This window comes from Cucumis melo, chromosome 12 (assembly GCF_025177605.1).
Source record: "Cucumis melo cultivar AY chromosome 12, USDA_Cmelo_AY_1.0, whole genome shotgun sequence".
NCBI classification, from domain to species: Eukaryota; Viridiplantae; Streptophyta; class Magnoliopsida; order Cucurbitales; family Cucurbitaceae; genus Cucumis; species Cucumis melo.
Genome location: NC_066868.1, coordinates 2,736,034 through 2,796,981, shown reverse-complemented (window position 1 = coordinate 2,796,981; position 60,948 = coordinate 2,736,034). Strand labels below are relative to the sequence as shown.

The 60,948-nt window shown below is 30.9% G+C and overlaps 4 protein-coding genes across 7 annotated transcripts in view; all 4 read right to left on the bottom strand.

Annotated features, from left to right (window-relative positions):
• Positions 1 to 10,619: 10,619 nt before the first annotated feature.
• Positions 10,620 to 13,311, bottom strand: LOC103497181 (3-ketoacyl-CoA synthase 12-like). Its single transcript, XM_008459287.3, has 3 exons — positions 12,745 to 13,311; positions 12,211 to 12,563; positions 10,620 to 11,445 (listed from the first exon to the last, which is right to left on the bottom strand). Exons 1-3 carry the CDS (start codon positions 13,194 to 13,196, stop codon positions 10,862 to 10,864), a joined length of 1,389 nt encoding a protein of 462 aa, XP_008457509.2. The 5' UTR covers positions 13,197 to 13,311; the 3' UTR covers positions 10,620 to 10,861.
• Positions 13,312 to 24,932: 11,621 nt separating this feature from the next.
• Positions 24,933 to 27,492, bottom strand: LOC103497180 (3-ketoacyl-CoA synthase 12-like). The gene is made up of 3 exons (XM_008459286.3): positions 26,963 to 27,492; positions 26,435 to 26,787; positions 24,933 to 25,711 (listed from the first exon to the last, which is right to left on the bottom strand). The coding sequence occupies exons 1-3, from the start codon at positions 27,412 to 27,414 to the stop codon at positions 25,128 to 25,130; spliced, it is 1,389 nt and encodes a 462-aa protein (XP_008457508.1). The 5' UTR covers positions 27,415 to 27,492; the 3' UTR covers positions 24,933 to 25,127.
• A 20,129-nt stretch (positions 27,493 to 47,621) lies between these two features.
• Positions 47,622 to 52,982, bottom strand: LOC103497179 (uncharacterized). 4 transcript variants are annotated; one of them, XM_008459282.3, is made up of 7 exons: positions 52,785 to 52,982; positions 52,517 to 52,703; positions 51,881 to 52,071; positions 50,142 to 50,233; positions 49,223 to 49,482; positions 48,641 to 48,790; positions 47,622 to 48,102 (listed from the first exon to the last, which is right to left on the bottom strand). In XM_008459282.3, the coding sequence occupies exons 1-6, from the start codon at positions 52,870 to 52,872 to the stop codon at positions 48,670 to 48,672; spliced, it is 939 nt and encodes a 312-aa protein (XP_008457504.1). In that variant the 5' UTR covers positions 52,873 to 52,982; the 3' UTR covers positions 47,622 to 48,102; positions 48,641 to 48,669. The 4 variants fall into 4 exon arrangements, with proteins under 4 accessions (XP_008457504.1, XP_008457505.1, XP_008457506.1 ...); XM_008459283.3 differs by having other exon boundaries at positions 47,622 to 48,002; XM_008459284.3 differs by having other exon boundaries at positions 52,517 to 52,682; positions 52,785 to 52,981.
• Positions 52,983 to 55,881: 2,899 nt separating this feature from the next.
• Positions 55,882 to 60,948, bottom strand: part of LOC103497178 (ATP-dependent Clp protease ATP-binding subunit ClpA homolog CD4B, chloroplastic-like) — a 6,471-nt gene continuing 1,404 nt past the window's right edge. Inside the window, exons 2-9 of the mRNA XM_008459281.3 lie at positions 60,639 to 60,754; positions 60,429 to 60,551; positions 60,151 to 60,336; positions 58,726 to 58,941; positions 57,924 to 58,141; positions 57,535 to 57,610; positions 57,363 to 57,452; positions 55,882 to 57,160 (exon numbers count right to left, since the gene is read on the bottom strand). Of these exons, the coding sequence (XP_008457503.1) occupies positions 55,979 to 57,160; positions 57,363 to 57,452; positions 57,535 to 57,610; positions 57,924 to 58,141; positions 58,726 to 58,941; positions 60,151 to 60,336; positions 60,429 to 60,551; positions 60,639 to 60,754 (2,207 nt within the window). The 3' untranslated portion in view covers positions 55,882 to 55,978. The remainder of the gene's footprint in view (positions 57,161 to 57,362; positions 57,453 to 57,534; positions 57,611 to 57,923; positions 58,142 to 58,725; positions 58,942 to 60,150; positions 60,337 to 60,428; positions 60,552 to 60,638; positions 60,755 to 60,948) is intronic.

Genomic DNA, 60,948 nt, shown 5'->3' with positions numbered 1-60,948 from the left:
ATAATTTCTTTTACAAATTAAATGGAGCAGTGTTGCTGACGTATTGAATGATGTTTGATCATCTGATACACTCTCAGGTAGTAAAATATTATACGAATGTTGTATAGTTCTGTTTTTTGTTGCCTACTTACATATGTTTTTTTAATAGATCGTGTGTTGCGACAGTTCATTATGTTGCAAATGTCACTAGAGTTTAGCTTTACAGATCTGACCCTGCACCAAATTGATTTAAGAAGCAAATATGATCAAGATTGGTGCAGGATTTATGTGAAACATACAGCAATGTGGCATTCGCGACATAATTTTTGCACAAAGGCAAGAACAACATGAGTTGTCAATATCAGATAACTATTTTTTTTTGTACAAATCGATTACCAGACGCTTCATCACCCCTGATAGCGCTTTATTATTGCATGGTAAAAATTTAATATGATTTCTTTGATACATTTAATACAAGTATGCACATTTTTTATTTATATTATTTGCAATCGTTTAGAATAATTTTGTTCAAGATGTACACGCTTACTCCATGGAAAACAATATACAAGATTTGAGCTCAATGTGTGACCAACAAACTATGGAAGATATAGAATAAATTATTCAGCAGACTCAACGATTCAATGTTGCTGACACATATGATAGACGCATTCTACATAGATGACGGCAAGGTGATGATGTCGTAGAAGGAGATGAAGAAAATTAAAAGTTTGTAAATTAATTTTAAATTCTTGTAAATTTCAATTTTAAATGTATAATTATACTGAAAATCCATTTCTTATTTGCGCAAAAATTATGGTCATACTACAAACTTAAGTGAAAAATAATTCTTTAAAACTTAAAGAAAAAACTTACCTAAAAATATACAATTTTTTAACTTAAAAATTTGCACAAAAAATCTCATATAATTCACTATAGTTTCAAAATTTAGACCATCAAAATGTGTTAAAAAATTTCTAATGCACTTAAACATAGAAATTAAAGTTCGTTGTAAATGATTATAATAATCATAATAATTTTGGTTCGATTTGGACACAAATAAGAGATTTATTAGTTAATTTTTAATAATTTAAACCACAATAATCCTAATAAAGACTTGATTGATTAATTAGTTAAATGTTTTTACTAAGAAATTAGAATATAATAATCATAATACGGGTTCGAATATTAAATTTCTTTTTCAATTATATATTTGCTTGATTACGTTTTTTTTACGAATCAAACCATAATTTGATTAATTAATGTTTAAAAAATTAAACCATAATAATTCTAATAAGAGATTGATTGATGAATTCATTAAATGTCTACGTTTTAAAAAATACGGCGGTTTTTTCTAAGAAATTAAAATATAATAATCATAGGAAAAATTTAAATATTATGTTTTTTTAATAATATATTTTGATGAATTACGTTTTCCAATTTTGTTTTGAAAGAAAATGGAGGAAGAATACCATATATAAGTCATTCTGTTTATGCCATATGGCTTGGATTTAGTTGAAAGAGGGGGAAATCTCTGACATATATATTTGTTTATTTGTCATTTTGTAGGATTAGAAAAAAGAAAAAGAAAAGTCTTTCACTCTCAACATCTCCCCTTTACAACCTCTATATGAGTGAGAATTTCGAAAAATTAATCTTTTCTAAAAAGATTTTTAAGATGTTTATTCGATACATAACTTCCATATAGTCATGTTTCACGTGGGAGGTTAAACTGATCAGACGCTAACATGTATTAATGGAAGTCGTGTACCCGATACACGACTTCCTGCAAAAACCAAAATCACTATATTTTTAACAATAGTTTGTCCAACCACTCTATTCCTATCTTTTTTTTCTTTTTCAAACTACACTACTTTTGTCAATATTTTCAAAAACCACTATATTCTTGAAAGTACTCCGGTAAAATTTGGCAAAGCTAAATAAATTAATATAAAATTAGTACCAAAATTTCTATCTCATTTAAAATGTGGCAAATCAATATGTCATGTCATTTACTATCGGTGTGAGTTAACTCAGGAATAGGATCATTTAGAAGTATTTTTCAAGCCTTAGAGACTAAAGTATCTCTTTCGAAACTTTAAGTACAAAATAAGATTAACCTTAAACATCGGTGATCAAAAATGTAATTTGTTCTTAAAATTTTCACTTTACTTATAGTTAGGGTAATACGTTGGCTAATGGATTGATTTTCAGTGTGATACAGATAAGTTTATACAAGGGTTTTGATTAGTGAAGGTTTGACTCCTGTTAAGTAAGCATGACATGTTATATAGATAAAGCATTTTACTGGCACTGTAACCAAAGTACTTAAAAAGGCTGGTTTATAAAATGCTTGGACCTAGAGGTGGTTGTAATAGTTTCACTATTAGAACATTTCATAAAATTATTAAGTTTTGTTTCATGATTCTAGGGGTACATGCTAAAGATTTTATGTTACTGAACTTTGAGTTTTGCTGAAATTCTTTACTTTATAAAATGGTTTAATTCTTTTTACCTAAGTTACAAAGAGTTTACTTTCGATGTATGCATGCAGAAAGTAATTAAGGACCACCTCGATATACAATCACAAGTGTTATACTTATAGTTAACAAAAATGAGGCTCTGAATTGAATTACATTGATGCAAATCACAAAATATAATCAACAAAAGACTGATTAGAATAATTGATTTTCTTAGTTAAGAGAGATTTTAAATAATAAGAGAGTCCGTTGTTTCTAATCGCAATAGAGTTAATGCTAGCTTTTAAGAACATTGGTTATAATGTCCTCGTTCATGATAAGATTATTACTCATTTTTTGGAAAGCCATTACTTTTGAGCTAACCGTTTTATAGTGAATTGAATTGCACAATGAAAATCAGAAAGTATCATTTTCCATAGTGTATTCTGGTGTATCAACAAAAATTGAAAATAAGTCTCAAACATGGCTTTCCTTGTTATAACAAAATACTCTTAAATTGGCTTTCCTTGGTAGGGAAAAGATCGAAATGTGTACACATTTACCAAAGTTGAAGTCCTTTATCTAAGCTTTCATACCCAATTTGGGATTATTGTATACTGTAGAAAAACAACAATAGGGCATCATGTTGGTTAAAAAGTTGAAAATGAGATAACAAATTATGAATGGAAGGTTGGAAAATATGAAACGGCTCACAAGTTTGATTGTCAATTTAAGCTTGTTTGTTTCTAATGAAAATAAGGTGCAAAATTTGTTGAGTTTGGTAAGACGTGGAATATCCCACCTAAGTTATTTTGTAGAAAGAAGAGTGACTTCAAGCATATAAAAGGTATCCACCTCGTTTGTTGACAAATGTCCCAATTCAATATATATAATTTAAGCTTTTGTATATTGATTCAAGTTAAATTCTCTTTTGCATTTTCTAATTTGAGAGTGAAAAAACATGTGAGTAGTCAAAATCTTTGAAGAGAAGAGTGGCTTTATAATTTGGTTTTGAAGAGAGCGAGAGTGGTTTTGTAATTTGGGACGTGTAGTGAAAACTATAGTGTGTGATTGTAATAATTTTTCACATAGTAGTATTTTTCTTATTCATGTTTTTTCTTTAGTTTAGGAGTTTTCCACGTAAATTTTTTTGTTTTTTAGTTTTTATTGATTTTTTTAATTTCTCTGTTAATTTTTTTTATTCTTTGTTGTAGAATTGGGAAGTTTTGTTCCAACAAATGGTATCAAAACCATGAGCTCGTAGTTTCTTGAATTTCTAAGTATGCTATGTAATTACAGTAGTGTCTAACCTTCCCCCTAAAAGAGGAATTCTAGAAATAAGCCACGGTATTTATGAATAGTGTGAGTTATATTCACTATTTGTGGTGTGTTGCTAGGAAAACAAGTAGATATGTCAAGCTTCATGAGTTCTATCAAGTTTGGTTCCAATTGATGAGAGGATGAACTTTGACTTAAAGCAAGAACAAGTCCAGAATATGTTGATACAAGTCGGTTTACACGAGTGCAAGTTAAGCAATGACAGTGTTTTCTAGGGCAATCCAAGAATGATTCTAGTAGAGGTTCATAAAAGATAGTCTTTAAGCTGGAGATAGGTTGATGGGGATGTGGACCGTCTGAGCACATAAAAAACAGAGCATGTTCGTCAAAGGGTTTTGGATCAAATGTTGACAGTGTCTTTCACACTAATGGCTTCTTCTAAAGAAGACGATAGTCATCCTCATGGTATGTCCACTTTACCATGATAAAGGATGTGATTTTTACGATTCCACAGTTTTCACACGAATTTTGATTTGGAGGTTATGCAAGGTGTATGGTGAAGTTATGTTGATGGCTGAAGAACTTCCAAGTGAACCAAGTAGGTGGAAGTTTCACCATAAATACCAGCAAAGTTTATTTAGCACATGACAAAAAGGGAAAATTCTTTGGATGGTGGTATTCGAAGTGGTTTGCTCTTCATGGTGGAGTGATTTATAGTTCTCTAAGTTGACAATTATGATTGTCGATGAAGACAATGAACGATATGGATTCTTCAAACATCTTGCTAATGTGGAATTTGTTGAGTTTGACAAGATGTGAGATATCTCACATCGATTATTTTGTAGAAAAATGAGTGACTCCAAACCTGTAAAAGGAGCTCATCTCCTTTGTTTACAAATGTCTCAATTTAATACGCTTTAAATTTTTGTGTATTGACTCAAACTAAATTCTCTTTATTATTTTCTAATTTGAGAGTGAAAAAGGGTGTGAGTAACAAAAGCTTTGGAAGAGTGGTTTGTTTTGTAATTGGAGAGAGAGTGAAAAATATAGTATGTGTTTGTAATAATTTTTCATATAGTAGTATTTTTTTATTCCGTGGTTTTTCCCCAGTTTGGGAGTTTTCCATGCAAATTCTTGTGTTTTCAACATTTAAATGATTTATTTATTTATTTATTTTTATTTTTTATTTTTGCTTATTCCTTGAGTAGAATTAAGAGGTTTTGTCCCTACAAAATTAGTATGAAATTGTTCAAATGTATCATCCTCGTGATGGACTTAAAAGAGAAATGTTTTGTACTTCCTCATTCATCATAAGCACATTAACCTTTAGTTTGAATAAAACTAAAACATATAACCGAGAATTATTCAACCTATATCACTCTATCTCTAAAGTTAAATGTGTTTAGTCTGGAAAAATACTATGTCGGGTGACACTATGAGAATTTTTCTATAAGACATGTGAGTGAGGATAAAACATACTGAAAAATCCGTTGTTGGTTTATGGGGACTACTTTCATTTTGATAAGCGTTTATGCAATGATATTTTTCTAAAGCAACTCAACGAACACAACACATCTTGCAATGATAAATTCTTGACCAATCATGAGTTGTTCTGATGCATCATTTGTCAAATTAAGGAACAGATTGTTAATGATTAAATTCGAAATTAATTAAAAGTGGATACATATATGTGTCTTTCCAAATAGAAATTGAAGACGTAAGTGGAAAATTCATAAAGATGCCATGTGTTTTCTTAGCTGGAGAATCTAATAAAATAATTTGACCTAATTTTGTATTAATATTTGGGCTCAAATCTATTTAAGCCCAAAAATACATCTAAACGAATCAAGCCCAAATCACATAAAACTCATATTAGAACTTGAAATTTGTCGAAGGTGATTTTCCAGGAAGAATCGTTTTTAGAGGGATGGATGGGGAAGAGAATAGAGAAGGGTGGAGAGAGAAAAAGAAAAAGGAAAATCACATGATCTAAACTAAATATTATATAAAACTAAATAAAATCGTCACCTTACCAAAAGTTTATCCAACATGTCACATTATTTTCTTTCTTAGTTAACTTATGGTCAAATTTAAATCACTCCTATTTTATCAGATGTTAGAGGATTTCAAATTATAATGATTTTGAAAACCATATAGTTCAAAAATCTTCTTCTTCTTTTTTTTTTTTTTTTTTTTGAGATGTTAAACAATTTTTTTTTTTCTTTTAACAATTATGATAACATTTTTAAGTTTAATTTTTACTAAGCTTACTTGTTTTCATTGAATGACGACATACTAATCTTATAATTACTAATATAATTTAAAAGGACATGCAAAAGAGTATAATATCATTCTCTTTTTATTTCTTGGGGGTAACAAAACAATAATTTTTCAATTTAGTAATTTGAAGTTAGATTTGATTCTAGAGAAAAATAAGAATTTGAAATCAATTTCATCATTTAAAATCTTGGAATTTGAAATCCAATCATGTATGTTGAAATATAAACATGATGATAAATGAAGCATCGATGATCATTTAGAAGTAGACTCCAATATTAATGTCTTTTTTTGAAGCTTTAAGACTAAATACACACTAATTTCGAACTTCAAAATAAGAAATACATCTTTTTCTATGTTAACAATCAAGAGTAGGTATGTGGTTGTGGTTCAAATTACATACCCCCTCTAACTTTAGTAGACACAAAAATAGTACAGTACATTACAATTTTTTAAGGTGAATTATTTTTAGTACAACAAGTAGATAGGTATGAACTTTTGACCATTAAAAAAACGTGGAAAATAGTACATTCAAAGGGTATAATATTTGAGTGTTGGCTACATTCATCTCCACATCTTCCCTCTAATCACAAAGAAAAACAAATATTAAGAAATTAAAAATCTCTTTAAGTGGACAAATAGAGGCCCAATGTAAGATGCAGTCAAATATTTTTATGTCAATTAGGTTTTTTAATATTAAAACGACATAATATAACTCAGAGTCAGGTGGGGCCGGTTTGGAGAAAAATTATGGACCAACCTAAAGTATCTGAGTTGAATGAACCTTATCAATTCAATAAGCAAGGACCAACCCAACCCAACTCAACCCAAAAAATTCTGGTTGGATTGGCAGGTTTGTTTTTTTTCATCTCTTCATGATTTAAACAAATTTTCATATTATTTTTCAATAAGCCAGGTGAATAAATTTTCATTCAAGATGCAAGGTGATGTATATGTGTGTCATATATTCAAATTTCAAGTCTACAATATCCATTCAAAAGGAAGTTTACTTTTAAATTTTCAGTTTTATATATATATACATAATCGGGTTTGGTCGGGTCAACCAGACCCTTTACTTGCACAACCCGATTGTCTGGCTCAACTTTTTTTCTCTAATTTTTTAATCCAACCCAACCCAGCAAACCGTAAAATTTGAGGTGAAATCCACGATAGTCGATTTATATATCGATGTTTTTTTAACATCCCTGTTCATATCAATATTACTAAGTCAATAACATACCAATTAGTGTTAAGTTGTACTTCTTTTGTAAAATAAAGTTATTCTTTCGCAAAAGAGAATATTTAAAAGGTTAGGGAGTGAGGTGAGTAGGGGAGAAAGTTATGGAAGAAAGAGATCAAGTGATGTTAAAGTTTGGGTGGAGGGTGAGATGGTAACTTTATAGTTTGTGGTCACTCATTTATAATTATTTTTCTGAAATATAATTATTTAAATACTCCACCATAAATCTTTAATACGGAAGATTCTAACATAAATATATGTTCGAGAAAATTGTCTTTGTTTCTTTTTCTTTAGTCTTAAATTTTAATAAGTGGGTGTTTCTTCATGAGTTTTCAAAATATACTAACATATTTTAAATTCTCAAGTTTTTAAAAATAGATTTATTTGGTACTTTAGTTTTCAAATCGTATTATTTTAGTACTTGAATTTTTAAAAATAGGTCTAGAAGTATTTTCCGTTTGATTTTTTTTAAAAAAATAATTATATTATATTTAAAATTAAAAAATATATAATTTTAGAACAAGTGATTTTTTAGAAATTATTTTTCTAATCTTAAATTTCATATATTATTTAAAATTGAAATATAAAATTATACGAGGGACTTTTTAAACATATTTTTAAGAACTCAGAGACTAAAAAATATATTTTAAAAATTGGAGGACCAAATGTTACAATTTTAAAACTCAATAACCAAATAGACATATTCTTCAAAACATGGAGACTAAAAAGGTAATTTTCCATATATATTTTTCGCATGGCTTTACTGACATCGAGTAGATACTTTGATTACTTTAAAGTCAAGTGTAACGACTCACCTCTTTATACTAAGCTGAGATCATTACTACTGAAAGGAAAATAAAACTTTCTTAAAACAAAATGAAAATAAAACAAATTTTCATAATCAAACCTCAAGTACTCACTTAAATCATAAATAAATTAATGCATGAAAAAATAAATCTCTAAAATAAAATCATAACTTGAATCCTATCTAATTTTAAAAGAGTGATAGTGAAAACACAAAAATACTGAAATTAAAACTAAGAACATAACGACGGAAGCAAAACGTTTCTCTATGGCATACCACGGTCACTTCTTGTCATTCGTCAGCTTTCCTCTACCTCTACCTCTACCTCTACCTCTACTTTTGCTTGAAAAATTAAACATTGAAGATACGTTTCCCTAGCGAGAGACAGAGAAGAATCCAAGACATGTCATATGGGTACTCAGTTTTTGCTTCCACGTCTATATATCAATGTTTCAATTTTTTGTTTTTAAATGAAAGTTTAGTCTTCATCTTTTCAAGAAAATGTCTCTTGTTATTGTTTCTTTTTAGTAATGACATCAACTTAGTATAAGAAGTTGGACCGTTACATCAAGTAACATTGACATCAACCCAAATTAGTAGTAACAACAACCTAAAATATTTTTTATTTAATATAGTAAAAGTTTAAATCCAACTCAAGGTAAGTTGTGTAAAATGGATCAAACTATATATAAAGAAAGCACTCACCATATCATCGAAATTTATCAATTATATAGGCGTTGTCACATGTAAGAAGAAATCTATTAGTGATTAAAAAAAGTCGCTAATAATAGACTTATATTGTTGATATATATGATTCTATATTAGTATCTATCAAAAGCCAAGTAAGACCGCTAGCACTTTCGATTTAAAATAAACGACTTTTTAGCTCGAGCAGAAGGCTAAGACAAAGTTACTTCCTAAGTCAGTTAGGTATGGCTTTAACTCTATAGTCATCCTTGAATAAGAACTTAATAAAGCTCTATCTCACATTAACTTGGTACCCTCGTTGGTGACTCATTTCTTTCTTACTTACGACTTATGACAATGATTTCGCATAGAAGATAAAAGGGTACGAGAGAAAGAAAGTTTTTGTTCCGAGCTCAACTATGGGAACCAAAAGTTGTTTTCTTTGTAGGGGAGGTGAACGACAAGAGCTACAACAACCATCGCTCTCAAATGGACCCTCTTCGAGCTCTTTCAATGGTTGTTTCAATGAGGGTGATTAAATTAAATCTTTACTTAGAACTCCGAAGAAAGATTGTCGACAGCTGAGTGGATATACTTGTTTAGTATTTATACTTTTAATTTTGGTTCAATTTGATTCCGTTGGACTTTTAAAAACTCATAGAATTGTTTATAACTGTTTTTTATAATATAAGGGGATGAAAATGGTGTTGGAGCATATGTAAAGAATATTTACAAAAATGGAAAAACCACTCATTTAAAACCAAACTTAATTAGTAGTTTAGTACCTTATCTTTGAATTTAATAAAGTAAACTCCTATATGAAACTAGTCAATAAAGCATTATCTTCCACACTTAATGTTGTATAAAAAGGTCTAAATATATATCTGCTTTAATTATTGAAACTAAATTCTCAACTACTTACTTACAAACATTGATTCATTTATAAATATTAAATGAGATAATGATAATGACATTATAATTCAATGTACTAACTAAAACTATAAACATCATAGAGGACGAATCTCTATATATATAAACTATAAACATATATATATACACACATTATATATATATTATTTCTAGAAGATCCACTTGTAAAGAACATTTAATCTTGGCCAATAGCAAGTATAATTTGTTTGAAGGCAAAAGTTTTGTTTTGTTTTTTTTTTTTTTTACTTTTTTCTCTCTCCAATAATTTATCCAACTAGAAATAAGCTTGTCACATTTATGCATTTTTTGGTGAAAAATTTAAAGGTGGATAGTAAAAGATTCCTATACCTAGAAGTCAATAAAGTAAGTCTCATCCTTTGCCTAATTTCAATAATTAAAGGTTTTTGATATACAAATCTTTTTGCTTATTATTATTAAACATTTGAAAGTTAATTAACTTTTTCTAGAAAACGAAATTAAAATAAATACCACTTTTTATCTCCTCTTTAGAAAATTTTGAGTCGTAGAGTATTTTTTTATCAACTACCACACTCATTCTTTACAAATCATCAAATAATATATCTATTTATTTTATGGATCCATATAATTCTAAAACATATTTTCTTTCATAGGTTTTGTGTATTAAAGTTTAAAGTACAGAATTGAATCTGTTACCTAGAAGTTGATAGTACAAATATTATATACCAAGTGAGTTATGTTCATCTCAAACCATAAATGATGTGATATAAAAAGTTATAGATAAAAAATTATAGATAGTGAAAATTTTCTTTATTCTTTTTATTTATACCTCCTCCTCTACTCCCTAACTTATCAAAATCCTAAATGGACTGTACATTAGAGACTAGCCATTACTCCATAGAAAAATAGGTAAATCTTCAGCACCAACCAAAAAATAAAAGAAGACCCAGTAGTAATAAATGCATGATTTATATATATAAACAAAAAAGAAGTTTCAACCGATATAAATTTAAAACAAATTGAAGTAAACTTTCCAACACTTTGAATAAAAAAAAAAAAAAAAACCTATATTAACATGATCAACTAAACTTCAATTCCAACATCAAATAAAATTTTTTTAAAAAATCTCTAGACAAATAATAATAACATTTTTCCTTTAATAAAAAATCAAATCAACCTCTTTTCTGTTTTTTCTTTTTTCTTTTTTTCTCTTTTCCTAATTGTTGAGATTCAAAGTGACTTGAAAGTAGTTGCATCTTCATTTTGAATCCATCCAAAGCTTTCCAGGAAAGGGTTGGCCAAAGACACTGGTGGATAGCCATTAATGCAATCTTCCCATACATTACCCTTTTTTTCACCCAACTCTGTCACCACTTCCCACAAACAACTATTGCATTTAAATCCTGCTCCAAAGCTTATCATCAATACTTTATCTCCTTTCTTTAGCCTTTTTTTGGCTTCCATATACCCTAAAACATACCACAGGCTGCTCGCCGATGTGTTTCCGAATCGGTGAAGGGTCATTCTTGCTGGCTCGAGATCGTGTTCGGTTAGGTTTAGACTCTTTCCAACCCCATCTATCACTGCTTTCCCTCCTGTGTGTAGGCAGAAATGTTCTGCTCCGGTTTTGAAGTTCGCCATTGGCTTCGGCCATCGGGGCTTTGAGGAGCTGGCTAAAGAGATTTTGTGTATTATTGTTAGGATTGTTAATCGAAATATCTCTGTTATTGGAAGGATTTTTGGGGAGATCTCTCTTAGATTGTCTGTGAATGCTCTTATTGCTGCTCTTGGGAGATTCTTCCCTAGATGGAAACCTTAAACAAAGGAAAAAAAGAAAAAAAAAAACTTTTGTTAAAAATTATAATCTACAAGCAAATAATAAAAAAATTAATAAATTTAGTTCACTAATTACTATGTATTAATATTAACTACATTCACGAACAAGCGGTGAACTTAACAATAGAATATAAAACCTACAAGTATATATGGAAGTAAGATTGTGAGTTAAAAAGTTTTTATATATCACCTCTCTTGAACCCTAAATAAAATGGATTAAAATAAACAGTTGAAATAAAAATGAAATAATAGTCGTCGGGGGTCATATTCACGGTGAAAAATATAACATATTTATAAGGCATTTAAAAGTTAGGTGAAAGAAAAAAAAAATTATTTAGTAAAAATTCCATAAGATCTTGATGATGGTTGGAAGATAGATTTAAAGATCACATTCCCTTAGCTATTAAATACAGTCTTACAAAAAGAATTGTTTAATTAAATAGTCATAACCTAACTATCTTTTGATAACAATTGGATATAGGATTTAATCAACATACTCCTAATAATAATCACGTACAAAATAAATATTTGAGTTACTTTTGCAATTTCTCTTTCTTGCATCCGTTAGTTCAAAATCATTAGGCACATCATGGTGCTTCCGTCAAAGTAGTAAATATATAATGTGTTTGAATAATTAATAAAAAAAAATTACTTTTTTACACACTTCTTTTTGGAAAAGAGGGGTGAATTTAATTTTGAGAAACAATTATCAAAGAGATTGGGCATATGTATTATTTGCTTACCTAAGTTTCCTTTGTCATCTTCTTTTTGATAGCAACAACCATAGGACTCATCTTGAGCTCCATGGTGAGTTCTGACTAGACACTTGAGCTTCAACATAGCTTTGTTTTCCAAACTTCTTTTATTGGTTAAGAGTATGGCTGCGCCACCGGATCGAAACAGACAATTCGACAAAATCATGGATCGGTCGTTACCAGAGTACCAGTTCGAAGTGAGTGACTCAGACGTGACTACAATACCGTATGAGTTCATGTGTGACTTAAACATTCTTCTCACAACATCCACAGAAATAAGACTTGCACTGCATCCCATTCCACTTAGATTGAATACTCTTATGTCTTCCCTCATTTTAAACCTATATATAAAATCAATTTATTTTAACATCACAAGCTAGAAAATAAGAAAATGACGTTAAAGAAGTTTGAATCTCAAATCTCAAATATTAATTTTCAAGAGAAAACGACATCTAAAAAGTTCAAATATATAAATATTCGTGGATCTAAAAGTTTAAGTTGATGGGTTACACTAAATTTTACTTGTTAATAATTATGGAGGCAAGAGAAGGGGAAGTGGAGAACATGGAGATGTTGACGACGAGTATATCGATTTGAGAAGGGGAAACGCCGGATTTTTGGAAGAGCTTATGGAGACAATCAAGGAAAAACTCTTCAACTTCAACGATACTATCAACGAGAGAAGGGTGACTTTCTTTACCGGAGAAGACGACACGGGGACCGTAGGTTTGCTCGCCGATACCGGAGTTGACAACAGCTTTGAGAAGGAATTTGAACTCGTCAAGTCCAAGATTTTTGGTACGTTTCATAAGGTCTCGACAGAGTTGAGTGCCAAGCATTCTATCGTCGCTCGGTTTGAAACATTGGTAGTCCAAAATGTAGCACTGCTGGTCTCTTTTCGCATCAAAATATTTCCATAATTTTAATGCTAAATAGAGTAAGGGAATTGCATAGAGTAAGAACAGTAGCTCCATGAGAGAGATGAATAGAGGGAAAAAGAAAAGAACAAAAAAGAGAGAGATTTTGGGATGTGAAATGAAGCAATGTGTTGAAGAAAAGAGAGGACGACTCTTATAGCAAAGGGGAGCAGTTGGGAGACTTAACGCGTTTATGAATGCAAATTGCCAAATATATATTTACAATTTTCTTTATTCATTTTCATTTCTTTTATCCTTTTAAAAGAGTTATTTAATTATTTTGGATGGGGTGTAAATTATTTGCATTCAAATGTTTGAAAATATAGATATAGGATTTTCTAAAATAAATAAAAATGAACTCATATATTATTAGGTATGGGATGTTTTGACTTTATTTGTATGCATGTGGCAATTGGTATAATGAAGTGTATTAATTAAATAAGTTTGTTCCAAAATATGTTTTAATGATAAAGAAAATCACCATATTTTTTTCTTAAAAAAATCTTGATATTTTTTATTTTTTATGAAATATATATGTTGTTATTTTCTTTGTAAATATATTGATATATACATGTAGCATGGTGCTAAATTTCTCAATTTAATACTACATTGAAAATTGAAATGAAGAGTGAATGGATGTTTTTATTGTTTCGTTAAATAATTCATGAGACCAAAAAAAAAAAAAAGCAACAAATTGTACTAACATGCTGTAACGATCCAACTCTCTATACAAAATTGCGGTCATTACTCAAAAAAAATCAATAACAAAAGACACTTTTTTTAAAGGAGGAAAACTAAAATTTTTATGAAATTAATATCAAATAAATGTTTGAAATATATAAAATTACAAATTCAGTAAAATACTGTGAAAACATGACCTATATGGGTCCTAACAATTCTTTAAATAAAACAAAGTTAAATAAATAAGATCAAAATTTAATTAAAAATGTCTAAAAACAAAATACTGAAACACTAATACATAAACGCAAAAGCAAAACTGAACTTTCATATAGCATATCACGGACCCTTTTTTGTCTCTTGCCAGTCTTTTAAATTCTTTACCTTTGCCTGAAATATTAAACATAGAAAAGAGTGAGTATATATATATACCTCGTAAGGGACCTACTATTGGTCCTGCTAGGTGATATGTTAACTTCCTATTAGAAACATAATAATAGTGTCGTGTGACCAATAGAGCACACCTGGGCAAGTGAGACTGTACGAACACCATTTATCGTGCAAATGACTCCATATACACGGTAAAATTGTCCCCTAACCATGCATGTGATCCGTAGGTACACCCCTAAATCATGCGAGTAATCCCGTAAGAACACCCCTTTATCGTGCGAGTGACCTCATAGATTAGGATCACAATACAGGTCGGATACAAAACCAATAGACAAAGTTAATAGACACACCACAATCCAAAAGCATGTAACATCATCATAAACATCATAAACATGATATGAATATTAATCATAACGTCCTAAAACATGAGATTAATATATCATGTATCATAAACATCATCATCAACATCAACACATTATGCATCTTAGTTACATCAATGCATAATGAAAAATACATGCAAACTCTTAATTTTTAAGTTCAAGAGTCCAGTAGTAGAATCTCTTATTGAGAGATTAGCTAAAACAATATTTCCTTTGTTGAAAGAAAATATTCTCCAATTAATTAGGTTCAAAAAATTGAGGTTGAAACCAATTCAACCTTGATGGAAAATTTTCATCACTTAAATCTTCAAACTTTGCCAATGGAACCTTTTAAAGGCATGCAACAAAAATCAATTCCAATAATAACTTTGTAGAAAAATGATAAAATATTTAAGAATTCTAAAATGGATTTATCATTGAGGGAAAAATTATAATTATGCCTTAATGGCGTTTTTTAAATTAATTAGATCTTCTTTTAGGTTATTAAAAAAAAAAAAAAAAGATCTGGAATGAGGGCAGCTGCAAACACATTAGAGAGAGAAGAGAGTGAGCTTGTTCTTGCAATCCGATGGAGAAGAGAAAATTGGAAACTCACCATCGTCGGGTCACGTGTTTTCCAGTGAAGGAGAGCGGCGTTCTACCCATTCGGTGTTCAGCACATTTTTTTGTGAGAGGAGAACAATAGCGTCTACGTCTGGGTCTTGTTTTTTCAGGTAGAGACGGCGAGCTTTGACGGGCTGTTGCGTGGTGGTTTCCTTCAGATTAGAGGCGGGTTTCAAATGATTTCAGCAACGTTCTTCTGGCGTGTTCGGCAGTAGTCTTGATTGTGGTTTAGTGGTGGTTTTAGCCGCAGTTTTGAGCCATTAGAGGTGGGTTTAGCCGTGGATTTTTCTTGGATTTGTAGTAGCTTGTTCCACACGTGGGTCTCCGGTCAAAGGAGGCGGTTTCTGGTGGTTTTGGGTCTTGGTATCAGAGGTAACATCCAGCACGTGGGTCTCTCAGTTTCTTGGTGTTTGGTCGACGGTATAGTCGAGTTCGAGATAAAATTACAGATTGTTTATTACTTGTTGATATCTGTAATTTGTATCTTTATATTGCTCTTAATAAAATCCCTCCAAGATGGTTTTTAAAGCAGATGTAGACCAAATTGGTCCAACCACTATATATCTTTGTGTCGTTTATTCTTGTATTTCTTACTTTATGATTATTTGACTATTTCATTCTGGTTGGTTTGGTATTGTGTTCTCTTGTCTAGTGTGGGAATCATAACAAACATATATATATATATATATATATATATATATATATATATATATATATATATATATATATATATATATATATATATATATATATATATATATACACACACATATTTTTATTCTCATTATCTTTCCTCGATAAATTCCTTAAATACACAAAACCTAGGCATTGATAACCATTAATAATAATCATAATAATAAACTTCTTTATTATTATTATTATTACTCTCTCATCAAAATATAATAAACATATTTATTTATTTAAACTATCATTCTCTCTTCTAATTAAATATATTATCTTTTTCCGTCCAATCAAATGAATATCTCTTTCCTTGTGTATTATCTTATTTTCCAAACAATTATAATTATATTCTGTCATATAATTAACTTTACTTTTTCATATTAATTATTTATACAAAACCAAATAATTAAAATCATATTCCACTAAAAAACCAAATTATTGATTAAATATATATATCAATTAAATCAAATTCCACCAAAACCAATTTTTCCCTTTAAGATCTCAAATTAACTTAAATCCTCAATTCTTTTAATAACCAAATCTTTTCTAATAAATCAGTTATCTTAAAATATCATAAATTTCGACTTGAATTATCTTAACCCAACAATTCAATTTTAGCTCCATAACACTCAAATAATTTAATAAAATTTTATTCTTTCTCTTTCCTTATTTACCCTCAACTTCTCTCCACAATCAATATTTATATTTCTCCAAAATAATTAATTATATCCCACAACAATTAATATCTATTCTTTTCCCAACATAATTATTCTTTTACAAATAATTATATTTTCGTACAAAATAATTATTTTCCTTTTTCTCCATTCATAAATATCTTTCGTCAAAATACAATTATATTTTCCTTAAATAATTATATTTCGTCAAAAATAATTATCTTTTCCTTTCCCATATATATATATATATATATATATCCATATATACATATAATTATTAAATCTCCAACAAAATTTTCACTTTACAATTTTAATTAAATAACATCCATAATTATTTAATTTCATTCAATTTCAAAAACACCAAATATGTCCAACTTTACTTAAACCTCATAACATACAATTTAATCAAATTTTCAACAAACACACCAAGCCAAAATCTCTAATTAATTAAATATTCATCCAATAAATATTTAATTAATTCTAAAATTATCTTAATTTTGAGGCGTTACACATGTCTTTATGATATAAATTAAACATGTTCACTTATTTATTAAAAAAAGAAAAACATTGTAACTCATTTAGAAATGCTGCAATATCCATGCACATCGACATTTCATATAAGACATTTTCACAATATTTAGACCGAATACATTTTCACAAAATTTAGATTGAAGATCTTGTTAGTTGTTGTTGTTCAGCTATTATCTGGATTGATTTGTTTGGACTTGGCACCTTTTTCGATGGTTTGGTGGCTTGATGGTTTTGGTTTTATTGGTGCAGGTTAGGCTTTCGTCTGGTTATACAAAAAGTGAGATTGTGAAAGATACTGAGAAATAGAAGGTAATTCTCAGACGAGTGTGAAATGGAGATTACGGTGAGTGCATCTTACATGACATCGATCCTCTACAACTGTTGTTGAGTGAATAGAGGTTTTACTTGAGGAGGTCATAAATGGTCAAGTAGGGTACTTGACAGTATAAAAGCCTAGTGATTTCGGATTCAGGGGGAGCTACCTCCCGATGTACATATGGCTATTTTAGTAATCTTATCTCTGAATTATGTATTAGTATATCAAGCTTCACTATGTACAGCATGATAAGTATTCAGTGTTGATATACTAATACAGTAGGCCATTATTGTGTACACTTATCTCATTTCATATGGCAATATATAATCTCGTTCTATGGGTCAAGGGCCCCCTGAAGTAGATGTTGTGTCATCAAACTAATTATCAATTCCTGCTATTCTGATTCTATTATTGTTTTTTATCCTATCTGATACTTTTGTTGTTAGTTTAGTTATTAGCTTGAGTGTTAACTTAAGTCATCAAGTTAATCATGACTTCCTTTTTCAATTATTATTATTATTATTATTTATAAACAACATATATAAACTATGAATTCATTCTTAAAAGTTTGACCTCGGCTTTGCTTCGTTTTTAAATTTCAAAAGTTTGCTTTTAAAACTACGGATGTCAAATTTTGGTAAAGGGAATATGCTTTCGAACTTCACGTACAACATGATAAATTTGTGATTTGGAAAAGAAAAGACATGCAAAGCAAAGAAAATGAGTTCTAATACCTAATTCAGTAAGAGAGCTAAATAATAGAGAAGTAGAAATTCAAGTTCCTTCGTATGAAGTCATAATGGTGTATTTGTAGTTATAGTTGATCTCCCCACCTTAAGGTTTTCGAGTTGCTTTAGGTTTATCCCTTGATATATTGGACTCGGTTGTATGAGGGTTGCACCGACTTGTTTGCCATTTTGCTAAGGTCGACTTCAGCTCAACCTCAGCCAGAGCAAGGCCAAGCACAATGGTTTGGGCCAAGGGCCAAGTCATCTCTTAGACCATTTTAGGTTATCGTTTCTACCTCCGACCTAGATCTTAATGCTATCTTTTCAATTTTGTTCAATATTCTTGTCAAATATTAAGTCTTTTGATCCCAAATCACTCATAATAAAAATTACTTTTTTTTTCACTTGTGTTGTTAGTTTTGTGATACATATTACATTGTGTTGAATAATTTATGATAATTTTGTTACTTAATTTTTTTGAATAATTTATGATTAGATTATTATTGTGAATGTTACATTAATTGAATTGGAAGACAAGAAATTTATTTGGAGTAATATGTTGGATTAGTTATATATATATATATATATATATATAAAGATTTGGGAAACTTACGTAAATGTAACAAAACTGTAAACTATTTACGGTCCGTGTAACAAAGCCCATAAGGTTAGCCATTTTTTAAATATTCTAGGTTTGTCCTTCCATCTTTCTTTTCTTCCTCGAGATTCGTCTTCCTCCTGTTATTTCGTCTTCCTCGTGTTCCCCTGCGATTTCGTCTTTCTTCTTTTCTCTTTTTCTTTTCTTTGATTTCTTTCCATCATCTTTCTTATTTTTCAATTCTTTATTTATGCCGTTTAATCTTTCCATCGTTTTTTTTCTTCGATTTCTTTCCATCGTCTTTCTACTTTTCCTCTTCTTTTTTTCGCTGCGATTTCTTTCCATCGTTTTTCTTCTTTTTTTTTTTTTTACGCATTTACATTTGGGTAACCAAATTTAAACAACTGTGTATAAGATTGTGTACAACAAAATAGCAAAATCTAAAAGATCGTATATAAAGAATCTTGAAAAATAATCATTTAGATTGGAGTAGCCAAATGTAAACGATCGTGTAAAAGAAATAAAAAATTGTGTATAAAAATCTTGAAAAAAATCATTTAGATTGGAGTAGTCAAATGTAAACGATCGTTTAAAAAAAGTAAACGATCATGTAAAAAAAATAAAAGATCGTGTGTAGAGAATCTTGAAAAAAAATCATTTGGATTGGAGTAGCCAAATGTAAACGATCGTGTAAAAAAAGTAAACGATCGTGTAAATAAATCTAAACGATCGTGTACCAAAAGAATTAAAAAAAATCGTGTACCAAATTAAAAAAAAAATCATTTAGATTTGGGTTTCCAAATCTAAACGATCGTGTAATAAAATTAAACGATGGAATTGAAAAAATAAATTGTAGTCATATCTAAATGATCGCGTATAAATTGTAGTCATATCTAAACGATCGCTTATAAATTGTAGTCATATCTAAACGATCGCGTTGTAGCCATATCTAAACGATCGCGTATATATTATAACCATATCTAAACGATCGCCTTGTAGCTATATCTAAACGATCGCGTATATATTGAACCATATCTAAACGATCGCGTATAAATCGCAAATATATTACGCGGGCATTATTGACGACGTGGTTGACGAGGCATTTTTGGTATTTTACACGATGGGCTTTTGGATTTTTTCCGTTTTTGGAATTGTTCTATAGAGTATAAATATTTTGCCGCTTTTTTATATTTTTGAAAAGACTCCTAAAGATTTTGGTGGAGAATATGTTATTAATTCTATAGTTTTGGTTACATAATTAATAAGTGGAAATTAATTATTATATATTAGAATATAATTATTCGGAAATAAATATAACATCTCAAATAATTAGGGAATCTTTATTAATTATCTTAAATTATTTGGGTGTTAGCTTGAGGATTGGAGCTAAAATTGAATTATATTGGGTTAAGATAATTCATGTTTGAATTTACAAAATTCTAAGATAACTGATTTATTGAAAAAGATTTGTTAATTAATTAAAAGAACGGATAAATTTGAGCTAATTTGGGATTTTGAAAGGAAAAGTTTGTTTTGGTGGAATTGAAATTAATGAAGTATATATATATATATATATATATATATATATATATATATATATATATATATATATATATATATATAATTAAGAATTTTATTTTTTTAATAGAATATTAATTATTTGGTTTTGTATAAATGATGAATATAGGAAAATAAAGTTAATTATATACGATGAATATAAAATAAGATAATTAATGGGAAGAGGGGTGGTTGATTTGATTCGATAGGAAAAGATGATGGATTTAATTAGGAGATGGAAGAATAGTTTAAAGAAATATATATGTTTATTATATATTTTGGTGAGAGAAAAATAATAATAAAATATTATTATTAGTTGTTATAAAGGCCTAAGGTTTTGCATATTTAAAGAATTGATTAAGAGAAGAGAATGTGAACAAAATATATATATATATATATATATATATATATATATATATATATATATATATAGATATATAAATTAATTCAATTGCTAGATTAATTTTGTCTTAATTTGGCTAATTTTTAATTTTGTGGTTAATCAACTTGTTTATTATTATTTGTTTATGTACATTATTTCATATCTTCTTTATCTTTTTTTACTCATTATTTGTTCTTCCTTTCTTCTTTCTTTTTCTAGTAATTTAATTTAATTTTGTTTTCTATTTTATTTTACTTATATATTATTGTTTATTATATTTTTATCCCGGTACATATGCTTATTTAAATGTTTTGTTTGCTTTATGGTCCATTTAATATATTATTGCTAATAGTTGTTTAATATTTTTAATATTTTCAATAAGTTTTCTTTTAAAAAACATCCGACGACAAAATCTATAAAATTTGGGAATCCAATTTTCTATAATTTTTGAGGTGAGGAAATCGACTCTTTGAAAGTCCAAGATTGATATCCAATATATTTTTATTTAAATCTCAGTATGCTATTTATGTTTGCTTAATTTATTATGATACTTTAATACTCTTTTTTTACTTATCTAATTTTTCTATTAAATCTCATTTTTATTTTTATTTAAAATTTATAAATCATTCTAATAAAAATTTTCAATATTTTAAATTCTTCTAATTTAAATTTCTCAAAGTTTTAAAATGGGAAACTTACATAAATGTAACAAAACTGTAAACTATTTACAGCTCCTATAACAAAGCCCATAAAAGTTAGCCATTTTTTAAATATTCCAGGTTTTTCCTTCCATCTTTCTTTTCTTCCTATGTTATTTCGTCTTCCCCGTGTTCCCTTCCAATTTCGTCTTTCTTCTTTTCTCTTTTTCTTTTGTGCGATTTATTTCCATCATCTTTCTTATTTTTCAATTCTTTATTTATGTCGTTTAATCTTTCCATCTTTTTCTTCTTTTCCTCTTCGTTTTTTCGCTTCGATTTCTTTCCATCGTCTTTCTATTTTTCCTCTTCTTTTTTTCGCTGCGATTTCTTTCCATCGTCTTTCTATTTTTCCTCTTCTTTTGTTCGCTGCGATTTCTTTCCATCGTCTTTCTTCTTTTCTTTTTTTTTACGCTTTTACATTTGGGTAACCAAATCTAAACGACTATGTATAAGACTGTATACAACAAAATTGCAAAATTTAAAAAATCGTGTATAAAGAATCTCGAAAAAAAAATCATTTAGATTGGAATAGCAAATGTAAACGATTGTAAAAAAAAAATATTGTGTATAAAGAATCTTGAAAAAAAATCATTTAGATTGGAGGAGCCAAATGTAAATGATCGTTTAAAAAAAAAAGTAAACGATCACGTAAAAAAATTAAAAGATCGTGTATAAAAATCTTGAAAAAATCTTTTAAAAAAATAGTTTAGATTCTTGTAAATGGTTGCATAAAAAGTTGTAAGTTTGTTGTTTGTTTCTTGTAAATGGTTGCATAAAAAGTTGTAAGTTTGTTGTTTGTTTCTTGTAAGTTTGTTGTTTGTTTCTTGTAAATGGTATGTAATCCACTATTAAACTCGAATGTCTAATATTGTACGTCTTACTGAATTTGGATGTTCTTGAATTAGGAGAGGGACTTAATAAAAATGCCTACAGAAGTTGTATGTGAATCGACATCAACTTTGCCATTAGCGTTGAAGTCGATTCTCAGATATGCTGAGAAGGTAATGGAGAAAGATTCCAGCATCACTTTTTCACTACCTGCTGACCTTTTTGGCGTTAGTCGAAAGACTTCTGTGCTTATGTAGGGGGTTGCCATATGAAAGTTTATGGATTGGGGATGATATACTTTTGGGCTAGGTTAGTTAAATAGATGATGTTTAGTTCAATTCTTGGAAATCTGTTGAAATTGTTTATATATATATATATATTGGTTTTGTAAATGATATATGAATATGATGCAAAGTTTTGGAAATGATATTGAATGGATGATGTTTAGTTGCCATTTGATGTATATTTGTTGTTTATATGTAGTTGAATTTTTGGACCAATGGGAGCATAATACAGGAAGAATAATATAAAATAAATTACAATTAAAAAAATGAAAAGTTGCTTAACGGTTTTCAAATGTCATTAACAATATATTTCTTGATGGCTTGCAAATGTCATAAATAACAAAATTCTTGACGGTTCTAAAATGTCATTAAAAAGCACTCTTGACGGTTCCAAATGTCATGGCAAAGAGTACTCTTGACGGTTATTAAATGTCATGAAAAATGAACTCTTGACGGTTTGTAAATGTCATGAAAATTGAATACTTGACGGTTTTAAAATGTCATGAAAAATTTACTCTTGACGGTTTTCGGACTTCATCATCTCATTCTTGACGGTTTAAAACAGTCATACAAACGTATTCTCTTGACGGCTCTCAACTGTCATGAAAAATTGAATACTTGACGGTTAAAAAGTGTTAACGATATCAATTCTTGACACTTTTTACAACCGTCAAGAAAATGGCCTTTCTTGACACTGGATTCAACGACGGTTTTGAAAACGTCAAGAATACTCATTCTTGACAGTTTAAAACCGTCAAGAGAGTCAGTTTTTGTAGTAGTGAAATCTAAATGATCGTATAACAAAATTAAACGACGAAATTGAAAAGATAAATTGTAATCATATCTAAATGATCGCGTATAAATTGTAGTCATATCTAAACAATCGCGTATAAATTGTAAACATATCTAAACGATTGCGTTGTAGTCATATCTAAACGATCGCATTGTAGACATATCTAAACGATCGCGTATATATTGAACCATATCTAAACGATCGCAAATATATTACGCACGCATTATTGACGGCATGGTTGATGGGACAGTTTTGGTATTTTACACGGTGGGTCTTTGTGCTTTTTTCGATTTTGGAATTGTTCTATAGACTGTAAATATTTTGCCATTTTTTTTATATTCTTGAAAATACCCCTTTTAAAATCTTATGCAAACTCTTATTTTGTATCATTTAAAAAAAAAAATCTTTCAAAGTTATAATTTTTTTTACGTTTTTCAAACACTCAAAATTTAATTTATGGTTTCATAAGGTTTCCTCGTCAATCTTTTCTAATAACTTATATCGTTTTCCTTAAACAAATTTAAATTCTAAGACAATATGTAGTAAATTTGAGAATCTAATTTTCTAGAATTTTTAATGTGAGGGATCACATCTTTAGGAGTCTAAGATTTGATCTAAGAAAAACCTTATTTTAATTAATGTTTTAAAAAAACGTCTATTATTAAAAGGTTGTTTCTACGATGAATTTTGTGGAATTGTACTAATTTCTCACCTTTCTAAGGTGAGAAAATTTTCTTCAATATAGTCTAATTGATGGAATGATTTATAACAAATTTTCTTCAATATAGTCTAATTGATGGAATGATTTATAACTTATTTTATGAAATTATTGCTTCAAATATTGGAGTAATGAGGGGTAAAATAAGACATTAGTTTTAAAAAAAATTAAAGAATAATTTTAATTCAAGATTTGAAATTTGGCCGCCGTTTTATAATCAAGTGTTATGGGATGCTAACATCTTCCTCATACACAAATTACTCCCAAACTCAACTTTAGTTTTCGCAGATCATTTTTTTATGATTTTATTTAAAAATTGTTTACTTTATTTCGGTGTCCAACCACACCGTAAAAAAGATTGGTGGTGACTCCTTTTTATTTTGTTTTAAGACTAATCCTTTTAAGGATGTTAGTCGCTCTGCATCATCTCGAACACGTGGCGACAATAAATATTATTATTATTATTGATTTTTTTTTGTTAATAAATGGCATTGATGCATAAATTGAAAAGAGAAAAGATAAAAGAAAATGTTTTTATCTTCTTTTCTAAGGTAACCCTTGCTGCCACCTCAATTGGATCAAAGCTGCATGTCGTTGTCCTATGCCGCCACCGTTCATTTGTTTTATTTCGTGAACCCATATAATTATGAAATGTTTCTTTCAAAGCTATTGTGTATTAAAGCATATATAAAGTATGGAATTCAATCTCTAAGTTGATATTTGATGATAGTACAAATACTATATATGAGTTGAGTTATGTTCGTATGAAAAAATTGATGAGATTTAAAAAAGGTTGCATGGTGGAAATTTTCTCAGTTCTTTTATGTATATCTCCTCCCACAATCCCTAACTTATTAAAATCTTAAATGACTGACCATTAGAGACAGCCACTACTCCATAGAAAAGCAAAATCTTCAACACAAACCAAACAAATAGAAGTAAAATTTCCAACACTTGAATCCAATAAAAAAAACGTATATTAACATGATCGACTAAACTTACCACGTCAAAATAAAAAAAAAAAATAAAAGAAAAAATCTCTCAACAAATAATAACATTTTTCCTTAAAAAATCAAATCAAACTCTCCTCTTTTTTTTTTTTTTTCTTTTTCTTTTTTTTTTTTTTCTTTTTTTCCTATTTGTTGAGATTCAAAGTGACTTGAAAGTAGTTGCATCTTCATTTTGAATCCATCCAAAGCTTTCCATGAAAGGGTTAGCCAAAGACACTGGTGGATAGCCATTAATGCAATCTTCCCATACATTACCCTTTTTTTCACCCAACTCTCTCACCACTTCCCACAAACAACTATTGCATTTAAACCCTGCTCCAAAGTTTATCATCATTACTTTATCTCCTTTCTTTAGCCTTCTTTTGGCTTCCATATACCCCAAAACATACCACAGGCTGCTCGCGGACGTGTTTCCGAATCGGTGAAGGGTCATTCTTGCTGGCTCGAGATCGTGTTCGGTTAGATTTAGACTTTTTCCAACCCCATCTATCACTGCTTTTCCTCCTGTGTGTAGGCAGAAATGTTCTGCTCCGGTTTTGAAGTTCGCCATTGGCTTCGGCCATCGGGGCTTCGAGGAGCTGGCTAAGGAAATTTTGTGTATTATTGTTAGGATTGTTAGCCGGAATATCTCTGTTATTGGGAGGATTTTTGGGGCGATCTCTCTTAGATTATCTGTGAATGCTCTTATTGCTGCTCTTGGGAGATTCTTCCCTAGATGAATACCTTAAACAAAGGGAAAAAAAAAACTTCTGTTATAAATAATTTACAAGCAAAGGATAAAAAATTTAATAAATTTAGTTTACTAATTACCACAAACAGAAGAGAATTTAACAATAGAATATAAAACTTAAAAACATGCATACAAGCATGATTCTAAGTAAGAGAGTTTTTATATATCACCACTTTTAAACTCCAAATAAAATAAATTAGAATAAAGGATCGAAATAAAAATGAAATAATAATTCTTCTATAACTTTAGCGTAGTCTTATTCATAATGAAAGATAACATATTGACAAAGTTAGGTGAAAGAAAAAATTATTTTGTAAAAGTTCCACATTATGAGTATGAGATCCTAATAATATATGGTTGGAAGATAGATTTAAAGATCACATGCCCCTTTAACTATTAAATACAGTCTTATAAATAGAATTATTTAATTAAATCATCATTGTGTTACTGTCTTTTGATAATAATCAACATATTACTAAAAATCACGTACAAAATAAATATTCGAGTTACTTTTACAATTTCTCTTTCTTGCATCTAGTGGCTCAAAATTGTTAGTCATATCATGGTGCTTCCTTCAAAGTAGTAAGTATATAATGCGTTTGATCAAATTAATTAAAAGTACTTTTTTTTCAAACATTTTTTTGTAAAAGAGGGGTGAATTTAATTTTGAGAAACAATTATATGAAAGAGAGTGGCCATATGTATTATTTGTTTACCTAGGTTGCCTTGGTCATCTTCTTTTTGATAGCAACAATCATAGGACTCATTTTGAGCTCCATGGTGTGTTCTTATTAGACACTTCAGCTTGAACATAGCTTTGTTTTTCAAATTTCTTTTATTGGTCAAGAGTATGGCAGCACCACCAGTTCGAAATAGACAATTTGCCAAAATCATCGATCGATCGTTACCAGAGTACCAGTTCGGAGTGAGTGACTCGGACGTGACAACAATGCCGTATGAATTCATGTGTGATTTAAACATTCTTCTCATAACATCCACAGAAATAAGACTAGCACTGCATCCCATTCCACTTATATTGAACACTTTTATGTCTTCTCTCATTTTAAACCTATATATAAAAGCAATATACTTTAACATCACAAGCTAGAAAATTAGAAAATGACGTTAAAGAAGTTCAAATCTCATATATTAATTTTCGAGAGAAAATGACATTTTAAAAGTTCAAATATATAAAATGTTCATGGATCCAAAAGTTTTAGTTGATGGGTTACACTAAATCTAACCTGTTAATAATTATGGACGCAAGAGAAGGGGAAGTGGAGAACATGGAGATGTTAACGACGAGTATATCAATTTGAGAAGGGGAAATGCCAGATTTTTGGAAGAGCTTCTGGAGACAATCAAGGAAAAACTCTTCAACTTCAACGATACTATCAACGAGAGAAGGATGACTTTCTTTACCAGAGAAGACAACATGAGGACCGTAGGTTTGCTCGCCGATACCAGAGTTGACAACGGCTTTGAGAAGGAATTTGAATTCTTCAAGTCCGAGATTTTTGGTACGTTTCATAAGGTCTCGACAAAGCTGAGTGCCAAGCATTCTATCGTCGCTCGGTTTATAACATTGGTAGTCCAAAATGTAGCATTGTTGGTCTCTTTTTGCATCAAAATGTTTCCATAATTTTAATGCTAAATAGAGTAAGGGAATTGCATAGAGTAAGAACAGTGGCTCCATGAGAGAAAAGAATAGAGGGAAAAAGTAAAGAACAAAAAAGAGGGAGATTTTGGGAAGTGAAATATTGAAGCAATGTGTTGAAGAAAAGAGAGTTCTTATAGCAAAGGGTAGCAGTTTGGGAGACTTAACGCGTTTATGAAATTCTTTTATTCTTTTAAAAGAGTTATTTAATTAATTAGTTTGGATGGGGTGTAAATTATTTGCATTCAAATGCTTGAAAATATAGATTTAGGATTTTTTTTCTAAAATAATTAATAAAATGAACTCATATATTATTAGGTACTGGATGCTTTAGACTTTTACTTGTATGCATGTGGTAATTGGTATAATTAAGTTTATTAATTAAATATAATATGTTTGTTTCAAAAGAAGTTTTAATGATAAAAGAAAATCACTGTATTATTTTCTTAAAACTATCTTGATACTTGTGAATTATTACGAAATATATATGATGTTATACTCTTCGTAAATATATTGATATTTATCTATAGTATGGTATTAAATTTCTAAAGTGTTGATAATTTCATATTTTTATAAATACAACGTTGAAAATTAAAATGAAGTGTAAATCGATGTTTTTATAGTATCGATAGATGATCCATAAAACCAAAATAAAATGCAATAAATTGTACAATAACATTGTATGTACAAATGCGGCAATGTCAATCCACATCAACATTTCATACAGACATCTTCACAAAATTTGGATAGAAGACATTTTTGTCCAATATTAAAATAATAATAATATGTTGTTGTTATTATTATTATTATTATTTACAAGTACTATAAACAATAATTGAACTTTACTAATGTTGTTGGTAATGTCTTAAATTTTGAGAGAAAAAGTGCCTACACCACTTAGCTACTTACAACATGTAAAGAAAATAATATAGATACCTAACTAAAAAGATATATTTAAAGTGCTAACAGACAGATAATTGAGTTGGAAAACGTGTATTTTTAAAACGCTATATATGAATAGTAGGTTGCATCAAATTTCATGCTCTATAATAATAGTAAATATATATACCAAATTTACCAACTTAATTATTATAAATATATTGTAAAATCACATTTGAAATTATTTTCAATCGATTTGAATTCATTTAAAACAATGTGTTTTAAAGAAATATTTTTCACATATACACGAATTTTATTGTTAACAAGTGTCCTTTTTTAGAATTTGTCTCAAGTCTCTTTTAAGTTTTATTTTGATTTAGTTTTAAAAAGAAAAAAGAAAGAAAAGCAAATTAAAACCTTAACCCATCTTTTCTCCTCGTCTCCCAAAAATTTGTGAACTAGCCAACCCCATACCCAAATTCATTTGTGCAGCAGCCCTTCATTTGTGAGACTCATCTCCTTCAGCAAGCAATTGAGTGAGAGGACCGTCGTCATCTACGGTGAGCAACGACATCATTGTTGCTTCAGCTTTCTTCTTCAACAAGACAAAAAACAGACCACGATGGATATGCCAACGTAGAACAGTAAGAAATTCTTTGTGAATTGGCCTTGAAACTCATAGTGCCCCAAAAAAAAAGAACGATAAAAAAAAATTCCAAACCTAAAGAAAAAGGTTATTGTTCATGATCTTTGAATGCTATCAAAAAGTATGGATGATAGAATAAGATTTTGTAAATGCAAAACAAACAATAGTATTTTTTCTCTAGAAAATAAACATTCTAAAAAAATAATTATTTAACAAATAAACATGCAACGGTTTCAAAAAGCTATTTTACGTGCATGCTAAGCTTTCTTAGAGACATCTACTTTTGTTTAACCAATGACTAAATAACAATAGCAATTTTATATTTAAAGAAAAGGAAAACTAAAAATCGTGTGTCACATTTTAGATAAGAGATGGTGTGAGAAAGAAAGGATAAGAATATATGGTAGGTGCCAAAGTAACTAAAAAAATTAAACTTTTGTAAATAACTAGTAAAGTTGAAACTATCCATAAAATATAACAAAATCTATCTAACTTTTAATAAAATATAGTTGATGAAAAATTATTTGAAATATATATATATATATTTCACAAATATTAAAATTAGCATTGAAAAAACTCCTTAAATACTCTTAACTTTGAAAGGAGGTTTTGGTCCCAAGAAGTACTAATATTTTAGAGGGAGTGAGGAGATAGACAAATGAAAGTTTGTAATATCTCCATCAGTTGTCGTCGTTCGTTAAGATTGGTGAAGTGAGATGAATAATTAATTAAATACTTATTAAATTTATTAATGCTTTTTTTATCATTTTTGACGTCGTTCAGATGTGCCGCTTGCTTTTCTGTCATTCACTTTTCGTTCACCATTTTTTATTGTTTCCAAGGCCGCCTAGACGTTTTGATTTATGTTTAATGTTTTCTCGTTGCTTTTACAATATAACATAAAGACCTCCTTTGTTCATCTGAAAGGTAGTTCCCTCTCTTCTCTTTGTTTTCCAAGCAATAGTCTAAAGGGTGTTGGTATTCCAATCAGTTATGTGCAACTCAGATCGAGCTGGTTGTTTTATTATAGGAATGACATGATAATTACAAAATTAGATTGCATTTCGGGCAAACCTGCAAAACTTTTTAAAAAAAGTGAGTTCTGCGACTCAACCTTCTCTAATTAAAACGTTTCTGTTTTCCAACTTTCAACGCATACTTGAGGAGTCCAAGTTTTACGCGCCTAGTTCTAAGCGGTGAAAACCAGGTCACAAGATCCAAGCATCCTATTCTAGGCATCCAGATCCTAGGCGACAAGTTCTTGACTGTATACCTTATGTGTCCAATTTTCAATAACAGGCATCAAGATCAATGCATCTTGCTAGACATCCAACAATTGTACCAAAAGTTTTCTCTTTTTTTTTTTCTTTTTTTTTTTTTTTTTTTTTTTTTTTTTTTTTTGCTTTATGCGTAAATAGCAAAAAATTTACAAAGTATATACAAAATATAGTAGAATATCGCAGTCTATATATAATAATAGACTATGATAGATAAAGATGGACTATTGACAGATTTTGATATATGCTATATTTACAAATATTTTCAAATGTTTTATCATTTAAAATATAAGTTTAAAAAAAGAAATATTATATTCAATATATTAATTACCAAAAAAAAAAAGAAGAAAAAAAACTTACTTGTTGATGCTCGGGAACACATGGTGAAATTCTAAAATTGAAGAAAATAAAAAGTGGATCCAAAATTAAATATTATGTACTTAAACATTTTTAATTTTTACAGCCAAATTACCAACTAACGCCGTATATAATAACTATGAAATAAATGGAATAATATCATTGCACAAAGTACTACTCAATGCTCACAACTACCAAATTGCAAAAAAAGTCAAAAACTTTTATAGGTCAGATGATGAACCCTACAAATCCAAAGTCCAATTCATCGGCACTTTTGACCTTTGGACCCATCTCCCCCACTATAAAATACTACAACTTGTTCACAATTTTTTACACTTAACTTCTTTCAACAAAATTCTACTCTTATGAAATGAAATCTTTAATTCTTTACTCATGTGTGTGTGTATATATATATATATATATATATATATATATATATATATATATATATATATATGATTTTTTTGATGTAAAAACTAGGACGGCCAAAGAAAATATGCATCTACAAACTTTTACATCATCATGCGCCACAACGATAATTTTGTACTAAAGTTAGAGATGACGTTCATTTTAGATCTAGGTGAAGTTGAAGTTTAAGATTATTAAGATTCAAGATACCCCGATTTGAAGTCATAATAATGTACATTGAGAGAAAATATAATTGTCCTCGACTATGTTTTATATTCTTAGGTTTTTTTTTTTTTCTTTTCTTGGCATTTGACTATGTCCAAATTCACTCGTTGTAATAGTTTATATCATTCATTCATAAAACTTAAGTATGTTTTTTTTAGTAAACAAATGGGATACAACATTAACATTCTAGGTCTAGAGAATTTGTAATTCATATTTGATACCCGATGATCATCTAGGTATTCTCTTAACTTTAATTTTCTTGTGCAACACAAGTCTAGGATTTAAACTACAATTTGGAATTTGACTTTACTCGTATGCTTCTAAGAAAAATTCTCAAAAGATCACTCAATTAGATTGTTTCAAATCAAATGCACTTTGCTTTAGGGTTACCCATATGGTTAAGTCCAAGATAAACACAAAAACACTTAGTTGGTATGAGTAGTAGTTATAGATTCTCGAGTAATTATAATATGTATCAGTTTTAGAAATAATAATTGACTGTATAACAACATTTTAAAAATTACAAATATATCAAGTCAATCATGATAGATTTCTATCGTTAGTGATATACCAATATTAACAGTATGATCTATAAGTGATAGATTTTTATCATTGATAGAATTTACAGATTTTAATATATTTACAACTATCCATAAATTTTTCTAAGTCATTTCTTAATCACAACTGTATATCTTCGAAATATCTTCCATTCAAATGTGGTCTCAGTTCATACACGTATTCTCTCCCTATAATAGGGAAAATGTTAAATTTTTAGTTTCGAAACTGTTAATAAGTAGATACTTTCATAATAAGTATAGTTTCAAGCCAAATACACTTGTTAAATTTTCAGTTTTAAAACTGTTAATATATAAGTAGATACTGACCCAACGAATCCTTTTCAAAAAAATTGTTAATAAGCTGATACTTTCGTAATAAGTATAGTTTCGATAAATAATAGAAAATTTGTCACATACTATATTATTTTGCAAAAATGAAACAAATGTAAGAATTTAATTTTGTCTTCTTTTAGATTAGTTTGTTAAATATGGAAAACATTCAGAAAAATAAAATACCCTTTTAGTTACTTTTGGGTTTATTTCATTGGGTCCTTCAATTTTTAAACTGCACTTTGTTTCCGTTTTCGGCCTATCTATCATTAACCTATCAAATTGAGTTTAATTTAGTGGTAATGCATAAGGTAATTTTTTATCTTCATAATTATTATTTATATTTGAAAAAAACTAATGAAAAGTTGTTGTAAAACTTATTTTTATTTCTTAAAAAAATATATTCCCTCTATTTTAAAAATGTTTTTCCTCTTCCTAGATTTCTTAACTTTGTTTATAGACATATTAATCAACTCCATACTTCATAATTCAACTTAATTACTTTCTAAGTTTAGATATTTTGTAGTCACAAAAGGACTCATCAGAAATGTATAGCATCTCTTTCTCTTTCCCCTCTCTGTTATCACATTAAATTTTGATACTTGAAATAATTAATTAATTTTGAGAGCCTCTATATATTTATTAGTTTTATCAATACTACTAAATTTCTAGAGTAGAGAACTCCCTTCTCCTACAAGAAATAATTATTGTGTGGGTGTGCTCTCAAAAAGCTGAAACTAAATAATTTGTATGATATGAATAATTGAGAGCTCATGCAAAGATAGATATATTTGAGTTTATTTCAATATATGCAAATTAAAAGTACTTTAAATTTAAATAGTGTTTATATCTTAAGTTAATGATGGGAAAAGGTTAATTTCTCTCACTCACACTAATTACCTTGCATAAAGTGAATTTTTCATACAAATTAAAGAATATTCTATAGAGAACCTCTTCTATTTTATATAGAAAAAAAAACACTTCCAAACTTCATTAATTATAGTTATTATTAAGTACAAGGACTTAATATTGAATTGTTCTACTTCAAACTTCCTTTATCATGTGATATTTCATGTCCTTTCCATTTTTTATTCATTCTCTAACTCAATGAATAAGACGTTAATTACCATTTTTAAAGTAGGTACAATTTTCATAATTGATTTTGACTTAGATTAGTATATTATTCTCAGAAGATTTGATAAACTATGGATATCTTTTATTTGCAAAGGAACTCGCACATAACCTAAAATCTTATATTTTTTAGTACAACATCTATGAGGATGGAAGATCAAACATACCATATGCAATATCATACTAACTACCATTGAACTAAACTTAGGTGTAAAATCTTAGGTTAATTCAATTTTATAAGCTTTTGAATTTCATTAAAGAAAATGTAAACATTATTATGTATCCGTATTATATAATTAATGACATAGATTTAAATGGGAAAAGGTGAGTTTTTATTTGTATAATTCCAAGATCATAAAGAAAGAGCAAACTTCACAACCCCTATTTTTAAATGCTATATTTATTATTATATATCATAATGTTTCATATATTAATTAAAATTAGTTGGTTACAGTTACAAAAACAAAATGGGACAATAGAAATTTAATATTTAGAATGGTGGTGTGCATTAAATGTGAGATGAAGAAAAATTAAAAAAGAAATAGTGGAAAAAGAAAAATTTTAAAAGAAAAAGTTGGAGCTTTAGAAAGCATATAATTAAAAGTGACCATTATGAACATCACCTACTCAAAGAAAGAAAAAACCCACTTGTATACATATATTGTACTCAAATTTTTATGTCTTCTGTTGGACAGCTAAGGTTTCCCTGTTAAGTCCCATCCAAACTTCTCTCTCTCATGTACACAATGTTTCAATGTTCGATATATTGATAAAAATGTCGAGGTTCTAATCTTTATTTAAAATTTTGCATGAAAATTTAAAAAGAAAAAGAAACCCTATCACATTTTACTCTTAAATTTTTATTTTGTTCATAAAAGTAATTTATTAAAATATTTATACTAATAAATAAGTGTTTCAATTTCTTAAAAAAAGTGTCAGAATTTCTAATAAATTAATAAATACTATGATAAATTCTAAAAAATATGACGATGTTGAACCAAACTGATGTAGATTTGCAGATGAGAAAATTAATAGTATGTTTATGAGAAACTCATGGTGGGTTTGAAATAATTAAAATCAAAATCAAGTATAGAATATATCTTTTTCTAACAAGATATAGTTTGAAAGAAGTGCAATAATTTTATGAAAAAGTGCTGACTTATTAAATTGCAAATAGTTTAGAAATTTAATATTTTACCTGAAATTCCATGTACAGCAATGATTTTTTTTATACAGTAGGCATGTGTATTGTGCTAATTGAATAGACGTTTTCTCAACCTTTACGATTATACCTACGAACTTTCAAATAATAAAAATTTAGTCTTATAGATTAAAATTAGACTTTCAAACTTACACAATTATAGAAATTATAACAATTTTGTAAATTTGTATGTTCAATTTTTATCATTCTTCGTGGTTCATATTTCTATTCTCTTCTATATTTTAAGGTCCAATTTTTATTATTGAAAGTTTGATAGTGTAATTACAAACTTACAACAATCAATTACTTTAAGGGTGTGTGTAGTTCTTATAATTTGTAGTGTGTTTAGGGTTTAGAGTTAAAGAACATATACAACGTTAGTTTTTTAATGCACAGGTCCTTTAAACATGTTTGTGATTTATTTTATAATTTATTAAAATATGAGCTATAACGCTGTCAATAGAAGTTTCACTATGCTATTTGAGTTAGTAAGGGTAGGAGAACTAAGAATAAGAGAAGAGTTTCACACCCCTTATTTTGGAGGTTGTGGTTATGTGTCCTTTGGGTCACTAAGACCTAGTAGTGCCCTAATAATTTGTTGAATATGATCTTTCGAGGAGTTTTTCGATTTAGCAAAAAGGACTTCCAACCTTTATGCAAAAAGCAAAATCGAAACTTTGCTAGAAGCAAAATATATTTTTTGATGGAAATGGTGGAAAGAGGTGCATGAAAATGAATGATACTCGAAATACAGCCAATCTTAAGTATTACCCTTACTTTTAATTCAAATAAATATAAAGATTTTGTTATTTTTCTAGTGAAATAATTATTTTATATAAATAACTTTACGTCTTTCTTAAAAGATAACACCAAACTGGGGTTACCAATTTGGTTGTTTCTGTCCTTTTTTACTGTTGCCTATGCTATTTACTTTCTAAATATATTTGATGCAAAACATGATTCTCTAAGTTAACGGTCTTTTTTTCACCCTTGTTATATGTAATGAAAGAAAATGAAAAAACTCCTAAATGTATAGCTTATCAAAAGATTAAAAAAATAATAAAAATAAAAAATAAAGAGTGCAAATGTTTATTAACTTTAAAATAATAAATTTCAACGTTCAACTTGTAGTCACCTAATTTTATCCGAACATTATTTAAAATCAATTTAATTGTTAGATTAATTTTTACAATAATTTAACTTATTTTCAATTTTGTGGTTAACTACCATTTTCTAAAAAAAAAGTTATTTAACTATTTTCAAGTTTCCTAGGTAGTTTGATTAAAGTAACTAAACCATCTAATTAGGGTAACTAAGGTAGATGGAAAAATACCTAAGATGGTAACTTTTTTTAATTTGATTTTAGTTATTAAAGACTCCATGCCATTTTGATATGAATGTTAAAGTTAGCATTATTTTCAAATTCAAAAAAACTAGCCATTATGAATTTTTAGTCATTTGAAGAAGCATTTTTTGCTATAAATAATATCTTCTTCTTCATCCATGGGAGACACAACATAACATAAAGAAAAGGTCACACAAAAAGCCCTAGAAATTTTTACAACCTTCACATTATATCTTCATCTAAATCTTTAACCTTCATATCCTTTACTTCTTTTAACCTTCCTATCTTCTTAAAAAAAAAAATCAAAAGATCTATAACATCCATTTTATTTTCTCTTCTAGCAACCCCAAGCTAAATCTTCATATTTATCTTTGTAATTCCAAGAATTATTCAACACACAAGAAACTCTAACTTAGTTGGAGGTGTATGGTAGGGCTTTGGTCTTAATAATTCTCACCTCAAATAACAAGTGAGTTTAGTGCGTTGGAATTTCAATATTTCTTTTTTTTTTCTTCTTCTTCTTCTTTTTATTATTTTGTTTATTTTTTCTTCAAAGTATTTTTGTTCACACGAGATTTCTAGAGAAATTTAGTTTGTGGAGTTGAACTTGTGTTGATGTTGTATTTATGTTGATTTGATGTGATATGGTCCAATCTCTAAAATTTGATCCTCTAATTCTCTATCGGTTGGATGCTTATGTTTGATTTGAGGAAGCGAAGCACGTGATGTTCTTGGAGTTAGAGTCTTGGAAGAAAGCTTGTATCTTCAAAAGAGCTCCAATCTTCGAGCATGTTATTGAAGTTGGAGTCTTAGAAGAAAGCTTGTATCTTCAAAGGAGCTTCAATCTTTGATTTTTTAGGGTGGTCGACTTTAGGAGTTGGAGAGTCTTCTAGCTCTTGGGAGAATTGTCTCTACACCTTCTGGAGTCAAATATTTCCAACCTACAAATAAAGAGAACTCCTCTATTTTTAGTTAATCCCAAATACGATTTTTTTCAGACGTGGCAATTCGTGATTGGTTCCAAAATTTCTTATTCTTTTTTCGTATTCTTACTATTCTCATTGTTTTATTTATCTTTCTCCAGGCTTTCATAAAAAAAATGTAAAAAAAAAACTAAATAATTAAATATTTACTTATCATTCTTGTTATTATTTTTCTACTTTACTTTCTCTTGTAATTATTTATTTATTATCTTGAAACCTTCTTTTTTATAGATTTTTTATTTATTACATATTTTTTATACCTCGTTTTTTATCTCTTTTTTATTTATTATTTTGTCTTTTCTCTATTAATTTATTCTTAAGTTTTATTCTCTATACATTGTAATTTTTCTTTTCTTTTAATTAGTATTTTTAATTTTTTTTCTTTTTATAGCATTATTTATTGCTTCTTTAATATTTTCTCATCTTCATTATTGCTTATTTGATATGTTCTTCTCTTTTATATGTTATTTAATATTTTATTTTTCTCCCTCTTTTGTGGCCAATTTAATATGTTATCACTAATAATATTTTAAGTTTGTTAACATTTTAAATTATTTTTTCTTTTAAAACAACATCCAACGACGGAATCTAAAAAATTAGGGAGTCCGATTTCTTAGAATTCTTGAGGTGAAGAAACCGATTCTTTGGAAGTTCGAAATTGATCTCCAATATGTTTTTATTAAAACCTCAATATGTTATTTTATGTTTGCATAATTTATTATAATGCTTCTTTACTCTTGTTTCTACTTATCTAATTTTCTATTAAGTCTCATTTTGTTTTTTATTTAAAATTTTCTAACTCTTTCTAATTAAAATTCTCAATGTTTTGAAATCCTTTTAATTTAAAGTTCTCCGAGTTTTCAAATCTTTCACAAAACTCTTTTTCTAAACCATTTAGAATTTTTTTTCTTTTAAAGTTATCATTTTTTATGTTTTTAAACGTTCAAAATTTAATCTATAATTTTATAAGGTTTCTTAATCAATCTTTTCTAAGAACTTATACTATTTTTTTAAACAAAATCCTACGACGGAATCTAGAAAACTTGGGAGTTTGATTTTTAAGGATTCTTGAGGTGAGTGATCACACCTTTAGGTGTCCAAGATTTGATCCCAAGAAAAAAATGATTTTAATTGATGTTTTAAAAAAATATATTTATTAGGAGGCTATTCCTATGTCACATTTTGAGATATTGTACTGATTTATCACTTTCTTGAGGTGAGAAGATTTTTTTTCAATATAGTCTAATTGATCGAATGCTCTCCACTTATTTTATGAGACCATTGCTTCAAATATTGGAGTAATGAGAGGTAAAATAAAACATTAGTTTTAAAAGTAATTAAAAAATATATTCAATTCAAGATTTGAAATGTGTCCACCGTTTTCTAAACCGGTGTTGTGAGGTGCTAACACTTTCCTTATATACAAATGACTTCCAAACTCAACTCTAATTTTTGCAAATCATTTTTTAATAATTTTATTTAAAAATTATAACTATATTTCTGTGTCTAATCACATCGTAAAAATGATTGGTGGCGACTCTTAACACTACCTACATACTTGTAACTATAAATCTTTTTTCTCATATGTAAAATTTAAAAACATAATGTGAGAATCTAAATTATATGTAATATCAATTACAGTATTAATTAAAACGTGTGAAAAGTTAGAAAATATTACTTTTTTTTTCCTTTAAAAAAAGTCTATTCCTATTTATTTGTCAAAATAAACAGAGTTGAATTAATGTACATTGTGTTTTATCAACGTCGAGAGGTTAAAAAATTTTCTATATAGTTTTACTTTACTGGAGTACTGCTCTTCTTGTTCACACTACAAACTTATCTCCTTAATTATTTGTAGATTTTCCATTAATGTTATCGAGTCTCTTCTTATCGTAGTTTTAAAAAAAGCAGGTTGACTCAAATGGAAAATTTGAATTAGATGGTTCATTAATGGCTATTTCAAACAAGAAAAAAAGAAGGCATAAAGAAAGGTAACATGGCTACCCTAAAACAGACAAAACAAGGACAGACCATTTTTGTTAATCTTCGTAGACTTATAATTAATATTTTGATGTTTATATTTACCCAATTGTTCGGTGTCTTATTTTCTAAACTTATCACCCTATAATTTTAAACTATATATGCATGTTAACATATTAATTAAACACCAAAATAAATAAGGAATCTTTCGAAAATATAACAAAGTAGTAAAATATTTATATCGTATAAAATAATTTTGAAAACAGAAAAAAGCTCACATACTCACAATGAAAAATAACAAAAATGTCTTGTCAACCACACCGTCAACCATGCGCGTAATATATTTGATACACGTTCATTTAGATTTGGCTATTGTTTGATACACGATCGTTTAGATTTGAATAGTCAAATCTAGACGATTAATTTTCTTAATTCTATTGTTTAATTTGGTTACACGATCATTTAGATCTGGTCGTTTAGATTTGGCTACACGATCGTTTAGATTTAGCTACCCCAAATCTAAGCGGTTTTTAAAGAAAAATTGGTACACAATCGTTTAAATCTAGCTAAATGAATTTTTTTCAAGATTATTTTGGTACATGATCATTCAGATTTGTTTATATGATCGTTTATTTTTTTTAAGATTTTTTGGTACACGATCGTTTAGATTTGACTAAATGATTTTTTTAAATTCTTTTGGTACATGATCGTTTATTTTCTTTTTACACGATCGTTTAAATTTGGCTACTTCAATCTAAATGAATTTTTTCAATATTCTTTATACACGATCTTTTAGATTTTATTATCCTAATCTAAACGACGTAAAAAAAGAGGAGGAAAAGAAGAAAGACGATGGAAAGAAATCACAAGGAAAAAAGAAGAGAGAGAAAAAGAATAAAAACAATATAAAAAAAATCAGATTTGGTTATCCAAATCTAAACGACGTAAAATAAATAAAAAAGACGATAGAAAGAAATCGCAGCGAAAAAAAAAAGAGGAGAGGAAGCAAGACGATAGAAAAAATTGCATCGAAAAAGAGAAGAAAAACGGAAGAACAAACTCGAAATATTTAAAAAATGGCTAACTTTATAAGTTTTGTTACACGAACGGCAAAAATTTTAGTAGTTTTTTATACTTATGAAAATTTTCCAATAAATAAATAAATATATTTATATTTATATATATATCCACGGAACATAAATTCCAAAATACCTACAAAATACGAATTTAAATACTTTCAATGCTACTAAATAATTGACTTTATGCAAGTATACGAACTATATGATTTAAATTTAAATTCAAATTTAAACATAACTATGCATTTACCTTTATATCAATAGCAACATTAATATAAAACTGACTATGCACTTATTCAGGATTATATTATGGGGGAAGGGTTGGGTTATGGGGGTTAGGGTTATGATAAACCTAGTATTAAGATAAACTTAGGATTATAATATGTGTTTGGGGAAAGGGTTATGGAGGAAGTGTTATGATAAGATGTGTTTGGGGGAAGAGTTATGAATGAAGTGTTATGATAATGTTGTGAAGAAGGATTGAGGAAAAGTTGAAGAAGGGTTAAGAAGTGTTGAAGAAGGGTTAAGGAAGGGTTAAGGAGTAAAAACTAGGGTTACATAACCCTTCCCCAAACGGGGGTTGAATTACATAACCTTAACCCCCATAATCCAACCCTTCCCCCAAACGCCCCATAAAGTATTATATACGAATTTGGGAGACTTAAAAACTATTTTTCCAAAAAGTTGGGTTTACTTGTTTCTCTCGCACTAACTTGCTTCATAAATTTATGAACTTTTCAAAAATTATTTTAAGTGATCATATTTTCTCTTTTTCTAAAATCTATATGATATTTCAATTTACAAAGATAAAATACCTTAAAAAGTTAAAACTCACATAAAAACTTACAAGTGTTTAGAATACTTTAAAGTTTAGAATACTTTAAAGACAATATGGAGAATTGCATTACAAACCTATTTTGTTTTACTTTAGTTTAAAAAAAATGTTAAATTTATTTTTGCTAGTAAACTTTCATATGTAGATAACAAGTTAATGCGTAAACTTTGATTTTTTTAACAATTTAATCCATGGATAAGTGCTAAGAAATCGTTGATGACTCAAAATCCAATTCAAGACCTTTAACAAATAAAGCAACGAACAAAAATTTCATATTTTCATGTTTCTCCTTAAATAACCCCCATCCCACCATCGCCATTTCTACTATATGTTAAAAAAATCTCTATCAACGACTCAATAACTCATTACACATTCTTACGCTTTCCCACCCAAAATCTATGCTATAAACTTCATATTTCAGTGACCCTGAGATGGAAAGGACCATTTTTACATCCTTGAATGAAGCAATCAAGAAAGGCAAAACATTTCAATCCCATCTAAAGTTTTCCTTCCAAACTTTAAATAGCCTCTTGAAATTATCTCGCAGGACAAAACCAAACCTTTCTCACTTTCAAACGATCCCTTCTTTCAAATAGGCAAAAAAAATTACTAAAATAATTAAAAAGGCAATAACGAGATGTAGCATCAACACCAAATTCGATGGAAAAAAGAACACATCAGTGAACATGAGTGATGAAAACTTAAAGTGTCAGACAGTATTGATCTGTTTTGTTTCAAGAAAATCTTCTATATTACGATAGTATATAATTTTTTTGTACTATCTTCACGTAGTATGTACCACGTCGATGCACTTTTTGAAATAAAGTGAAACCTACTGACATTAACTTGATATCCACAAATTTTTACTAAATTAAATTTGTAGTGTAAACATAAGGAGTATGGTATATGATAGAACACCTGTGAGGTGATTCTACTTTATTGATATCCCAACATATTTATAATGAAAGATAAGAAACAGAAACAAAATAACACTACTAGGATCTCATTCCTTTCCTATCCGAAACAAAGATACAAGTAACAACTCTAAAGTAAGATGAAAAACAGAACAGAAATAATAAAGAACAAGTAAGAACAAGAACTTGTTGATACTACTCTCGTCTCTCAAGGAGTGAGTTAGTCCTCCTTCCTTCACCAAAATTCTGCACACCCCCCTTCTGCGGTCTTCACAACCTAATATTCCTCTCCATTACTAACAAACTGTTGGGCCCACCACGATGGTCCCCTCTTTCCACATTTCTAACTAACATCTCATGTGCCAACTTCCCCTTATTTCTACGATTGTATGTGAACCGTAATGGTGGTTTAACACTACTTTCCTCCTCCAAATTCACCTTGTCCTCAAGATGGAAATCAGGGAACGAATGTTTGAAGTCATTGCAATCTTCCCAAGTGGCCTCATGGGGGGATGAACCTTTCCAACTGATCAGCACCTCTCAATCTTTTGTGTTAGGATTCTTTCTGTATCCATACACTTCCTCCAACTGTGTCATCCATTCATGGTTTTCAGATAGATAAGATTCAAGTTGTTGGACCTGAGTATGATCCCCTAAAGTCTTCTTCATTTGAGATATGTGAAAAACTGGATGAATGGTTGTTGTACTCAGCAACTCCAACTTATAGGCTACTGAACCAATCTTTTCTAACACTTTGTAAGGTCCAAAGTATTTCAGGTACAACTTCTCGTTACGCTTCATTCGTAGGGATACTTGTCTATTCGACCTTAGTTTTAGAAAAACCATATCAACAACCTGAAACTCAATTGCTCTCCTCTTCAAATCTGCTTGCTTCTTCATTTTCTTTTGAGTTATGCGTAGGTGTTCCTTCAAAGTTCCCAAAGCAATGTCTCTATCTTTGAGCTGCTGGTCTAAAGTAGAGTTGGGTGTTTTCATATCTCCATAATAGAGCAAGGGAGGTGGAAGCCTTCCATAAACAGCTTGGAAAGGTGTGATGCCAATGGAGCTATTGTATGTGGTGTTATACCAATATTCAGCCCAATGCAGCCAATTTGTCCACTCCTTTGGTCTTTTCCCACAAAAACACCTGAGATAAGCTTCTACCCCTCTGTTCACCACCTCTATTTGGCCATCGGTTTGTGGCTGAACTCCTATGGAGTCTTGTTCCTACCAACTTGAATAATTCATTCCATACCCTATCCTGGTCTGATACAATGGATCTTGGGTAGCCATGTAATCTAACAATTTCCTTAACAAACAATTCAGCAACTGACTTAGCCGTGTCCATGTTTGAGTGCCATAAAGTGTGCATATTTGCTCATCCTATCCACCACTATAAATATGACTTAGAGACCAGCCGATTTAGGTAAAGCCATCTATGAAATCCATAGATATATCAGTCCATATGGTATCCAGTATTTCTAAGTGGGTTGGCAACCCAGTTGGCAACAGGGCTAGTGTCTTATTCCTTTGGAAAATCAAGCACTCCTCACAATACTTCTTTATATCCTTTTCCATACCATCCCAATAAAATTCTCTAATAATTCTTTTATATGTCCTCAAGAATCCAGAGTGTCCACCAAATACCGAATCATGATGAGTATGTAAAATGGTAGGTAATAAAGAAGAAGTTTTGGAAATAACTAACCTCCCCTTGAATTGCAAAACTCCACGATGCACTGTAAAGTTTGGAATCTCTTCTGGTTCTTGTCCAACTATGCTTTTGATCACCTTAAGCTTCGGATCATTTTCCACCTCTTCTTGTATTTTGACCAAATCAATGAGGCCAGGAGCTAGAATATGGTTTAGATGAACTGTAGGTGGCACCCTAGACAGTGCATCGGCTGCTTTATTCTCTAATCCTGGTTTATAAACCACTTCAAAGGAGTATCCAAGTAACTTAGCAATCCATTTTTGGTATTGTGGTTGAATGACACATTCCAGCAAGAATTTCAGAGACCTCTGATCAATTTTCACAATGAATTTTCGGCCCAATAAGTATGGCCTCCATCGCTACACCACAAATACCACAGCTACCAATTCTCTCTCATATACTAGTATGGCCTTGTCCCTTATACTTAGAGTTCGGCTAAAATAGGCAATCATTCATTTAGCTTGAGTTAGAATAGCCCCCACATCATATCCTGATGCATCTGTTTCAATTTCAAAAGGCAAATTGAAATTAGGCATGGCCAACACGGGCAAGGTCATCATGGTTGTCTTCAACTGCTCAAAGGATACATTGGCTTCTTCATTCCACTTGAAACTCCCATCCTTCAAGAGCTGAGTAAGAGGACCTACTATACTGCCATAGTTTTGTACAAATCTACGGTAATACCCAGTCAAGCCCAAAAAACCTCTTACCTCACGCACGTTGGTTGGAGCTGGCCATTTTCTAATGGCTCTAATCTTCTCAAGATCCACTTCCACCCGTTTCTCATATATGACGTGCCCCAAATATCCAACTCTCTCCTTAGCAAAATTACACTTGCCCAAATTAGCGTACAACTCATTTGCTCACAAAATTTCCAACACCAATTCCAAGTGTTGTATATATTCTTCCAACCTCTTGCTGTATACCAGGATGTCATCAAAGAAAACCAATACGAACCTCCTCATATATGACCTAAAAACCGCAATCATTAAAGCTTAGAAAGTAGAAAGAGCATTAGTCAAACCGAAAGACATGACTAAGAATTCGTAATGCCCTTCATGAGTGCAAAATGTTGTCTTTTCCGCATCCTCTTGGTGCATCCGTATTTGATGATAACCGACTTTAAGATCAATCTTGGAAAACATGTTTGCACCACTCAACTCGTTAAATAGCTCTTCAATGACATGAATTGGAAATTTGTCTAGTACGGTGACATTGTTAAGTGTTTGATAATCTACGCAGAACCGCCAACTAACATCCTTCTTCCTTGCCAATAACACGAGGCTTGAATTTGGGCTAGTGCTGGGTCGAATTATTCTAGAGGCCAACATCTCATCAGCCAATCTTTCAATTTTCTCCTTTTGTTGGTGTGCATAGTGATAGGACCTCACATTGACTGGATTAGTACCCTATTTTAAGTTAATGTGATGCTTGATTCCTTTCTTGGATGGCAAGGTTTCTGGTCATTCAAACACATCTGCAAATTTTTTTAACAATGGAGAGATGGAATTATCTACAGTAGGTTCAACATCCTCTTTATAAATGGTTGCAACTGGTACATTCCCTTCAATAAATCATTGATCTTCCCCTTCCCATGATTTCATCATACTCTTCAAACTCACCCCCTTCTAGGTGAGTTTGGGATCCCCACGAGTTATGACTTTTCTTCCTCCGTGCTGAAAAGACATTACCAAATGCTTCTAAACCACTTCCGTCACTACAAGAGAATGCAACCATTGCATACCAAGTATCACACCCACTCCCTCAAGCCCTAATGGTAAGAAACTGCCCACTACTTTCCATTCGCCCAGCATGACTTCTACCTTCTCATAAATCCCCTTTCCTTTGACGGTTGCCCCTAAACCCATAATTACTCCATAGTTGGTTGTAGCTTTCAATAGCAGATTCAGGTTAGTTACTAACTTTTCAAATATAAAGTTGTGGGTAGCCCCACAGTCAATCAACACAACCACCTCCTCATTCTTCACCTTTCCCTTCACCTTCATAGTTCCCGGATTGGTCAGCCCCACCACCAAGTTAATGGATAATTTAATGTTTAAATACTCCACTGCCCTTACCTCAATAGCATTCTCATCCACTGTTTCTTCTTCCCTATCTTCCTCAATTATCTCAAACTCCTCCTCATTCCCACATACTACCAGCATCCTTAGCTTTACAACGATGGCTAACGTAATACTTTTTACACATAAAAACATAACCCTTTTTCCTTCCTAGCCTGAAATTTGGCATCCGTTAATCGTTTGGAAAGTCCCTCTCTCTGGTTATCCACCGTCGTGACTCCTCTGAGAGCGATCATTCTCATTGGAATGTTTCCACCAGTCATGGTCATTACTGCTTTGATCTCTGCACCTTCCTTGGTCTTAGGTAAATTGTATTGAAACCTACTTCCATACACACTAATCAGCCTACATCTTTCCTCACTCTCTCCTTGTTCTCAATCTTAAGGGCAAGCTTCATCATTTGGGTTAGCCCATATGGTTCCAAGACATCCACTTTGGTTTTCAACCATGGCCTTAGCCCATTCATGAAAGTCTCCTTAAGCACAACCGTTTGTAAAAAGGCCACCTGAGCTAGGTATTACTCGAATCTATTTCGGTAATCCTCCACCGTGGTCTCCTGTTTGATCGTCAGAAACCTACCTACCAATGTTCCATCCTCTATCGTTCGAAACCTTGTCAACATTTTTTACTTCAAATCATCCCAGCTCTTGAAAGATTCACACTCATCCTGAGATCAATACCAATTGAAGGCTGGACCGTCAAAACTGATAATAGCCACTAACATTTTCTCTAATTCGATTAGGTTATGAATTTTAAAATAACGCTCTGAATAACCATGAGTCAGGATCCGTTCCATTTAAAATTGGCATCTCAACCTTCTTAAACTTGCTTCTATCAAATGTCTTATCATCTTCATTCTTCCGATCAAACTTCGATTCCCCAGCCATCATTTAAGTAGTAGAATCGCTTCCCGTCCCCCCCGCTCGGAGATCCTTCCAATTCAACCATTGTAACTGCCTTCTCTCGAATGATTCCTTCAATGTATTTCAAAATTGCTCGTTGTTGTGTTTGTTGTATCTCCATCTGTGCATTAATATTCTCGATACTCCTCGAAATCAGTGACATGTTCTCCTCTATTACAGGTAGTTTCTTCAACTCTATACGCATTTCCAAAATTTCTTGTTCCACAAAATCCAACTGTTCCTCGCTTCTCTTAGCCATCTTCTTACGCTTGCCCAGCTTCAATTGCTTCAATACCAAATTGATAGAACACCAGTGTGGTGATTCTACTTTATTGATATCCCAACGTATTTACAATGAAAGATAAGAAATAGAAACAAAATAACACTACTAGGATCTCAATCTTTCCCTATTTGAAACAAAGATACAAGCAAAATGAAAAACAAAACAAAAATAACAAGAACCCATTGGTACTAATGTCTCTCAAAGAGTGAGTTTGTCTTCTTTCATTCACCAAAATTCTGCAACCCCCCCACCCCTTCTGACTTCATGACCTAAAATCCCTTTCCATTTCTAACTAACTGCTAGACCCACCACGATGGTCCCCTCTTTCCACATTTCCCTCCACATTTCTAACTAACATTTCACGTACCAACTTCCCCTTATTTCTACTATTGTATGTGAACAATAATGGTGGTTTAACATTATACTACCAAAAGTACTAGAAAGTTTTCTATTTTTATACGCTATTGAGAAAGATTGATTATTTGGTAAAATAATCACTCTCAACTTGATATAAATTAATCCACACCATGTCAAACTTTTAAGAGCTAAAACCAATAGAGAAAATTTTAAAGGAAAATGCTCCGCCGCTGATGAGCTCACTCTACGTTATGACGAAAAAATGTTATTTGTTCGTTTGTATCATTTCACAAGAAGCCAGAAAAATAATAATAATAATAAATAAGAAAACATAAGTTTCACATGTGTGGTGATAGATAACTACAAAGTTGAGCTCTCAAACTTACGTAGCTTTTAAATTTCGACACCCAAACGTACTAAGATGTAGAAATTTAACACCATAAGGATTTAAAACTAAAGTCAAGCATGCCAATAAATCTAGAAGTAGGGAAAACACTACAAATGTGATCAATTCATTGGAATTTACCCAAAACATGAATTCACAAGGAAAATTAAGGGAAATGGAGATTCATCAGCAAACGGAAAGGAGTTATCAATTGCAACCAGTCTTTACTGTTAACAAGTACTAATATGAAACTATTTCAAGTGTCATTTCTGACCAGACTATTTATGAGACGTAATGTTTCTAAGAAAATGGTTTTTAATGTAAACCAAGTGGCAGCCAATAGAATGAGTGGTTTCAAGATTGTTTGCAAATAATAAAGATAAACAAAACTAGGAAATCAAAACTTCTATTTAGCATCGTCTTCAAGTACTCTTAGAAGCCTAAGTAATTAGTCCTTTATTTTTATAGCTAATTAGATTTTGGACAGTTTTATGTGATCCCTTGATCCAATGATGTGCCATATGCCTAAGGTCTCCTATTTCTAGGCTCCTAGTCTTCTATCTTATAAAATTCAATTAAGAGCAAATGCTTCTCACTATCGAGAATTTCTTCGATGTGAATAAAAGAATCAGGAAAGGATAAGCTAGAGTCCGAAAGTGTATCAAGATCAGATGCCAAACCAAATCAGCTCCTCCCCAAATAAGCTTCAAAAGGTATTTGAAGAAAGCCAAACAACAACAGGAATTGAACATAGGATAGATCTACAAAAGAGGATAAATTATAAGACGTTGAGATTTTAGGCAATAATCCCGACAAAAAAAGCGGATCAAGACTGCTGTATTTTCCGATACTTTGAGATATCTGAGAAAAAGAAACAAGAAGAAAAAAGCAAAAAATAACACAAAATATTCAGGGAAAAATACAAAAAAGAAAGAAAAATCAGAACAAGAAGGATAATATGAGACTTGAAAAAAAAAATTCAAATAAAGAAAGAAAAGTGAAAATTTTAAAAATAAAAAATAAACGGAGAAGAAGATCATTTCTCTATATTCAAATGAATAGAGGCGATTTTACAAACAAAAAAAAATTGTTGAGAGCATTTTTTGATAAACAAAAAAGGTTTCACGAGCAAAGGAGACTAGCTATGAACCCTTTCACTCTCACATTGTCAAAAATATTATATGATTACATTTCAGAACAAGTACTAGGTGGTATGGACCTAAAAACAATTCAAATAAGAGTCAAAAATTCGTTTCAAACGCAGAACTAATCATAATGTAAAAAACCTGGAAATTCAAAAAAAGATTACTCAAGGGAATAAACAGCCAATCAAGAAGGACTAATGTCATATATTAAACAGAGACATTATATCTAAGCAGTCTGAAGCCAATAAACTTACAAGCTCCGGTTAACACTTCTAAGACGGATTTAACGTTTCCTCCACATGTTGAATATACCATCTACAATTGACTTAATACGTTCTCCCCATGGTTTTGATTCAATTGCTGTATGCTGAGCCTCATCCACTGTCCTAGTCTTAATGTTCACTCTGGAAAATAGAAAGATTGCAAGAAGATTTCAGTTATCTAATTAATCACCCAAGAATACGCATTGAATAATACTTTTTAGGGATAGTAATTAAGTATAATAACATTTTCAAAGAATTGCAAATATAGCAATAGACTTTATCATTGATAAACTCCTATTAATGATAGATTCATTTGCGCCTACCAATGATACGGTCTATTATCGATAGCCTCCAAGAGTTGAATCTAAATTTGCTATATTGACAAATAATTTTACATTGTGTTATATCTGGTGATACTTTAGGCTTGATTGTTGCAAAATGGAAAGGATTATTTGGGCCTCATGTATTGTTTTATTAGCTTAATTGGGGAGTAAACGATTGGCACATCAAGGAAACAAAAAGAACTTTTTTGTGGAATATCCATATAATCCAATATGAATAAGGTCAACAAACCTGTGTAATTCAGGAGAACTCTGAACTTGTTGCTCTTTACCGTATGGACCTTCTTCATGCTTCAGCTCTTCAGATGTTCTACTTTCAAGGTGAACATCAGAGACCACATCTCGTTCATTTTTTAGTGCATGGCTTTCAGTAGAAACTTGTTGAGAAATGTCAAACTTCTTATCATCATCATATGGTTTCTTATGAGAAGAAATAATGTCCTCAGAGTCCTCCAAAAGATTGCTTCTCATTGGAAGGACAGAATGGCTAACCTGTGTTCAATTACACAATAAATAACTGAAAGATCTAACACTGGAGACCTTCAACCAGTGTTAACATTTGTGATTGAATAAAATGAATGATAGAATTCCCTTCAAAATTATTGTTATATGGTTGTGTGAGATAGAAGACAGTTTGAATCATTTCCATCATAATTCTGGACTAAATCAAAAATGAAAACTTCTATACTTAATTCAGAAAAAAGAGTTTCCCTGATAAGATAAACGAACATATATGTAAATAGTTTGATCCAGCAACTCCCTCAATTTGTTGCTGATTTTTAACAAAAAACACACACACACACACGCACATTGTAGTTTCGTACTTCCAATGAAATTACTTTACGAGAAAAATTAAATACAATAGTTTCTTTAAACAGACTACATGTTCAGTGGTAAACTTATTTTCCATTTTTTTCAAATATACCACTTAGGTGAAAAAACAACCAAACAACGAGATAGCTTCTAGATGTCTTCTTGCAACCTTTTTTGTGTACGCTGTAACACCATTAACGAAGAAAATCCACCAAAGAAGGTCCCAAACTAGATCAACCTAGCCTTACAACTTTCTCAAGAGAACATTGTAACTTCCGTATTCAGTAGAAATACTTGTAACGATTATGATAGAGAAAATTTATGAGTTGCAAGCTTACATCATCAGCAGCAGACAATGTGTTCTCAGCACAAGAGGACTTTTGCAATTCAGATGCTGCTTCCAAATGTTTTCCACTAACATTAAGGCTCTCTGCATCATGAATAATCATCCAATGAGAATAGTTCTTGTCGTTGAACTCAAAGAAACATTATACTCAATTCATTGCAAATGTGGTCCTAAGCTTTAAAAAAAGGGGAGGAAAAAGTCTTGTGATAATGAGAAGTAAATTTTGCAAGGAAGAAAAGGACAAAAAAGAAAAGCGAAGTCATAAAAATGTAAGCCAGTACTCGACATTATCATTAAATAAAAGTATTAAAGAAATACGTCAGATCTTAATCAATTATTTTCTTGATAGAATCAGTAAGACACAATGTAAGTTATATTTACATATGCAAGGATGAAGGAACGGGGTGAATAGTATAAACAAGTTAGTTTATGGTGGGAGCACTATCTTTGTACCAAAGGGTAGTGTGGGATGTCATACGGGTGGTTTGCGTGAGGGAAGTATAGAAGTGAAGATGTAAGTTGCCACTTATCAATTGGTATCAAAGATGTAATAGTGTGGGATGACATAAAATAAGTATGTTAGAATTAACCTATGGGAGAAATTGAGACCTCTCAAAGAGTTTCAAGAATTTTACCTTCTTTTCCCAATAATTAGGTTATAATACATTGTTATTTTATTTTACTACATTAGTTGCCCCTTATCGATTAGTATCAGAGCTCCATCCTCAATTATTAGGAAGAAGATCAACAAGAGATTGAAATCACTAGAGGTTGGAAGTAGCAGTAGGAGAGGTGCAGAAAATTCCAGCAACAGATGAAAATATAGCTGCATTTCGCGAGTAGAAGTCAAATGCTGAAAAAGGGTGTCTTACATGCACAGAACTTCTTTTGTTAGTAAGAATCCGAGTTTGCATTGTGTAATATGAAAGGAAGTACAAAAGTATACAAATAACAAGCATGCGAAGGAATCCCACAACTAATTATAGGATGAAATTTCAGTCCAAAATAATTAAACCTATTAAAAAAACCCAAGAATGGACACCCACGTGGAAAAATTAAACCTAACAAAACCCTTTGTGGCTGTAAAAGGAAAAGGACCAATGGATTGAGAGAAAGGAGGTGAAGCCAAGGGGGGTATCAAAAATGAGGTGAGAAAACTTCCAACTATTCAAAGGAAGCTACAATTACCTCCCTTTCATGGCAGAAATCTTCGTGAACGAATTTTTCAAGAGAACCAAACTTTGGAGCAAACTAATCAGAATGGGTGAGAATGGAAGTCTTTGTGTTGAATACGGCAAGAGAAATGTTGGTAGGTTTAAGGGATCAAGCAGGGACCACTTCTTACTTGGTAAAACTTCAAGAGTTCAAGCTCACATTGATTTTTCCATGTCTCCTCGATTTCCTTACTCTTTGTTTATCCTTTGCTTAATATAGCTTGAACCATAATTTCGATATTTTCCTTTGCCATTTCTTCTAAACTACAGAACAGGTTTTCCACTCCTCAAACTAAGGAAGCAGACTCTTCACAATAAGGATTCTTTGAACTTCTTCAGCCGTTCTCCTCACGTTAATAATTTATATTTTTTTTCTTTAATATATGGTAAACTGATGGAGGCATAAGTCTCTTATGATCTAAAGAAGGCAAGAGACTCAATGTGAAAAAAATTGAGCCTCATTCTTCAGGCCCAAAAACCTTTTAAGAACTGAAAATACTTCTAGTAGAAATTTCACCTTCAGTTAAGCTTCCATTACTTTTGATTTCTGTTTCTTGAAACGACTTTTTACTTCTACCCTTTAAGTAAGACAATGAAGATTCATTCTGAAGCTCCTGAATGATTTTCCTAACAACATAGTAAGAGCCACCTACTTCTTTAAAAGTAGTTGCTAACGAAGGGAACTTCCCAGTATTTGATGCCTTATACCTGCAGAACGAATAATGAAGTATTTACCAACCAAAATGCAAATTAACAAGAAAGTGGAAGATGCATTTAACAAACTTGTTCACCTGCAGACAACAAAACGAGTAACAAAACAGAAACAAATTCATTATAGCTTCAAACTGACGCAAAAAGAAGCTTGTTGCTGAGGGTGCATTAGAACTCTCAAAAGCTATCAAATTTTCCTTCATTTGTTACTTTTCTCAGGTTCCATAATCAGTAAGAGGAATGGATACCTTCAGCAACAGAAGAATAATAGGAACACATGCTAATTCCTTGAAGTAATCAGTGATAATAAACGCAATACACATTTTTCTTCATGATCATACTCTTAATTACTAAAATCAGAACTATTCAGTCATTTGCCACAATTCAGAGAAGTGAAATCAACCGAGAACAAATTTTAAACGAGGAGAAAACAAGAAATTACTTGTGCACAAAAGATTCGATCATCGCTCGCCGTTTTTCTATAGGGACACGTTTACGATCCTTCACAGGACCGGGTATATCTGAAGCAACAGACGGAACATAGGATCTTCCTCGCCACCATCTATTTGAGTTAGGTACAAAATTATCAAGCTCTTTCCACCTGAACGCTGCAAAATGATGAAGATTAACTGAAAACCGAATGCCTCCGTTAAAATAACAGGACTTGAAGAACTATGAGAAGGAGAAAGAGAGAAGGAGAGGGTTTATACCTGATTTTAAGCCGGAAGTTAAGTGGTCGATAGAACTGTAGGAGTGTATTCGTCTAGTAGGAAGAAGCTTAATCCTCATTTTCACCATAGATTGATGTTCTTCAATTCATCGGAGAAGAAAGAAGAGGAGGGAAAACCGCTCTCCCCAGGGTTTAGGGTATTTCCTATTTCCCAATTCCAATTTTAGTTTCGAACGTTTTTTAAATTTCTTTTCTTTAATAATGAAATTTTAAGTTGAAAAGAAAACTTAGTAAAAATAAAGCTAACAGCTATTTTTTAAAATTATTTTGAAAAAAAAATAAAACTACTTCAAAATACAACAAAATAATACTCAAATTAGATTTCGACAGATTTTACTGTATCTATTTTAATATTGTGATTTTTTTAAAAAAATGTTCCAAACAAATAATTGAAGTTAGGTTTTAGAATTTGTAGTATAGGATTTTAATAACAAGTTTGAATTTATATTATTGGTGAAATATCTCAAAATGTAAGTGTACCATAACAACTTTATTAATGAGTCATGTTGCATGCACAAAAAATATGTAAAAAATGACCACATTTTTCTTTGATAGGGGTCGGGGAAGAGTTCTTCCATGTCTTCAGAGGTAGCATTAGTCAGAAGTACCATTTTCAAGGTGTAAGACCAAGCATAAGAGAAAGAGTCAGCTCCCCCTGAATTAATTGGTTTCGGCGCGGGGAAGCAAGAGGATAGGCTTGAATCTTTTTAGTAGATTTGGAATCAGACTTGAGATATTCTGTCTTTATGGGAGTCGGAAAGGATATAAAAAAGTTATACTTGATATGAAACAACAAATGGCTAAGTCCACTTAACACAAGAAAAAAAATTATATAACGTCTATTCAAATCTTCTATTTGATAGATATGTCGATTATGTCGTGGAAGTAACTACATCAGTTTTAATGATTAAACATGCACCGATCACAAAAACAAATTATTAAAGTTCATATCTTTATAGCTCAAATTCACCATCAAATTCTTCAAGAATCACCACCAAGATCTCTTCCACTCTTCATATAACTAACTTTATTGTAGGATCAAATTTGTGATCAATTTGAGGGATATTATAATATGAGAGAGTTCTTCAGCAAGCATTTTGTAGCAAAATTCTCAACATCAAAAGAGTGTTTAATCTAATCAAAACTCATGTACTAATAGTCATAAGTTATGCAAATCAATTTTGCAGCTCAATTACACACTTAATTTATGCATCAAAGTGGAATTTGTGGAGAGATTAGTGAATAACACCTATCCGAGCAAGTCGGAGAAATCCACTAACTAAAGTCAAACTTTATTCATTTGACTCTCAAAGCCAAAATTCCTTAAATTTTCAAATTTTTTATTTAATTAAATAATTTTATAATTAATTAACTAAAATTTGGTATCAAATATTAAATTATTATTTTAATCATCAATCTGATCGATCTGATTAACCTATTTCGAATCTCTATTCAAATTACCAATATTTAAATTTTCATTTCTCTCCCAACTTGTAATCGTTAATCATATCAAATATTATTAACGATTTATTCTCTAAATAAATGCAAATAATTCGAATGCCTCAATCACGTTTTTCTAAGTTTAATTCCGTTATGAGCTAGTAGAGAGACCTAATAGACCTACAAATCATGAGCTCCAACGATTCAAAATTAACCGATTAAACTTTTAACCTGGTTAATTCACATTCATTAACTAACATAACTACCCACTATATAGCTCATAGTTGCATTTTCTTTATTATATATATATTTGTGTCTAGTTTATATAACCATGATTAGTAAATATGTTGGGTTAGAATATCATCTTACCCTCAAGATTACATATTATTCCTTAAGTCTCACTGATTCTCTAATGAACAATTGGTTTATAATCTAACTACTACACCAAGTCCCTCTTGAGCCAATGAGTGGTTTCAAATCCCAGAATCACACCTTAAGAAACGACCTCTCTACTATCCCTAGAAGCGGGTAGAAGTGAATTTTATCTTAACATTGTTGAACTGCCCTCACCTACTCAAATCTAAAATATGATCGAATAAACAAAGTTCATAATTAGCTCAAGATTAAGATCAATTTACCTACGTTATTGTAGTCGAAGAAGTCAGTTTTAAACTATAAACGAGATTATAGTGTAAATATGACTATCTCATGTTGTAGCCTTATACATCTCATTACACAAGACGCTTCCACTCACATATCTCAATTTATAATCACTTTTGTGCTAAATAAAAAGTGGATTGAAATTATAAAGTCCAAAAACAACATATCCCAAAATAAGGTGTCTAACTCTATTTCTATAGTATAGATCAATTAGACTATTTACTCAAACTTGAGTAACTTTTATGTCAATACATAAAGTTCAGAAAAACTTATTTTATTGGATTTAGAATTTAATAAAAAACAACATAATTCAAGATTCACAGATTATGAATTTTAAGGCAAAATTCAGGCTTCTCTACCTTCCAAACGCCGGTATTTCTGGATTAGCTTAGAAAAAGAATGTTTAGGAAGAAAGCATCGTCATTTAAATACTTTTGGTAAACTTTCTTAAAGAAAGAAAATTTGTTTTTCTAACAATGAACATTTTTTAGCTGGTGGAGAAGATGACTTTTTAGTGAATAACTTTGTTGAGAAATTATGTGTTGTATGCAACAGAATTGTTATGTGTGGATTGTACAATTAAATAGAGTAAAACAATTAATTTGTTGAGAATTTAATTTGTTAATTAAGTACGACGAATTTAATGACGTGGTGAGGGCATAAGAGTAATTGCATATTAACAGCTCTTAGAATGCTTACATTACTTTCATTATCAAGGGTGAAAAAGAAAACAAGCTCTTCTTTGAAAAAAAAGACCCAAAATCACCAAAGAAAAAATTTGTTCAAACTAAAAACAATCATATGTTCGACTCCTATTTCTCAAAACAATCCATGTACTGAAAAATAGCCATTAAATTATAAAATAAAACTTGAATAGAAAAGAAGTAACAAATCAACTACACATTTCAAGATCCTTTACACCAGCTGCCCCATCCATTTTCTAGTTAGAAATAGATTATAAATGAATGTACACTCCATTGAATCAAGGATGGAAATACATTTCATTTCATAACTTTTAAACAATAAGATTGTTTATTCTCTCTATCAAATAAAATGTTCGCGTACCTTTACAGGTTACACAGGAATAGGATCTGCCAAAGACTCGGGTGCAGCTCCACTGCTGCCGTTGAGAACTGTCACGTTTCCATCAGAATCGACGTCCACAATAACAGAGTCGCCCTCCTTGATCTCCCTAGCCAGCATCTTCTCAGCCATGCTGTCCTCCAAAAGTCTCATGATTGCCCTTCTCAATGGTCTGGCACCATAGCTTGGGTTGTATCCTTCATCAACTACCCTCTCTCTGAATCTCTCGGTAACTTGAAGATCAATTTCTTTTCCTTTTAGTCTATCAAATACCTCCTTCAGCATTATATCCGCAATCTCCTTCACCTCTAGTTTTGTGAGCTGACGGAACACGATCATTTCGTCCAACCTGTTCAAAAACTCAGGCCTGAAGTATTGTTTCAGTTCCTCTGTCACTAACATCTTGATGCGGTTATAACTACTGTCCTTCTCATCGTAATCGAGGTCGAACCCTATTCTGCGACCTCCCTTCTCTATTACATTGCTTCCCACATTCGATGTCATTATCAAAAGTGTATTCTTGAAGTCTACTGTTCTGCCCTTGCTATCTGTCAACCTTCCATCCTCTAGAATTTGAAGCATCATGTTGAACACGTCAGGATGAGCCTTTTCAATCTCATCAAAGAGAACCACTGTGTACGGACGACGACGAACAGCCTCAGTTAATTGACCACCCTCTGTGTAACCAACATACCCAGGGGGAGAACCAATGAGCTTGGAAACAGTATGTCTTTCCATAAATTCACTCATATCGAGACGAATCATTGCTTCTTCAGAACCAAAATAGTAAGCAGCCAATGCTTTTGCTAACTCAGATTTACCCACACCAGTTGGACCAGAAAATATAAAGCTGGCAATCGGACGATTGGGATTCTTGAGCCCAACACGAGCTCGGCGTATGGCACGGCTGATGGCTTTAACTGCTTCATCTTGACCAATGACCCTCCTATGAAGAGTCTCTTCCATTTTGAGCAGGCGGTCAGATTCATCAGTGGATACTTTCTCAACAGGAATGCCAGTCCAGGAGGAGACAATATGCTGAATATCAACTTCGGTCACAACAGGGCCTACATCTCCTGCCTCGCTTTCTGCCTTGCTCATCTCCTTGCCCTTGTCGATTAGGGCAGAGATCTTAGCCTTAAGTTCCATTTCTCTATCACGCAATTCTCCAGCCTGTTTAAAGTAAAATTTCACTTAAGTTTCATTCACTAGAACTCAATCAGCTACTAAAATGGCATGGAAATACAAAAATTTAGATTTTTCTACCACTTGATCATTCATATGAAAACCCAGATAAAAAGAACACCAACGTGTGGTTCCAGGAAACTGAACAGTAAAATGCTGTTAGGAGAAAAATAAAAGAGAACAAAATTACCTTCTCAAAATCTTGACTCCGAACAGCATCATTCTTCTCCTTTGTGATCTGCCTGAGCTCTTTCTCAACCTCCTTAGCTTCCTCAGGTAGCTGTAAATAGCATTAAACATGTAGCAAAATCATGTAGAAAAATGACCGGATTGGAGAAGTCACAAGGATTACAAGAACATACCTGAGCATGACGGAGGCGAACCCTGGACCCTGCTTCATCAATCAAGTCGATTGCCTTGTCAGGCAAGAATCGATCACTGAAATTACACATACTCATTAACCAATTATTCTTAAGCACAGACATGACAAGACAGTCTATACACACATCAATTATCATAATACATACAAAATGGCCAGGTAATAACTTGGACACTTTATGCTGACATAATCGACTCAAAGATGTGGTCTTCAATGTTATCAAATAGTTATCCAACCAAATTAGTCTATTACAAGGTAGAACAAGTGGATATTAAACATCACAGGGCTTTCTCTCTCCACAACTTTCAAGGCAATGATAGCATACTTAATGTACTTTCAGGGGAAGAGAAAAAAAGACAAAAAAGAGCATACCTAATATACTGATATGACAGCTGTGCAGCAGCTTCTATTGCTTCATCTGTGTAACGAAGTTTGTGGTGGATTTCATAGCGCTCCCTAAGGCCCTTCAAAATCTGTATCGTTTCATCCACAGATGGTTCTGGCACTTTAACCGGCTGAAATCGCCGTTCTAGGGCTGGATCCTTCTCGATATGTTTTCTGTATTCGTCCAAGGTTGTCGCACCAATGCACTGTAAAAAATAGAGAACCAGACAATTAGGAAGAGCAGAAAGCAAAGAAATAACACATGTAACTTAACATTGTAAGAATTACATGGATTGAAAATTAACAGCCTGTATTGTTCTAACCTTTACAAGCATTCATTATCCTATATTTTGCACCAATTGTATTTTGTGTCACCTTTTGTCATAACAGATACAGGATATCTCTTCATTGAGTAGAATCCTCATTAAAATACAATTGGTTGACAAAAATTGAGAAGAGATCCAGGTGGTTAGTTTTGGTTCTAAAAGAGTTATGTAAATTGAACCCTAAAAATGTTGATTAACCACGACTCCATATATTAACCTAGAGTGGAAGGTTTTCATCCAACAGCTTCCTTTTCTATTTTACACTGCCCAGAACTCTAAATTGTTTTGGCCTTATTTTGTTGGGAGTGTTCGGTTTCTTATCACAGAAAATTGTTAGGTTGCCATACATTATTTTTTTCTTTCTGTAACCTAGAGTGGAAGTTCTTTATGCAATAGCTTCCCACAATCACAGCCTCTTAGTTGTTTTGGACTTTTTTATGTGAATTATTTTGTCTCGAGAATACCTGCAGTTCACCCCTTGCAAGGGCAGGTTTTAATATGTTTGCTGCATCAATAGCTCCTTCTGCAGCCCCTGCTCCAATTAATGTATGCACCTCATCAATAAATAGAATTATTTCATCACTTTGTTTTATTTCCTCCATCAGTTTCTTTAGTCTTTCTTCAAACTCCCCACGATATTTTGTGCCAGCTACAAGAAGGCCCATATCCAACGTTATAACCTGCACAACAGATGATTCTAAAAAATTAACTCAATAACAAGTGCGCCAACAAATGGAGAAAAATAGCCAACTAAACCAAATTAAAAAAGAAAGAGTGTAGAACGGGTTAAACAAACAAAATGGTTCATTGATTTGTATCAAGAGAACAATTAACAGAAATAAATATCATACAGAGTTTCTGTTCCTTGTCTTGTCTGCTGCTAGCAAAGGGCAGCCTACTGCTCAATTATAACTATGGTTGAGATGGATATACAATTGCACAATACTTTGTTTCTTATTAAAAGAAAAGCCACCCAATACCCACATAAATGTAGCATCAATATTTCTATGAAGGGTGCAAGATTCAGTGTCTTCTTTGAAATTGGTCATTCAGAAGTAACATTGTGAAGAAATATATACATCATACTGGAAATGTTACAATAACGGTTTTAGATATTAGACCACAAAAACTACCATCAAGAAAATAAAATCATATGTATTGGTCCTAAAAGCTGATATGAACTACTTACAAAAACGTTTTCAAAAAGTTGTGTAAGTAAGACTTCTACTCGAAGGTTCAAAATTAGTAAATGGGTGAATGAAAAGCTACAGAAAGGGGGGCTAGATGTCCCAAAAACAAAAGGACAACGGAAATCATGAAAAGTTATACAAAAGGACAAGGAAAATTATGAAAAAATGATTATCTATAATAACATGCTTAGTGATAAAAAAAACCACCAAAGGATCTCTAGTTCTCTACAGTAAGTTACAAACAAGTTAGTGTCCCAAGTATTTACTTTAATTTCTACCCTCAAGGGTCGTACTGGGAATTTTAACATTGTACCATCCCCTGACAAACATTATCAACAACACAAGCGTCGAAGAAAAATACTCAAACACAGTCAACCATATAGGAATGCAAAGCTATACAAATTAAAGTTCATAGGGAAAGGTTTTCCATTCTTCCCATTTGTATGTTAAAAAGAACACCACGCGAGAAAACACAAGAACTCAAGCACACCATAGACATTCTCTAGCCATATTATTATCAACAATAAATCCTAAAGTTTTTCCTTTCTGAATTTCTAAGAGAAGAAAATACATAAGGAAACAACAAATAATACAGCTTAACATTTTAGAACATTAACATTGATTGTTCAACAAGCAATATGGAGGTATGTTCTTGTATTCTAATAAAAGAGGCCAGTTAATGTAAGACCAAACTCTAACCTTCTTCCCTTCTATTGTTTCAGGAACATCACCGTTAGCAATCCTTTGAGCCAGACCTTCGGCAATGGCAGTTTTCCCAACACCAGGTTCACCAATGAGGCAAGGGTTATTTTTTGTTCTACGACCAAGAATTTGGGTTACACGTTCTATTTGCTGCTGCCTACCAACAACGGGATCTAGTTTACCCTGAAAAGACAAGAAACTGAAATGAGAATCTATGTTTTCACAGAATAAACAAGTCCTCGTCAGGAGTTACAGAATATATATTTCCAAAGCACCTCTTCTGCCAGCTTAGTTAAGTTTGTCCCATACTCTTCCAGGGTCGGCATCTTGTTCCCACTGCTCCCTCCTCCAACACCAGCACCAACAGCCTCTGTGCTCTCACCCACCATTCTAATAACCTGTTAACTCAAATAGTAAATGATCACGTTAAATTTAAAATGTCAGCCTCAAATTAAAAATATATAGTTTCAGGACAAAATTCTTGCCTGAGTCCGTATGTTTGCGGGGTCGGCACCTAAATTCTCAAGAACGCGAGCTGCAACACCCTCCCCTTCACGAAGTAGTCCCAGAAGCAAGTGCTCCGATCCAATATAATTGTGGCCTGAAAATACAGGAAATTCATACAAGATTTATAGTGAATACAACGCTAAGAAGTTCAATGACAGTACAGCACACGTAAGAAATACATAAGACAAGGTCCAACCCAAGGGCATAACCTACATATCTACAGACACACATAAATACGCATGGGATAACATCCCTTCATAAATTTAGCATCTACAAACAAAAATAGTA

Coding starts and splice junctions, on each gene's coding strand:
- LOC103497181 (XM_008459287.3), bottom strand. CDS start 13,196: ATGGAGCTACTGTTCTTACTCTATGCAATTCCCTTACTCTATTTAGCA. Junction 12,564..12,744: donor GCCTCCATAATTATTAACAA/GTAAAATTTAGT, acceptor TTTTATATATAG/GTTTAAAATGAGGGAAGACA. Junction 11,446..12,210: donor AGATGACAAAGGAAACTTAG/GTAAGCAAATAA, acceptor CCTTTGTTTAAG/GTTTCCATCTAGGGAAGAAT.
- LOC103497179 (XM_008459282.3), bottom strand. CDS start 52,872: ATGGTGAAAATGAGGATTAAGCTTCTTCCTACTAGACGAATACACTCC. Junction 52,072..52,516: donor ATCGAATCTTTTGTGCACAA/GTAATTTCTTGT, acceptor TTCGTTCTGCAG/GTATAAGGCATCAAATACTG. Junction 48,791..49,222: donor AGTTCTCCTGAATTACACAG/GTTTGTTGACCT, acceptor TCTATTTTCCAG/AGTGAACATTAAGACTAGGA.
- LOC103497180 (XM_008459286.3), bottom strand. CDS start 27,414: ATGGAGCCACTGTTCTTACTCTATGCAATTCCCTTACTCTATTTAGCA. Junction 26,788..26,962: donor GCGTCCATAATTATTAACAG/GTTAGATTTAGT, acceptor TTTTATATATAG/GTTTAAAATGAGAGAAGACA. Junction 25,712..26,434: donor AGATGACCAAGGCAACCTAG/GTAAACAAATAA, acceptor CCTTTGTTTAAG/GTATTCATCTAGGGAAGAAT.